Raw genomic sequence first — 72089 nt, forward strand, 5'->3', positions numbered from 1 at the left:
ATGAGCCCCTGGGCCTAGAGTTACTCCTTCAAAGGTAGTATTGTTGTGGCAAATTTTCGTTGGGTCTGTCCCCATTTTGCGGATTGTGTCCTGATATATCAGGTTTAGACTGCTGCCACCGTCCTTCGAGACTCGTGTGAAGTGGTATCCGTCAATTATTGGGTCTAATACAAAGGCAGCCCATCCTGCACGCCGGATACTTGCTGAGTAATCCCGATGGTCGAAAGTGATCGGTTGAGACAACTAGTGGCAGGACTCCGCGGTGATAGGCCCTTGGGCATATTTCTCTGGGAGTGCCGCTTTGTTTCTCCCCTTGATCACGTGTAACACGTTTACTGTTTTGACTTCTGGTGGAAATTTCTTTTGTTCCCCAGTGTCTTGCTTGAGAGGCTCATCCTCGTCTTCGCTTGGTGTATCCTCCCCCTTGTGTATGGCGTTGAGCTTGCCGGACTGCTTGAAGACCCAACATTCTCTGTGGGTATGATTAGCAGATTTACCAGGGATGCATGGATCTGACATATTTGGTCCAGAATTTTGTTGAGGCTAGACAGTTCGTCTCTGGCGTCTTTAGAGGGCGGCTTTTGCTGACCTGGCCGAGAGCTTCTGAATCCGGCGTTTACTGCCGTGCTCTTCGGGCTGTCTTCTTTACTCCGGTGCTTATTATTGTTGCTGCGCCGTGATTTCCCGTTTCCATCTCTAACTTCGGATGTACTGGGGTCGCTGGTGATGCATCTGGCTAGCCAGCTATCCTCACCCGCGCAAAAGCGGGTCATGAGGCTTGTTAATGTTGCCATTGTTCTCGGCTTTTCTTGGCCGAGGTGTCTGGCAAGCCATTCGTCATGGACGCTATGCTTAAAAGCTGCCAAGGCCTTGGCGTCCGGACAGTCGACTATTTGGTTCTTTTTAGTAAGAAACCTGTTCCAAAGCTTTCGGGCTGACTCTCCGGGCTGTTGAGTTATATGACTCAAATCGTCCGCGTCCGGAGGTCGAACATAACTCCCTTGAAAATTTGCCCGAAAAGCGTCTTCGAGCTCTTCCCAGCTTCCAATGGAGCTTTCGGGGAGGCTTTTGAGCCAGTGTCGAGCTGGCCCTTTGAGTTTGTGGGGTAAATACTTAATGGCGTGGAGATCATCTCCTCGAGCCATATGGATGTGGAGGATATAGTCCTCAATCCATACCCCAGGGTCTGTTGTTCCGTCGTATGCCTCTATGTTTACGGGCTTGAATCCCTTTGGAAATTCATGGTCCAGCACCTCATCGGTGAAACATAGGGGGTGTGCGGCACCCCTGTATCTGGGTGTACCGTGGTGTTCGGATGTTTGGTGTGTTGCATCATATGCTTGAGCGCGCTTGCGTGGTCCATAGATGGATCTGGTTGCACCGTCCTTTTGATGCGAGCCCTCGCGTGGATCACGTATTGGCTTATGTGCGGCATTGCTTGCCGCTCTATGTTGGCTGTGAGGTCGTATATCCGGCCAGGTTGCCATTTTAATTTTTGGTTGCGGGGGATCTAAAGCCTCCTCATCGAATTCAGGTAGCAACTTCCGCTTCGGGTAGCTCTTGGTGGGGCGATTACCGCCATACTTCGCTGCTGTGTTGAGTACTTTACTCCATCTGATTTGGAGTGTGTCTTGCGCAGCCTTGAGCCTTTGCTTCTGCTTTTTTAGACTCCTCACGGTGGCAACAAGCCTTTGATGGGCATTCTGTTGCTCCGGGTGTCTGTCCGGTGTTATGTCATTCGGAATATTATCTTTGACAGAATCGGGTTGTTCGGTTTGATTCTTCGTGTTGCCGTGGTCCGGGAGTGGTTCACCCTGCTCTAACGCTGGGTCTGTATGATCATTATTTCTCCCGAGGCAGGATTTGGGGCGTCGCTTACGCCGCCGCTTTGACTGCTTCTCGAGGGGACAACCCTTCGTTGCGTCCTTCCGTTCCTCGTCGTCGTCTTCTTTTGGTGTGTCCACCATGTATACGTCATGTGATGAAGTGGGCGTCCAGTGCCCTGTGCGCAGTGGTTCCTGTTCTTCTCCTGCATCGTCGTCCATACCGTTGATGTCTTCGGAGTCGAAGTCGAGCATGTTGGTTAAGTCATCGACAGTGGCTACTAGGTGGGTGGTGGGTGGGCGGCGAATTTCTTCGTCATCCGCATCCCAATCCGGCCGGACATAGTTCGGCCCGGATCCTTCTGACAAGGACAGAGACCTTAATGAGTTCAGTATATCGCCGAAGGGCGAGTGCTGAAAGATATCCGCGAAGGTAAACTCCATGATCGGCGCCCAATCGGATTCGATAGGAACGGGCGCAGGCGGTTCGGAGTCCGTGGCCGGAGAAGGATCCAGCCGTTTAACAATACGACTCTCGTGCAAGGTAAGGTCGATGTTCGGCTCGATCGCCGCTGAGGGTGAGGCCTCCGTGGCGGGGTCCATCCACCCGTCCATGGACGGCGCAACTAGCTCCGAATTGAGGGTCGGAGCGGCTGCCGGTGCGATCTCCTTAACACTATCTGATGGTAGAGCTAAATCGTACTCATCGTGACCGTATGACGCACAAGGCAGAGGCTCGAATCCGTCGAAGATCAAGTCTCCACGGATATCGGCCGTGTAGTTTAAGCTTCCAAACCTGACCTGGTGGCCAGGGGCGTAATTTTCAATCTGCTCCAGATGGCCAAGCGAATTGGCCCGCAGTGCAAAGCCGCCGAACACAAAGATCTGTCCGGGGAGAAAATTCTCACCCTGGACTGCATCGCTATCGATGATAGTAGGAGCCATCAAGCCTAACGGTGACGACACAGAGGAACTCTCAATGAAAGCACCAATGTCGGTGTCAAAACCGGCGGATCTCGGGTAGGGGATCCTAAACTGTGCGTCTAAGGCAGATGGTAACAGGAGGCAGGGGACACGATGTTTTACCCAGGTTGGGCGGGAATGCCCCGAGACCGATGTGCCAGCTGTCCTCCAGTTATTCGCTGTTGTTGCCTTGTCATTGCTTGCGTGTCATGCATTTCATATCATGTCACCATGTGCATTTCATTTGCATATGTGTTTGTCTCATGCATCCGAGCATTTTCCCCGTTGTCCGTTTTGCAATCCGGCGCTCCTATGTCCTCCGGTGTCCCTTTCTACCTCTTTTCGTGTGCGGGTGTTAAACGTTTTCGGATTGGACCGAGACTTGTCTTGCGTCCTTGGTTTACTACCCGTAGACCGCCTGTCAAGTTTCGTGCCATTTGGACTTCGTTTGATACTCCAACGGTTAACCGAGGAACCGAGAAGGCCTCGTGTGTGTTGCAGCCCAACACCTCTCCAAACTAGCCCCAAACCCACCTAAACCCTCTCCATCATCTAGAGCATTCGATCACGATCGCGTGGCCGCAAACCGCACCTCATTTGGAGCTTCCTAGCTCCTCCTACCTCTATAAATAGGTCCCTCCCTGAACTTTCGTGTCATTTCCAACCCTAGCCTAGTCTCCTCCCACCTCTCGCCGCCGGACACGTCCGATTCGGGCCGGACGTGTCCGACTTGCCCCGCCGCCGCCACGTGTCGCCGCCCCGTTGGCTCGGCCGCCTCCCCCGCCGCCGGCCCGCCGAAGCCCAGGGCGGGCCCTCTTTGCCGCCTCCCGGGCCGCGCGCCCCGCCGCCACGTACCGTGCGCCGCGCCGCCTTCCCCGACGCCGGTGCTGCCCGCCACTGCACCGGCGCCGCCGCCCGCCACCTGCTCCCGCCACCGCGCCCTCTCGCCGGTGTTGCCCCGCCGCCTCGGCCACCGTGCGCTGCCTCCACCGCCCACCGCCTTCGTGCCTCGCCGGGCGCGAGCTCGCCGCCGCCGTCCGCAGTTGCCAGGCCGGCGCGCCCCGCTCCTCCCGCCGGAGTCCCTCGTCGCCGGAGCTCGAGCCGCCCCTTGCCGGCATCTTCTTCCACTCCGATCGGATTTGGTCAGGTGGATCAGATCCACCACTCCCCCATACAAACACGCCTGTCTCAGATCTGCACCGAGCCGTCCCGCACCGCTCCGTCCCATTGACTTTCTCGGAGAGGTCTAATTTTATCTAAGTCCCAGTAATTTTTTATGCATTTTCATCGTATCATAACTCTGCACCCGTTGCTCCGATTCGTGCGTGTAGCATATCAAAATGTTCGTCTCGACGAGTACATCATTTCATCTCATTGCATCATTTTCATTTGAGCTCATCTTGATGCCCGAAATGCTGTTGGAAGAGGGCTATGTGAGGAAAGTTTCAGATCTGTTTCAGCTAATAGCCTTTTGTCATTTTTGCCATGATTAATGTGTGCATGCTATGATCCTGAGCTCTACATGTGTTTTGAAATATGCATGCCATCTTTACAGGGGTGTATGCCATGTATTTTTGTGATCTTTGTGGTGACTAGCACAAGCATGCAAAGTAGCTTACTCCATGATGCTGATTTCAGGGACTTAGATTTTCACTAAGTCCTTGTCCTGTTATTGTTTTTATGCCATATGTTCATGTTGTTTCCTAGTGATCCGTGCCTCTTTTGAGCATGATCAGTAAGGATGTTTTGTAGATAATGTTGTGCTCTATCCACCCATGTCTTTGTTTGCAATTATGGAGCAACCTAGATTGAGTCAATCGAGTTCTACTTTTGCTATATAATGTTCCTGGCAGATTGTTAACATGTTTAGCGATTTTGCCGAGCTTGTTGTTGTTGATCGGTGCATGCTATGTTATTGTTCTTGCCATGTCTAGGTTCTATGCCATGTCTTTTTGCTGGGTGTATGCTTAGATTATCATGCAATGCCTCGTAGTGAGTGCATCAAGCTCGTAAACATGCCTACTCGTTATCTGTTTTTCCACGCTCCAGTTTTTCACCAAGTCTGAATCTGTTTATGTTTTTGCTATGTTCACATGCTTGCAATTGTATTTTCTGATCCTTTTTACTCATGGTCACTAAGGGACTTTTGTTATATGCTTTGAGTAGCTTCATGAAATGCCTTGGTTTGCCATGATATGTTCCTGTAGCATGTACTTTTCATGCTCTAAAGATTGCTTCCTGATGATAAATTCCTGATATGCTGTTAATTCCACTAAGTCTGAAACCTGCTATCATTTGCCCTTTTGCCATGCTTGTTTGAACCTGTTAATGAGTGAATTAGCTATAGCTCAGTGTTCATCTTTTGTCAAGCATTATGAGAGGATCCCTTCCATGTATTTTTTGCCATGTTTGAGTGCTGTAGGATATTTATCTTGATGCATTTAGATGGCTACTTGCCGTTTATCGCAGACCGGTGCCATATTTGTTTTGCTTGCTATTTCCAAACCGTGCATCCGATTCTGGCGATCTTTATATCGATTTCAACCAAAATCAACTCACCTTTCCAGTGGAACTCTTGGATTTCCAAGTTGAGGCCAGGTTCAATCATTCCTTTGCAAATCATGCATATGCATCGCATACCGCATCCCGCATGTCATGCATTGTTTATGTGTTGGTTGTTTACTATGTTGTGTGCTTCTTTCCGGTGTTGCTTCTTCGGGTTGGTTCCGATAACGTCACGTTTGTGAGGACCCGTTTGACTATGTCTGTTTTTCTTCTTCATGGACTCATTTTTCTTCCTTGCGGGATTTCAGGCAAGATGACCATACCCTCGAAATCACTTCTATCTTTGCTTGCTAGATTTCTCGCTCTTTTGCTATGCATATGCTACGATACCTATCACTTGCTTATCATGCCTCCCATATTTTTAAACCAAGCCTCTAACCCACCTTGTCCTAGCAAACCGTTGTTTGGCTATGTTACCGCTTTGCTCAGCCCCTCTTATAGCATTGTTAGTTGCAGGTGAAGATTGGAGCTTGTTCCATGTTTGGAACATGGATATTTTGTTGGGATATCACAATATCTCTTATTTAATTAATGCATCTATATACTTGGTAAATGGTGGAAGGCTCGGCCTTATGCCTAGTGTTTTGTTCCACTCTTGCCGCCCTAGTTTCCGTCATATCGGTGTTATGTTCCCGGATTTTGCGTTCCTTACATGGTTGGGTTATAATGGGAACCCCTTGACAGTTCGCCTTGAATAAAACTTCTCCAGCAAGGCCCAACATTGGTTTTACCATTTGCCACCTAGCCTTTTCTTTCCCTTGGGTCGGCCGGCTCAAGGGTCATCTTTATTTAAACCCCCGGGCCAGTGCTTCTCTAAGTGTTGGTCCAACCCAGAGCACCGTGCGGGGCCGTCCCTTGGCAACTTGGGGTACGTTGGCTCCCGTACACTTAGCTTATCCGGTGTGCCCTGAGAACGAGATATGTGCAGCTCCTATCGGGATTTGTCGGCACAGCGGGTGGTCTTGCTGGACTTGTTTTACCATTGTCGAGGATGTCTTGTAATCGGGATTCCGACTCTGATCGGGTCTTCCAGCTAGAAGGAATATCCTTCGTTGACCGTGAGAGCTTGTGATGGGCTAAGTTGGGACACCCCTGCAGGGATTTGAACTTTCGAAAGCCATGCCCGCGGTTATGGGCAGATGGGAATTTGTTAATGTCCGGTTGTAGAAACCTGAAGTTGATCTTAATTAAAATGCATCAACCGCGTGTGTAACCGTGATGGTCTCTTCTCGGCGGAGTCCGGGAAGTGAACACGGTGTTGGAGTTATGCTTGACGTAGGTTGTTCTAGGATCACTTCTTGATCATAGTTCATCGATCATGCTTTGCCTTCTCTTCTCGCTCTCTTTTGCGCATGTTAGCCACCATATATGCTAGTCGCTTGCTGCAGCTCCACCTCATACCTTTTACCCTACCTATAAGCTTAAATAGTTTTGATCGCGAGGGTGTGAGATTGCTGAGTCCTCGTGACTCACAGATACTTCCATAACCAGTTTGCAGGTGCTGATGTTACCAAGCAGGTGACGCAACCAAGCTCAAGGAGGAGCTCGATGAAGATCTTGTGCTTTGTGTTGTTTTGTTCTAGTTGACCAGTAGTGGAGCCCAGTTGGGGTCGATCGGGGATCTGTGTAGCATTTGGGGTAGTCTTCTTTTATTTTGGTTCCGTAGTCAGACCTTGAGTGTATTTGGATGAATGTAATGCTTTATTCATGTATTGTGTGAATTGGCGATTGTAGGCCAACTATGTATCCCTTTCCCTTATGTATTACATGGCTTGTGTGAAGATTACCTCACTTGCGACATTGCTTTCAATGCGGTTATGCCTCTAAGTCGTGCTTCGACACGTGGGAGATATAGCCGCATCGAGGGCGTGACAAGTTGGTAATCATTGCCTTCCCCGACCTTAGGAGCCCCCTGCTTGATCGAATCGTTGGCGTTGTTGGGTCTAGAAATTTTTTTGAGTCATTTAGGAATTATATATATCGGAGAGTTAGGAATTCTTTTTACTCCTCAGTCCCTTCGTCGCTCTGGTGAGGCATCTTGACGTAGAATTTTGACTCTTCTCTTCTCAAATTTCACGAATTTTTTTAGGATCACGCGGGTATTTCCGGCTTATTTTGCAAGCTAATCCTTTGTTTTGTTTTGAGTTGTGGTATTCGAGTTGCTTCAATGTCAAATGTTGATTCCATACCTTTTCCCAAGAGGTGTTCTCATGTTCCTATGTGAATACCAATCCTTCTTCATAATCGGGATTGTCATGTAATTCCTTTTCAACCGGCGTTTTCTCTTCAGGTGGATCCGATCATTCCTACATTCGCGAGATCAATTATGAGTTCTTCACGGTGCTCATTTCTTCCGTCCTAAGTTGTCTTTGCTTTCCCACCCACCCACCCTTTTCCTTCAAGGATTCGGATTTCTGAAACAATTATCTTGTTATTGATGGAAGTCTCTCCATTCTTTTCCATCAATGTTCTTACCCGGTGGTTTTCTTGAAGATGCTCTACTCGTTCATCATTCTTCATTTTTTTTCTTCTCCGGTGGATTTATTTCAAGCTTTGTCGATCATATCCTTTCCTCGTTTCAAATGTTTTCTCATGCCGGTGCGCCTCATAATCATCCATTTCTCGCTATTCAATCATTCTGGAGTGCTCAAGATATCTCGAAGATTCGCGTTTCCACTCTGTATTCGTTCAAGCTCTTTCGAGGTTGCTATCTCATTCAAGCCATTTAATTCAACCGGTGCTATCTCTCTTTCGAGTTATCGTTCTACGGTGTTTCCTTTGAGTGGGCCCTAACCCACAGGTCTTTTCCCAGGATCTTACCTGACTCTTCTTATTTTTCCGGAGCTTCTCAAATTCTTTTCTAAAGTTTGACTTAAGAATGATTTATCACCAGTCAAATGTCTTTCTCCAAGATCTTTCAAATTCTTTTCATCGTTGGCTCAATTTTTCCATTTTTCATTCCGGAGTGCCTCAACAATTCTTTGTGGTGTTTCTCGTCGTTATTCTCGGATTTTGAATACCAAAGTAGTTTTTTTTTTCTCAATCATGATCCATTCTCTTCAATATTCATGGCTCTAGCCTTATGACATCCTCTCATAATTGTTTTGATCGTGAGAATTCTTTTCACCTATCCGGAGCAATTCAAGAGTCTTCTCAGTTTGATTATCCGGAGTCCATCAATTCAGGTTTATTCATTCTCAGCTTTCAGTTATCATTTTCCAATCTTACCGGTGCATCGTTCAAGTGATCTCTAATTAGTGTATGATCTCTTTGTTCTCTCATATCTAAATTCTCTCAAGCATCTTCATTCATTTGTTAATTCTTCCCGGTATTTCTTTACCTTCTCTTCGTTCATTTTCAATTCTTATGGTGGTTCTTCCAAGATTCTTCCTCCTTCATTTATCATATCAATTCATTCGTTCTTCCCAATCCTATCAGTGGTTCGCAGAAGACCGTCTCAAGTTTATGCAATATCTCTCTTAATCCTTTCTACGAGAATAAGTCGTATGCGATCCGTTGCTTGTCATCAATCTAAATTGGTGAAGGATATGCATAACATAATTCTTATTCTTGTTCATCCAAGTGATTAATTCCTTATTCCGGAGGTTCATCAAATTCTTGGTTTCTTTTGCTCATCTTTCTTTTCCGGAGTTCCAAGTTTCCACTTTATCATGTCGCGAAGCTCCATTTAAATCATCGCAAGGCTTCACCTTGTGTTTTCAACTTCTTTTTCCTTTCGTCTTCATCATCCTTTTGTTACCGGAGTTCTTCATGGATGTTCTACAGGATGGTTCATCAAGGAAATAATTCTTTCTCCAAGTGTTCATTTAGATTCTTTTCTAAGGAGCTCAAGCATTTCTTCATCTCACATTCCGAAGTGTAATCCTTTCTACCGTATCATTGGAGATGGTATTATGTCATTCTTGATAATTTGAGTTCATGATTCACTTGTTGTTAAGAATGAGATAGTTAAACCCATCAATCTCTTCTAGCATGAGCCCTTCTCAATCCATCAATCTCTTCGTTGGAGTTATCTTGGGTTATATTTCACCTAAAGCTTTCTCCAAGGATTGTTGCTATTTATGGTGCTTATAAATGACCCAAGTTCTTCATTTATCCTCCCGGTGTAATAAGTTTCCCGTCTCCTTGTTGATATCAATCCAATCCATTGTTTCCGTTTGTGGCAGAATTTCACTTCATAATTTTGAGATGTCTTCCATAAGCCCACAACAAGCTTACTCTTTTCGTTGTTGGTTTTCCAACAACTCCGTTCTAGCATTTGTTGTAAGTGTGCTCTCTCAAGATCTTGTTTTCCCTTCGTTCATTCCATTCTTACTTTTGTTCTGGAGGCATTGTGTTGCTGCTCTCTTCAAACCTTCTTGTTGTTCTTGTCAGGATCTTGTTATTTTCATGATTATCCATTTAACCGGAGTGTTGTCATATTTGATCTCTATCGTTCCTTGTACATCTCGTTTCTTCCGGAGTGTTTGGATGTACTTCTTGTCCATCGTAACCTTTTTCTCATGTCTTTCAACCTACAGGGTTCTCGTGATGTTCCTTGTTCCTCGTTTCTAACGGAGGTTTTCTACTTTATTCATCTTCGTTGTATTCTTTTCTCAAAATGGCTTAACCTTTCAAGGTTCTTTGGTTTCACTCGTTTGTCAAAGGAGCAACTAAGTTTTACCTCTTCTCTTCCTCTTCCGTTTTCCCTCCGGTGCCATTCTAGATCTCAGGACGAGATCCTCTTGTAGTGGTGGAGTGTTGTAACGCCCCGAGACCGATGTGCCAGGTGTCCTCCAGTTATTCGCTGTTGTTGCCTTGTCATTGCTTGCGTGTCATGCATTTCATATCATGTCACCATGTGCATTTCATTTGCATACGTGTTCGTCTCATGCATCCGAGCATTTTCCCCGTTGTCCGTTTTGCAATCCGGCGCTCCTATGTCCTCCGGTGTCCCTTTCTACCTCTTTTCGTGTGCGGGTGTTAAACGTTTTTGGATTGGACTGAGACTTGTCTTGCGGCCTTGATTTACTACCGGTGGACCGCCTGTCAAATTTCGTGCCATTTGGACTTCGTTTGATACTCCAACGGTTAACCGAGGAACCGAGAAGGCCTCGTGTGTGTGTTGCAGCCCAACACCTCTCCAAACTAGCCCCAAACCCACCTAAACCCTCTCCATCATCTAGAGCATTCGATCACGATCGCGTGGCCGCAAACTGCACCTCATTTGGACCTTCCTAGCTTCTCCTACCTCTATAAATAGGTCCCTCCCCGAACTTTCGTGTCATTTCCAACCCTAGCCTAGTCTCCTCCCACCTCTCGCCGCCGGACACATCCGATTCGGGCCGGACGTGTCCGACTTGCCCCACTGCCGCCACATGTCGCCGCCCCGTTGGCTCAGCCGCCTCCCCCGCCGTCGGCCCGCCGAAGCCCAGGGCGGGCCCTCTCCGCCGCCTCCCAGGCCGCGCGCCCCGCCGCCACGTACCGCGCGCCGTGCCGCCTTCCCCGATGCCGGTGCTGCCCGCCACCGCACCGGCGCCGCTGCCCGCCCCCTGCTCCGGCCACCGTGCCCTCCCGCCGGCGTCGCCCCGCCACCTCGGCCGCCGTGCGCTGCCTCCACCGCCCGCTGCCTTTGCGCCACACCGGGCACGAGCTCGCCGCCGCCGTCTGCTGTTGCCAGGCCAGCGCGCCCCGCTCCTCCCGCCGGAGTCCCTCGTCGCCGGAGCTCGAGCCGCCCCTCGCCGGCATCTTCTTCCACTCCGGTTGGATCTGGTCAGGTGGATCAGATCCACCACTCCCCCATCCAAACACACCCGTCTCAGATCTGCACCGAGCCGTCCCGCACCGCTCCGTCCCATTGACTTTCTCGGAGAGGTCTAATTTTCATCTAAGTCCCAGTAATTTTTTATGCATTTTCATCGTATCATAACTCTGCACCCATTGCTTCGATTCGTGCGTGTAGCATATCAAAATGTTCGTCTCGACGAGTACATCATTTCATCTCATTGCATCATTTTCATTTGAGCTCATCTTGATGCCCGAAATGCTGTTGGAAGAGGGCTATGTGAGGAAAGTTTCAGATCTGTTTCAGCAAATAGCCTTTTGTCATTTTTGCCATGATTAATGTGTCCATGCTATGATCCTGAGCTCTACATGTGTTTTGAAATATGCATGCCATCTTTACAGGGGTGTATGCCATGTATTTTTGTGATCTTTGTGGTGACTAGCACAAGCATGCAAAGTAGCTTACTCCATGATGCTGATTTCACGGACTTAGATTTTCACTAAGTCCTTGTCCTGTTATTGTTTTTATGCCATATGTTCATGTTGTTTCCTAGTGATCCGTGCCTCTTTTGAGCATGATCAGTAAGGATGTTTTGTAGATAATGTTGTGCTCTATCCACCCATGTCTTCGTTTGCAATTATGGAGCAACCTAGCTTGAGTCAATAGAGTTCTACTTTTGCTATAAAATGTTCCTGGCAGATTGTTAACATGTTTAGCGATTTTGCCGAGCTTGTTGTTGTTGATCGGTGCATGCTATGTTATTGTTCTTGCCATGTCTAGGTTCTATGCCATGTCTTTTTGCTGGGTGTATGCTTAGATTATCATGCAATGCCTCGTAGTGAGTGCATCAAGCTCGTAAACATGCCTACTCGTTATCTGTTTTGCCACGCTCCAGTTTTTCACCAAGTCTGAATCTGTTTATGTTTTTGCTATGTTCACATGCTTGCAATTGTATTTTCTGATCCCTTTTGGATCATGGTCACTAAGGGACTTTTGTTATATGCTTTGAGTAGCTTCATGAAATGCCTTGGTTTGCCATGATATGTTCCTGTAGCATGTAGTTTTCATGCTCTAAAGATTGCTTCCTGATGATAAATTCCTGATATGCTGTTAATTCCACTAAGTCTGAAACCTGCTATCATTTGCCCTTTTGCCATGCTTGTTTGAACCTGTTAATGAGTGAATTAGCTATAGCTCAGTGTTCATCTTTTGTCAAGCATTATGAGAGGATCCCTTCCATGTATTTTTTGCCATGTTTGAGTGCTGTAGGATATTTATCTTGATGCATTTAGATGGCTACTTGCCGTTTATCGCAGACCGGTGCCATATTTGTTTTGCTTGCTATTTCCAAACCGTGCATCCGATTCTGGCGATCTTTATATCGATTTCAACCGAAATCAACTCACCTTTCCAGTGGAACTCTTGGATTTCCAAGTTGAGGCCAGGTTCAATCATTCCTTTGCAAATCATGCATATGCATCGCATACCGCATCCCGCATGTCATGCATTGTTTATGTGTTGGTTGTTTACTATGTTGTGTGCTTCTTTCCGGTGTTGCTTCTTCGGGTTGGTTCCGATAACGTCACGTTTGTGAGGACCCGTTTGACTATGTCTGTTTTTCTTCTTCATGGACTCGTTTTTCTTCCTTGCGGGATTTCAGGCAAGATGACCATACCCTCGAAATCACTTCTATCTTTGCTTGCTAGATTTCTCGCTCTTTTGCTATGCATATGCTACGATACCTATCACTTGCTTATCATGCCTCCCATATTTTTAAACCAAGCCTCTAACCCACCTTGTCCTAGCAAACCGTTGTTTGGCTATGTTACCGCTTTGCTCAGCCCCTCTTATAGCATTGTTAGTTGCAGGTGAAGATTGGAGCTTGTTCCATGTTTGGAACATGGATATTTTGTTGGGATATCACAATATCTCTTATTTAATTAATGCATCTATATACTTGGTAAATGGTGGAAGGCTCGGCCTTATGCCTAGTGTTTTGTTCCACTCTTGCCGCCCTAGTTTCCGTCATATCGGTGTTATGTTCCCGGATTTTGTGTTCCTTACGCGGTTGGGTTATAATGGGAACCCCTTGACAGTTCGCCTTGAATAAAACTTCTCCAGCAAGGCCAACATTGGTTTTACCATTTGCCACCTAGCCTTTTCTTTCCCTTGGGTCGGCCGGCTCAAGGGTCATCTTTATTTAAACCCCCGGGCCAGTGCTTCTCTAAGTGTTGGTCCAACCCAGAGCACCATGCGGGGCCGTCCCTTGGCAACTTGGGGTACGTTGGCTCCCGTACACTTAGCTTATCCGGTGTGCCCTGAGAACGAGATATGTGCAGCTCCTATCGGGATTTGTCGGCACAGCGGGTGGTCTTGCTGGACTTGTTTTACCATTGTCGAGGATGTCTTGTAATCGGGATTCCGACTCTGATCGGGTCTTCCAGCTAGAAGGAATATCCTTCGTTGACCGTGAGAGCTTGTGATGGGCTAAGTTGGGACACCCCTGCAGGGATTTGAACTTTCGAAAGCCATGCCCGCGGTTATGGGCAGATGGGAATTTGTTAATGTCCGGTTGTAGAAACCTGAAGTTGATCTTAATTAAAATGCATCAACCGCGTGTGTGACTGTGATGGTCTCTTCTCGGCGGAGTCCGGGAAGTGAACATGGTGTTGGAGTTATGCTTGACGTAGGTTGTTCTAGGATCACTTCTTGATCATAGTTCATCGATCATGCTTTGCCTTCTCTTCTCGCTCTCTTTTGCGCATGTTAGCCACCATATATGCTAGTCGCTTGCTGCAGCTCCACCTCATACCTTTTACCCTACCTATAAGCTTAAATAGTTTTGATCGCGAGGGTGTGAGATTGCTGAGTCCTCGTGACTCACAGATACTTCCAAAACCAGTTTGCAGGTGCCGATGTTACCGAGCAGGTGATGCAACCAAGCTCAAGGAGGAGCTCGATGAAGATCTTGTCCTTTGTGTTGTTTCGTTCTAGTTGACCAGTAGTGGAGCCTAGTTGGGGTCGATCGGGGATCTGTGTAGCATTTGGGGTAGTCTTCTTTTATTTTGGTTCCGTAGTCGGACCTTGAGTGTATTTGGATGAATGTAGTGCTTTATTCATGTATTGTGTGAAGTGGCGATTGTAGGCCAACTATGTATCCCTTTCCCTTATGTATTACATGGGTTGTGTGAAGATTACCTCACTCGCGACATTGCTTTCAATGCGGTTATGCCTCTAAGTCGTGCTTCGACACGTGGGAGATATAGCCGCATCGAAGGCGTGACATGGGCCCTCTTGATGGAGGTAAAACCCTACGTCCTGCTTGATTAATATTGATGATATGGGTAGTACAAGAGTATATCTACCCCGAGATCAGAGAGGCTAATCCCTAGAAGCTAGCCTATGGTATGATTGTATGTTGTCCTACGGACTAAAACCCTTCGGTTTATATAGACACCGGAGAGGGTTAGGGTTACACAAGGTCGGTTACAAAGGAGGAGATACACATATCCGTATTGCCTAGCTTGCCTTCCACGCCAAGTAGAGTCCCATCCGGACACGAGACAAAGTCTCCAATCTTGTATCTTCATAGTCTAACAGTCCGGCCGAAAGATATAGTCCGGCTGTCCGAAGACCCCCCAATCCAGGACTCCCTCAATGATGCCCTCAAAATCTTCTCCATAGTGTCGTGAACAACCTGATGCTCTGATACCACCTGATAAAGACCAAACCTCGATGGCGAGATCTGATCCGTTGTTGCGGCCTGACCTTTCACGACACTCCACCTTCAGGAGTAGTAGCCTCTCGCCCGCGCAGCGATATGCACGAAATAGAAGGTTTGAACCTTGCGGCCCAGCATGAGAAAATCAATCTCGAGGATGATACTCACGCGCAAAAACAATTTCTACCAAGAAATCACAACACAGAGGTTTTCTAAAGATCCCTCTAAAACTTGATACGGGTGTCTATCCTTGAAAACACATCTTGTCTATTTTATCAAAATATAACCTGTCTTTACAATGACCATACTCTGGCTATTTATACTAGTATAGCTGAGCCTACCATGATTTGACCAACACGCTAGGCACACCTCCAATTCAAAGGAAAAACAAACTTGTCCTACCAAAACATAACAACTGACTTGATTTAATCTAATGAAACAAAAATAATGATGACTTGTTTGGTTTGTGGTGTGGCTTCTCGTGTAGTCTGCAGGTGGACCCCACCTGGTTCCTTTTTGAGAACACACGGTCGTGTCACACTGTCCTGCCCCAGCGATGTGTGGGTGTAGGCTTGATTGACGACATGGTGAAGAGGCAAAGTCGGTCATGTTGGATATGAAAGTGTCGCAACCACGAGTTGACTGCAGATATCATGATTGGGGATGCACCTTCCTTTAGGTCAAGACATCCAGTTAGGAGCGACACGAGGTAGCAGAAGCAGTGCAACTAAGGAACATGAAATTGTTGTCTATGTAGTTGCAAAACCTTGATAAACACAACACGATCTTCTGGGCTCAACAATGCCGATCTCAAGACGACAAAGAAATTTTGTGTTGCCGGTGTGCAACTTCTCTCTCTGGCTTCCATTTAACACCGGGATGTGGAACCGTCCAGAATCAACCAGATGGAACAAATATACGTTGAACCTTGTTATTTGTACCACATGATCCCCTAAGTTAAAAATAGCAATTTTACAATTGATGAAGGAAAGTTCTATAAACAATTATGTAGTACCAACAATAACACTTCTAATTCTCAGATCCAGGCCAAGAAAATGGTTTGAATCCACGGCCTAGCTCTCATCACCAAAATACCAGCTTGTGTTTGTATATTTTGCTTCAACATAAAATTTAAAATTTTAGAATGCAACTTTAACCTTCTATCTCCACAATACTTCAGAAAATTCAACCTTAGAAATGAGAGTTACGGAGAATAGATGCACTGGATACTCCCCCTCGGGGATTAGATTAGATTAGATATATGCTCTCTAATATCATCGCAGCCGTCCTCGTACCCTCCCACGTCAATCTCGGGGGCGACGGGGAGGGCGATCCCGTCGCTGCAACCAGCACCCTCCTCCCTTGCCGTCGCCCGAGGACGCAACCAGGCAAAGCCTAGCCGGTGTCGTCGACGGCGGGACGTTTCGCCTTCTCACGCAGGGCCTCCGCCATGGGTGACGTGGCTGGGCCGGGACACCGCGATGGCGAGGGTCATGGTGGTGCGACGGTGCTCGGGACCAGAGGTGCACCTCAGACTTCGAGGTGGCGAATCGTGCAAGCGAGCGGGTGGCGGTGGATTGGGATCTGCCCCGATCTGGCATCCGTCTTCAGCCGGCGGCGCAGGCTTGGGTAGCACGGGCCAGTGTCCTCCGCCGTGACGCCGATGGTGTCGGCGTACTGGAGGCAGCGGATATGGTGGCGGTCCTAGTGCTCTTATCGCATCATGGCAACGATCTGCATGAGCGGTCCTCCTCGATCTGGCCGTCAACGTGTTTCGAAACTACTGCCAGAGATCTTGCCCAAGGATATCTGGATCGGATAGAGTTCATTCGTGTGCATCCATATCAGACTATGCGGCTCCATGAGGGCGGGACATGAAGCTCTGTTATTTGTTGACACCGTGGAACATGTGGGTATCTCGGTTTTCATGGCATAGACACCGCTGGAGAAAGTCATTGTGGCTGAGATCGGAGGATCGGTAAGGCGGAGGGGGCCTTGGAGGCGATGGACTCAGCAGGGTTTTTGGTAACTTTCAGAAGTAGCAATGACAAGTGGGGTGGCAACACTAGAGGATTTCATTTTTGGTGGTGCTCCTCGGGCTGCCAAGTCGTGACTTTCAGGGTGAAAACCCAAGGTCTGGCCTTCATTGGTTGTGCCTGCCAATTGCCTTGCTGAAGGTATTGTTTTAAGAGCTCGGGCTTTCTTTAGGGTGAAAAGCTAAGATCTTGGATCAGGCGCCGACGATGCTTGTGCATTGTTTTCTACTTGAAGGCATCGCTTTTGGAGACCTTTTATGTTTTTCGGGTGTTGTCTTCTGTGGTGGTTTGTGTGTTGCTGCTGAAAAGAGTTGATCACTATGGCGAGGCCTTTGTTTTCCCTTTCTTTTTCGTTTCTTTTTCTGGTTGTGTGCATCATGGATGTCTTTGAGTATCTTCGCGATGTTAATATATTTTTAAAAAAAATATTTTTCAATTTGCGATGAAATATAAAATATGTGATGAACATATTTTAAATACACTATGAACACTTTTGTATCATAGAAATTTTCAAAATACCTGAGGAACTTTTTTTCACTATGCATGAACTTTTTGCATACGTGATGAATATTTTTCCAGTAGGCGGTGAACATCTTTTAAATACATGCATTCATTTTTTAAATCAGTTAATACTTTTTAAATATGTGACGAATAAATAGGCACTGAACAATTTCATCTATGCGAGAAAACATTTTCTTTCCAAATATGTGGCAGACATGGTTTGAATACACGGTGGCTATTTTAATACACGAAAACTTTTTTCCTAAACGATAAAGATTGTTTGTAATATACGATGAACAATTTAGCAATACCTTTGAAATATTGCCCGCTCTTTTAATTTATTTTTACAAAATAATCAAACATATTTTTTAGAGAATATGTACAGCAAGAGAAAAAAATGAGCATTTAACAAAATACTACCACTTTCCATCCAACCCTAGCAGAAAAGTACCCCTTTGTAAAAATTAGCAAAAACCAACCAATTGTTTCAGTGATCTTTTGCAAAAAAAACTACCAAGTCAGAAAAGTGGCTGATTCAACTGTTTTAAGCAGGATTATGACAAATGGGGCCTGCACGTCAGGTGACGCGTCCACAGACGTCTAACGGCGGACAGAAAAAGGCCATTAACAACGCGGCTCGGTCGGAAGCGGTGTGTTGGTTGAACAGTGGTCAACATGACGCAAGCTCAGTCTCTCCCTCTCGCAGTTCACCCTCTCTCTCGCTCTCCCTCTGTCTGACCTAGGTGGCGGCGGCCATGGCGGCGGTGGATCCAATCGACGGTGGTGTTGATTTGGCTAGCGGCGATGGTGCTCTTGGCCATGGCGACCGTGCCGCTGGCCAGGGTGACGGTGTCCGCGGCCATGGCGGTGGCAACGTTGGCTGCACATGGTGACGGCGGAGGTAGCGGTGTCAACGTCGTGAGGGCATTCTCAGAGGTGGACAACTAGCTGGGGAGCAATAGTTAAGAATTATGCGACCCAGCTTGCATCACAACCATGGTCGCAGCTTGCCCAGTTGTCGCCGACGTCTGGGTCTTCCAGCGGCGACAGGTGTGCGCCTTCGCTCTATTTTACTATGATTTATTTCATCCGCAATTAGTTTGTTGTTGTTGCCGTCTGAATTTGTGCATTAACTTGTCTGAATTTTGATTGTTTGCACTGTCAATTAGGAGATTTCAAATTTGTTATTATGCAACAATCTATGTTAAATTTTGTCTTTGAAATAGTAAGTAATGTTGTTGGTATTGTTGAAAAGAAAATATCAAGCTTTACCTGCACTACAGAAGGTTAGAAAATGAGCAGACCTGGAAGTGAAAATGTGATATGAAGTCTTTGAGGACTGTCAGGGGAGGGGAGTTCACCTAAAATAAATTCACTGGCTACTGCGATGAAAATGGCATTAAGCATTTCCTCACTGCTCTATACTCACCACAGTAGAAAGGTGTTGTAGAGCGTCGAAGCCATACTAGTGTATCAGTGGCGAGAAGCATGTTGAAGAGCAAAGGTGTTCAAGTATATTTTGGGGAGAGGTTGTCAGTACAACTGTTACTTACGGAATAGATTTTCCACAAAAAGTGTCACAAATATGAAACAATACAAAGCCTGGTACAACAAAAAGCCTAAGATTCATCACGTGCCGACTTTTGAGTGCAGTGCCTATGTCAAGATAACTAAGCCAAATCAATCTAACTTGGGAAATAGAAGAATTCGAGTAGTACTCCTTGGGTATGCACCACTAACCAAAGCATACATGTTATTTGATCCCTCCAGTAAACAAGCCATTACCTCTTGAGATGTTGTATTTGATGAAGCTAAACAATGGGAGTGGAATGGTGTAAAGGAACTAAATATGCAGGGAGGAGGTGATGAATTCATTGTGTATTATTCAAGTGAGCTGGTTGCAGAAGATGGTGTGTGTCGACTAGTTCAACACCACAAACTAGAAAACCTAAAAGCAATGCTGCCACTCCAGCAGCAACCAGATATGCTACACCTATCATGCCAACAACCCCTGTTATAGCAAACTCTGGTGCGAGATAGTGCTGGAGCATATGCAAGTGCAAGAACTCGGGGATATCACAACATACATGACTTGCTAGGTAGTACCTCAGCTTGTGATATGTACCTTGAAAATGATGACATGTGTATGCTCAGTACCGAGGAGCCAACAACATTTGTCGAAGCATGCAAAGAAACTTGTTGGAGAAATGGAATGGATGAGGGGATTCGAGCACGCGCCACCCCACCCAGCCCCTCACCACACTCTTCACCGCCCGACATGCTTCTAGATCTGCTTCTGAACGTGTCGTTACAATTATGTTACACGATAGGTTTCCAACAGAAGTCTTCAGCAGACAGACTGTACCTAGGCTCAACAACCAAACGATCATGAGCCATGGACCAGAATCCAGCAACGACGGAGCCGTCCTAGTTCGTCCAGCGTTACACGAGGGAACCACAGTCGGGCACTATGCAATGTTGTGCAAGTCATGTTTTCTCTTTTTGGTTCAGATGACTGACTTTAAAGTAAGGTGATTTAGTGTCACTGACATATAGAGCGTTTGGTCTGCGGCCCCATACGTCAATGACTCTAAGTTACCTGACTTAAAGTTAGCGAATTCCAACCCTTCTTCCACCATCACACCATGTTGCGTCACACCACATTTTTGAATCCCAAGGCAACATTCAACGTCCAAAATATCAGGTCCAGTTGAGCCTAGGACCAAAATTTACCGTCAGCAAAATACATTTTTACATAACTTACAACTTGAGGGCATCTCCAAAGCTAACCCCTAAAGTAGACACATCGATGCGGGAGCGGACCATCCAATCATGCATCCTAAATGTTCATTCATGCATATGCATGTCCCGGTTGAGAAGAGAGAGGGGATGTCCGGATGTCCGACGTGATGACTTTGAAGGAAATATGCCCTAGAGGCAATAATAAAGTTATTATTTATATTTAATTATATCATGATAAATGTTTATTATTCATGCTATAATTGTATTAACCGGAAACTTAATACATGTGTGAATACATAGACAAACACAGTGTCCCTAGTATGCCTCTACTAGACTAGCTCGTTAATCAAAGATGGTTAAGTTTCCTAGCCGTAGACATGTGTTTTCATTTGATGAACAGGATCACATCATTAGAGAATGATGTGATGGACAAGACCCATCCGTTAGTTATTGCTTTCTTCATGACTTAATGACTTATACATGTTCCTATGACTTATACATGTTCCTATGATCGTTTAGTTTATTGCTATTGCTTTCTTCATGACTTATACATGTTCCTATGTCTATGAGATTATGCAACTCCCGAACACCGGAGGAAGACTTAGTGTGCTATCAAACGTCACAACGTAACTGGGTGATTATAAAGATGCTCTACATGTGTCTCCGATGGTGTTTGTTGAGTTGGCATAGATCGAGATTAGGATTTGTCACTCCGATTGTCGGAGAGGTATCTCTGGGCCCTCTCGGTAATGCACATCACTATAAGCCTTGCAAACAATGTGACTAATGAGTTAGTTACGGGATGATGCATTACGGAATGAGTAAAGAGACTTTCCGGTAACGAGATTGAACTAGGTATGATGATACCGACAATCGAATCTCGGGCAAGTAACGTACCGATGACAAAGGAAACAACGTATGTTGTTATGCGGTTTGACCGGTAAAGATCTTCGTAGAATATGTAGGAGCCAATATGAGCATCTAGGTTCTGCTATTGGTTATTGACCGGAGATATGTCTCGGTCATGTCTACATAGTAACTTCAGTCATCAAATCAAATCAAATCAAATGGTCGAGACGTGCCGGAGAGTTACCCACATGCTCATATGTAGGAGCCAATTCGCACGCTTAACGTTCGATGACGATTTGTATTATGAGTTATTTGATTTGATGACCGAAGTTTGTTCAGAGCCCTAGATGAGATCACAGACATGACGAGGAGTCTCGAAATGGTCGAGACATAAAGATCAATATATTGGAAGGCTATATTCGGACATCGGAAAGGTTCTGAGTGGTTCGGGTATTTTTTCGAGTACCGGAGAGTTACGGGAATTCGTCGGGGAAGTATTGGGCCTTCATGTGACTTAGTGGAAAGGAGAGAAGGGCCACAAAGGGAGGCCGCACCCCCCCATGGGCTGGTCCGAATTGGACTAGGGAGGGGGCGGCGCCCCCCTCTTTCCTTCCCCCTCTCCTCTCCTTCCTTCTTCTCCTACTTGGACTAGGAAACAGGGAAACCTACTCCTACTAGAAGTAGGAATCCCCCCTTGGGCGCGCCCCTTGTGGCCGGCCCTCCTCCTCCCTCCTCCTTTATATACGGGGGAGGGGGCACCCCATAGACACACAAGTTGATCTTAGCCGTGTGCGGTGCCTCCCTCCACAGATTTCCACCTCAATCATATTGTCGTAGTGCTTAGGCGAAGCCCTGCGTCGGTAACTTCATCATCACCATCAACACGCCGTCGTGCTGGCGAAATTCTCCCTCGGCCTCAGCTGGATTGAGGAAGTCCTGGATTAGGGGGTCTCCGGACAGCCGGACTATATCCTTTGACCGGACTGTTGGACTATGAAGATACAAGATTGAAGACTTCGTCCAGTGTCCGGATGGGACTCTCCTTGGCATGGAAGGCAAGCTAGGCAATACAGATATGTAGATCTCCTCCCTTGTAACCGACTCTATGTAACCCTATCCCCCTCCGGTGTCTATATAAACTGAAGGGTTTAGTCCGTAGGACAACAGACGATCATACCATAAGCTAGCTTCTAGTGTTTAGCCTCTATGATCTCGTGGTAGATCAACTCTTGTAATAATCATATCATCAAGAACAATCAAGCAGGACATAGGGTATTACCTCCATCAAGAGGGCCCGAACCTGGGTAAACATCGTGTCCCCTGCCTCCTGTTACCATCCACCTTAGACGCACAGTTCGGGACCCCGTACCCGAGATCCACCGGTTTTGACATCGACATTGGTGCGTTCATTGAGAGTTCCACTGCGTCGTCATCATAAGGAGGGATGGCTCGTCTCTTTCTCAAGGACAACATCACCTCTGGGGGAGCCCTGGCGTAGGCCAAACTCTCCGAATAGGCGGCTTCGTCATGACCGCCCGCTCAGCCGCTGCGCCGATGATGACTTCTCGGGTCATCGAAAATAGCCTCCACGTCGGCTCGAAATTCGCCAAGCAGATGGATCCAATGGAGCTCTCCTCTTTAAACGAGCTCTTGAATCGCATCTTTGCTCTGGGAGTCGCTACGGACTACGATCGGATCGGGCTTAAACCCGACCAAAGGGAGATTAACTCTCCGCCGGTCACCCATCAGATAGCGGTGGTGGAGGAGCAATGCGGCGATTCTCCCTTTATCCTGAGGACGAACTATGTCCGGATTCCCGAGCTCTCCGATCCGGATACCCGCTCACGGGAGGACATCGCCCTAACCCTGAACCTAGAATCAGGTCGCATACCTAACCGGCGGGGCAACATCCCGAAGCCCGAACTTCCAAGATCGAAAACTCCCCTGCCCCGGGATCTCAGATTGGGTCAAGGTCTGGACTTAAATCCACCCACCCACCCAGATCTTTCCCACATTAGGCAAGCGCCCCAAGAGACAGTACATCACTATTGGGCCAGATTCCTCCTTGTAATGAACAAGGTCAAGGAATGTCGCGAGGAAGACGCAATTTCGTGCTTTTGCAACAATTGCACGGAAAAGGGAATCCTCAACACCTTAAGTCGCCGTGACATAGCACACTTCGCTGACTTGGCGGCCATAGTACGGAAATACTGTGCGATGGAAAGCGCCTGGAAAACCCAAACACAATTTTGGGATAATCCGACTCTGACAAAACCCCCAGTTTGAACTAAAAGGGTGCACTCTCATAAGTCGCCCGACTCAATTACAAAGAAGCAAAAGCCCACTACAGGGCGTGGAACCGTATTGGAGCGATGGCTTAACGGGCCCTGCAAAATTCATAGCACAACGGATACCATATCAACACATAGCCTTAGAGCATGTTGGGTACTCCGGCAGGTGGCCAAGAGAGGTGAGGATCTCCTCATCCAAAATACCTCAGAACACCTTCCCGTGGATAACAATACGGTATTGACGGTCTTCGAAACCTTTGCCTCAAATAATAGGCGTAAGCAAACACTCTGCAGCCTTGCCGAAGTCTGCCACGTGGCAGCAATAAATCCATGGAGCGACACGGCTATCACCTTCAATGCTAGTGACGAACCTAAATTCCGAACAGCCCAAGCACCAGCCACTTTGGTCCTCAGTCCAATTGTGGACGACTTTCGGCTCACTAAAGTCCTCATGGACGGCGGCAGCGGATTAAACCTCATTTATGAGGAGACTCTACAAAAAATGGAAATAGACAGCAACCGTATTGAGCAAAGCAGCATGACCTTCCTAGGAATCATCCCAAGTCGGGAGGCACGTTGCGCTGGGAAAATCACACTAGATGTGGTATTCGTCACTCCGGAGAATTACAGGTCCGAAGAAATCACATTTCAAGTGGCCTCGTTCAGCAGCGGATACCACGTCCTTCTAGGGCGGGAGGCATTCACGATTTTTCAAGCCATACCCCATTATGGGTACATGAAGCTCAAAATGCCCGGACCCAATGGAATCATCACTCTAACTAGTGATCCGGACATACACTACAAAAAAAGACACATCCGTGACATTTTGTGCCGAACGAAATTTTTTTCTATCATATATATGACACTTCTATGACGATAATTGTGACAAAACCCGGTATCATCATAGATGTGGTGGGCTCCTACTTCTATGACAAAAAATCATGACAGAAAATGCTCTTTTCGTCCTAGGCGGGCCGGAGACGCAGCTGCATGACATTCTTTGGGTCGTCCATGATGGAAAAAACCATGGTAGAAGCGAGTGGGAGGAAAATTTTGGGGAGTTCCCGGTTACGGTGGGAGGTCGGGGGCCGAGCGATGCGCGTTTCTCTCGTACACCTACGCGCGTGTGTGCGAGGCGTTGGCTCTAACTGAACCCGAGCGAGGTGTTGGGCTCTAATTAACTGAACCCGAGCGATTGCACTACAGGCTACGCATTACTGAACCCGAGCGATCGATCGATGGATGTTAACTGAACCCGATCGAGCGATTTCTTTGCTACTGCTCCTAGATGAAGCCGATCGATGCTGCCTCTGGGATGAACAGTGAGCGTTGCCGGGGGGGTTGGATGAACATTGAGCGGTGGCGTTGCCTCTGGATGAACAGGACCCCATGGTGTGGTGGAGGGCTGGATGAACAGCAGACGGTGAAGGGGTGCCCGTGGAGGGTGGTTGAACAGGACCCCGTGGTGTGGAGGAATGGATGAATAGTAGACGGTGGAGGGGTGGTTGAACAGTAGCCGGTGGAGTAGCGCGCGGTGGAGGCTGAATGAACAGGAGCCCGTGGAGGCTGGAGGAGGTCACGGTGGAGATGAACAGTATCCCGTGGAGTCCCGTTTTGCGGTACGCCGCACCCCTCCTGATGAACAGGACCCCTGTTTTGACCGTAGGAGGTCCGTTTCGTCTATTTTGCGGTACGCCACAACCCTCCCGATCAACAGAACCCCCGCTTCGACCATAGGAGGTCCGTTTCCTTCGTTTCGCGGTACGCCAGACCCCTACCGATCAACAGGACCGCGTTCCGAACGTAGGAGGTTCGTTTCCTCCGTTGTGCGGTACGCCAGGCCTCGTTTCCATTGCCTATTTCGTCCAAGCCCTCCCGATAAACACGACCACGCATTTCGTTCCGACCCAGCCGGTTGGCTCCCACGCGTTCCGTTGCCTCCCGATGAACACGACGCATTCCGTTGCCTCCCCATGAACACGACGCATTCCGTTGCCTCCCCATGAACACCATGACAACGCTGTTTCTCCGTTCCGACCCAGCCATGTACACGAGCCCTGGCCGTACGTATGCGCGAGTAGGCGTTCGAGACCCCGCCCGTATGTACACATACGTGGTCGTATTTTCTCTCTTGCACCCTGGCCGCTGTACGTACGTGTACATGCTACGTGCGCGCCTCTACTACGACACGTGCACGCCTCTACATCCACCAGTATATATGTACGTACACGTTCGCGACCAGAATGACAATGCTACGTACGCTTTGACCAGGTGGGTCCCGACTGTCAGGCACTTCCTTGCCTGCGAAGATGTAGCTGGTGGGTCCCAGCAGTCAGGGGGGCGAGTCGTTTTTTTGCCCAGACGCACTTCCTTGCGTGCGAAGATGTGGCTGGTGGGTCCCAGCAGTCAGGGGGAAACGTTTTTTTCACGAAATACAGTGGCCCGTCCGGTGGGTCCCAGCTGTCAGGTGGAGGAATCATTATTTTCCGCGTAATAAGGAGGCACTTCCTTGCTGTGGCCGTGGACCCATCTGTCAGCCTCTCCACGTACAGTCCACGTCCAATGGAAGTCGTTCCTTGACCACGTTGACCACGTCACGCCGAGAGCAGCAGGGCGATGGACGACGGCGAGGCCTAGGAAGGGGACGACGGCGAGCCGAGGAAGACGCGACAGTGGAAGCCCGTGTGGAGAGGAGTACGAGGGTTCACTGGTTCGGCTACGGTGTGAGGCTGCCGTCGCCGCAGGGCCTGGCCAGCGGTGGGAATAGTAGGGGGCGATGAGGCCTCCGAGGCAGCACAGCTAGCCACGGGAGGCAGGAGCATGCGGCATGACCGGTGCTGCTTTGGGCGGCTAGAGCAAGAAGACCAGAGGTTGAAGAAGCACTACGGCCGTTGGATGGACATCGTACGGTCACTGGAGCTAGAATCGTATATATTGACTAAGTTGACAAAGCCCTCCGTCCCCGTCAACTTAGTAGGCCCACAAGTCAGCCTCCCACCAAGGTGGGTCCCAGCTAGAAGGGGGGTATTCATTTTTTTGTTCGTAATAAGGAGGCACTTCCGGTGGGTCCGAGCTGACAGCAGAGGGAACGTTTTTTTTTGCGAAATACGGTGGCCCTCGGGTGGGTCCCAGTAGTCAGGGGCAAACGTTTTTTTCGTGAAATACTGGTGGACGTCTGGTGGGTCCCTGCTGTCAGGTGGAGGAATAATTATTTTCCGCGTAATAAGGAGGCACTTCCTTGCGGCTGCCATGGACCCAGCTGTCAGCCTCTCCACATACAGTATTCTTTCGGTGGAATTCGGCCGTTGACCACATTGACCACGCCGCGCCGAGAGCACCACGGCGATGGACGATGGCGAGGCCTAGGAAGGGGATGACACGGAGCCGGGGAAGAAGCGGAAGTGGATGCCCACGTCGAGAGGAGTACGAGGGTTCACTGGTTCAGCTGCGCTGCCGTCGCCGCAGAATAACAGGGGTGTGGGTGAGTGGAGTGGAGGGATGGCCTGGCCAGCGGTGGGAGTAGTATGGGGGCGGTGAGGCCTCCGCGGCAGCACAGCCGGCCACGGGAGGCAGGAGCAGGTGGCATGACCGATGCTGCTTTGGGCGACTGGAGCAAGAAGACCAGAGGTTGAAGAAGCACTACGGCCGTTGGATGGACATCGTACGGTCAGTCGAGCTAGAATCGTGCATATTGACTAAGTTGACAAAGTCCTTCGTCCCCATCAACTTAGTAGGCCCACAGCTTGGATTTGGTAGAGAACATATAGCCCATTTGCGATTTGTAAGAATGTACAACCCATTTTTTAATTCTAATGGAATTTACTACACCCCATTTACAGTTTGTTAAAAGTATAGCCCAACTTCTAGCTAGGACAACGATTAATAATTTTAAACAACCGCTCAAAACAGAATTCAAAAAAAATTTCCCACATTTTGATGGGATCCGAAATATTTTTATCCAAAATTTCTAGTCAAGTCAGATATAATTTCAAAAAAAAGTTGTATTATGTTAAAATCCAACGAAATATTGCGCGCGCAACAAGTAATGAAATTAAAATTTTCAAATTCCAAAAATAATATATTTTTCAAACTAATTACGTGTTTGGTGCATAGTAACTGTCCAGTTATTATAATTACATCTCATTTATTATTTCTTAAAGTCCATTTTCTTGTTAAGCCTAATGCATACCTCCTAGGAAAGTTTGCAGCTCAGCGGGGCGGAGAATAACAAGTTGACCCGGATATTGTGTACAACTGTCGGCCCAGTTGCATTGCTGATGTTGAAAAAAGGCATGTGTAGTACAGTACAACCTAACATGGTTACTCAGCCTACATTCAGCGACGCCGGAAAGGCCCAAACAAGGCTTCTGTACAACTTTTTGAAGTCACTAAGTTCAATTAATAACTTAAGAAAAAAAGTTAGATTATAGTGGAACCTAATTAAAAGCTGTCACGAGCAAATAAATAATTCAACGGGTCCCACTTGTGCGTCTGCGCGCGCGCGCGTGTGTGTGTGCGTGTGTGTGTGTGTGTGAGAGAGAGAGAGATAGAGAGAGGGACCCATCGGTCGATGCTCGTAAATACATTTTTCAGCCATATGCATTGCTGATGCTCAGTAAAAACTTATATAGTTGACACAATCATATAGAACATCATAGCACACTGAAATTGCATATAAAAATTTCACGCAGGCGGCACAATCAGGATGGAAGCAGTGGATCGCTACGGGAAGGGCTATGTTGAAACCAACGAAGTCGTACATAACGGTTCATCGTCTTTATCAATGACGGGGAAATATCTTGAATGTTGTGTAAAGAAAACAGACAGACAACACCATAAATTCTGCTAGCACATTAAGTTGACGTACAGCCCTTTCTAAAAAAAGTTCAGGTACAAAATTAGAACAGGTCACAATCAAATGTACTGGCATATCAGTGTTTCACACCCATAGCTCGGATTTAACTAGTACTCCCTCCGTCCGGGAAAAGTTGACCACAGGGCAGTGTATTTGTTTTTTTGCAAAAAAACCCACAGAGTTTTAAACATGTCACAAAGAAGTCCATCTCCTTCCTTCCTCCTCCCCCGTCGCCCGCGCCTTGCAGCCATCGCCGGCTACCCACCTGCGCCGCCGCCCGCCTGGATCTGCGCCGCGACCAACACCAGAACCGTGGCCCATCCGCGACCAACAACAGCACCGCCGCCCGCTTGCACCTGTGTCGCGGCTTACCACCTGCATCGCCCGCCGTGAAGGCGACCTGCGTCGGCGCCCTCCTCGAGCTACGCCGCCAGCCCCGTTGAAGGTCGCCGCCCACGTTCGCCGCCCACCTGCGCCTCCGATTTCGTCCGCTTCGGCCGCCGGCGTCGTGGACAATTCCGGCCACTCCCGCCTCTCATGCTGCTACTGGTGGACGACGCCGGTGCCGTGGACCTCTGATGTTGCTTTTGCCTTTCCCCCTGCCTCGCCTCTGCTGCCACTCCCGCCTGTGCTGGTGAGTCTGCCCCGCCCGCCTCTGCTACTGCTGTTGTTCAATTTGTTGCTGTGTGTCTGAATTTGCTGTTCTCAGTGCAGGCGGAGAAAATTCAGTCAGGGGATACAAAGCTAGAGAAATAATCCAGGACAAAGGTTGTACACTGCTGCTAAATGATGAACAGATTATAGTGAAAATTTAGTTTGATGCCATCAAATTCATTGAGTAATACTCTTGGCATTCTTGGAGATCTGCTAGTTTTTGGAAGTTTTTCTTGCTACAGTTAACTGAAAATGTTCGGTGTTCCAATACTGTAGAGAAACTACAGTGCCTGTAATTCAGTTATGACTCCTTTACTGAAACTGTAGTGTTTGCTAAAACCGAGGTGTAAACTAAAGGAGTTTGTGATTTGCAGAAGCTGTAGCATACTCCAACAAGTGATAAATGCACTCAAAAGTTCACTGAGAAAATGCAGAGGCTGCTCACTTGTTACTGAAAGTTTTCTGTAGTGATAAATGCACGCAAAAGAAATTCAGTTAACTGTTACTGTTGCTGTATGAATTCCAACCAGGTCAATTTGTTGTCAATTACTCTGTAATACTCAACCGGGTTTATGCAAAATGAACATCAACCATGTTTATTTGGATTTATTTGAACCATTTGAATTTATTTGCTTTATTTGGATTTATACACCATTTGTCCAATTGCAAACATACCTAAAGTTTCCAATTGTCCAATTTCAGTCATTCATTTTACAGAGAGCTAAGCATAGCCATGACTCTTCCCTAAATATTCCTGTAGAATCAATTCAAGCAGCACAAAACTGAAAACTGAAAACTGCCACAACCCCTTAACTAAGAGTTGATAAAAACATGTCCCTAAAATTGGAATTATTTGAATTAGCTAGGTTTATTCTTCTTCATATACAGAAAAAGATGAATATTGTTCGTCTACTAGTTACTTCAAATTTAGAACTGAATAAACACTTGTCATCTTCAGTAAACACTTGTAAATCTAGAGTGGTTTTAAACTTAGAATGCACCAAGTACTAATATCCTTTGCCAGGCTACACACCATCTACTTGGAGTAGACAACAAGATTCACAGAGACATGCACGCTTCAATAGACTTGTGAATGCTAGCAAAGTGATAAGTAAAAACTTGATGTTCTCAGAAATATAGCACCAGAGGACATTAAGTGAACTGGCGTGTATGCTAAAGGCAAGGAAATGCCACCTTATTTTCTTCTTCGAGCAGTTGATGAACTAGCCTGTATGCTGCAGCTACACATAGGTTCTGCAGAAAATGCACCAAAAGAGTTACACACATGTGAAGTAAGTGGAAAGCAACATTTAATCTCCACTTCTTTTCTTTTGGTAGTGAAATTCAACCTGAATTTTGTAAGCACAGAAAATGCACCAATACTGAACATTTATTCCCACCTCCACCACCATCTTGTCAGTTTCGACAGTGTGTGTATGGAGTAGTTTTGACGGCAGTATAATTGTGCATCATGTAAACATTATGAGAATGATTAAGGGTTCAGCAATCAGATTATAATTATGACCAGAACAGAGGAACAAATACCATGGCTAGTTTTATGTAAAAAAAATCAGAAATGGAGTTACTCACTTGAAGTTACTATAGTTACTCACTTGAACTTACTGTAGTAGTGGCCAAAATTCAGAAAAGTTACTAAACAACAGAAGTAGTGGCCAAAATTCAAAGTACTAAAAAGATTCTACACTAAATATACAGTGTTATCCATGTTCTGTATCCAGGACATTTTTTTATCTGTTTGCATGCATAGGTCCCACCTATCATGAAGGATGGGCACGTACACGAACATGTACGACTCATCAGTCTACCCGCATAGCCTTTTCGTTTAGTCTATCTAGCCGTCTAATCAACTGCCTGCACGCCACTTCTCCCATTTACTTCTCCATCGGGAACCGATTCTCCTCGGCTTCTTCACCTCTCCTTCGTCTTCATTTGCATCCAAACCCCACTGCGTTCACATTATTTTAACCTCTTTAAATAATCATCTACTACTTCAGTTAGACTAGCCATCTAATCCTAATTCTCCAAACCATAGCCCTCCGTTCCAGCAGTTCCAAATGGCGGAAGAGATCGAGATGCAGGTTTTTAGCGTCCAACATGTCATCGTCGAAGGCTCGATGCGCATAGTTGCCACCGTCACCGTCCACCCAAGGGTTGTTCGGCAGTGGATCAACAATGTATCCAACTCCCTCGAAAAGGTAGAGACGAGGGTCATCGGTCTCGATGCAGAGTACATGGAGCGTGCCCTTGGGAAGATCCAGTGCGCCGCCGTCCTTCAGCTGTGCCACAAAGATGATGTTTTGGTGTACCACATCATAAAATCGCCCTCCATACCACGCGAGCTTCATGATTTCTTGTCTCGGGAGGACGTATACTTCTGTGGGGCAGCCAATGGAAGGGGACAAATAGAAGCCGAAGCCGTACAACCTTGATTTGAAAAGCATCGCTGACCTACAAACCAGAATCAAAATTCCTGTAGAAGTTTGTGATAAACAGACACCATCCCTATTCGACGCAGCAAATTTTGTGCTCGGTACGAATCTTCAGAAGGGTGATGAGACGGTGGCATTAAGGTCGTCTGGATGGGAGAATTATCCCTTGAAATACGAGCGGATAAAATATGCTTCCCTCGATGCCTGTGTGAGTTTCGAGATAGCTGCAAGGTCCAAAGAGCTTGTTGCAAAGCCGTCACCCACAGAGAATGAGAACAAGAAGAAGAAGAAGAAGAAAAGGCTGCACCAGCAGGAGGGCATTATGGATGGATGAACTATTTCCTCTCTTGTAAAAAAATTTATTCCCTCTCGGTGTATATTGATATAGATGGACTATTTCGATGGTGTGCATGTCTTTGGAACAGAGTAGTAGCGTGGGTCCGCTTGACTATAAGGAACTATTTATCCACATATATAGCTTTCTCTGCTACTCCTTCCAGTGATCGGTATGCAGTGCATGTGTCCGTAGACATGACAGCTTGTGTGCATGACATGTGGGCCACCTAAAATGCGGCGAGCATCAAGTTTCTACCACAGCCACCCGCGATTCCCACGACGCCGCTTGAACCCATGAAACCACACGTCCCCCGACCTGCGGCTCACCCCTCTTGGCCCCACTGCCCCTCTGCCTAAGGGAGCATTACATGTGGACCAGTCACCTATCGGGTCCACGTGTTATTGACTCAAAGGTAGGTGCAATGGATCCAAAGTAGTAGAATAATACGTGTTCACGTGCGTGAAATATAAACACTCTAGTTTTGATAGACATGTGTCAGCAGACATGACAACTTGTCCATGGAAGTTGAACCACGACGACCATCACGTTTCTTGTTTCTACCACTGCCACACCCACACGTGATTCCCACGACGCCGCTCCAACCCATGGCATGACGTCCCCCGACGTGGACATGGATCCTCTGACGTGGCTATCACTGCCTTGCCCTGCCTTTCCTTCGCTGACAGGTGGGACCCACGCTTATGGGTCCCACATGTCAGTGACAGAATGGTAGGATTGTTCGCGTCAAGGGATCCTCATCCCCTCGACGTGCCCCTCATCCCTCTCGGCCCCACCGCTCCTCTGCCTTTGTGTGCATGACATGCAGGCAAGCTGAACTGCGGCGACCATCAACTTTCTACCACAGACACACCCAATTGGACGCGGTTTGCCTGCTCCGCTGCTGTGCTCCGATCCGTACTCCCGCACCATCGAATTTTCATCCAGCGGCTGTGACACATTTAATTCCCGCCGGTGTGGCCATCTACACCTCATAATGCCCCGACGCCCAGCTGTGGCACCCTCGCCACGGCCACGCCACCACCGGCTGGTTCATCTCGAACGAGTGAGTCGTGAACCACGCCACCACCATGAGAATGACATGTGGGCCAGCTGCATTTAAGGTCCGCATGTCATTGACTCATAGGCCGGTCACTAAAGCCATTAAAGTTCGGTCCCGTGGGCCCCGAGAGGGAAATGTAACTCCTGTGGCAGGCCTTGTGGTGCTCCCGCAGTACGAGCTCGTGCCAAAACTGGAATTTGTTTCTTACTACTACCAACTAGTAATAGTAAGGTACACATGCATTGCACGCATGAGATTCTGGTGGTTTGTGCATTATGCTTCTACATGTGGAGCTTTCTGGATTCTAACATGTGGCAAAATCTGGTGGAATGTAAGGTTAGGAAAGTTTGATTAACTTAGGTGAGTGTTTGGTTCAAGCCACACCTTAGGCAAGCCACACTAAGGCCCCACATGACATACACACAAAAAATGTGGCAAGATTCCCTTAGGCTTGCCAACTTGTTTCTCTCGTTTTGAAGAACTAATAACTTTGCCTAAGCTTAGTTGTGACGTGCACGTACCTACTATTAGTTGTATAGTGGTAGTACTAGTAATATAGTATTAGGAGTACAAACTTGGTACTAGTAGGAGTAGTACTAGTACGGAATGCTCCTACTCTATCAACAAGCCCCGTCTGACACCAAATTTCTTGGCTTCCGTGCTACAACTAGATTTTCCCCTCATTTCTGTTTTCCAACCCGGCGGCGGGCGGGGTGTCGGTTTGCTCAACGACGGTCCCACGTGAAAGTGAAAATGCTAGGCAACACGCCTTCCCTAAGCTATGTGTCGTGCCGGACGGGCCGTGTTGTACTCCCGATTCCCGGGCGTGTGGGGGTGCGACGCAAACGCGGCAGGCCTTTTCCTTTTACCAGCAATGTGCCCATGCGTTGCGACGGATCCAAAGTAGTAGAATAGTAGTATTTGTTCACAAACTTGAAAGCAATCACTATTGTTTTGATATACTCCTAATATATTACTCCCTCCGTACCTAAATATTTGTCTTTTTTGAGATTTCAAATGGACTATCACATAAGGATTATATAGACATATTCTAATGTTTCTAGCAAGATGCCCGCGCGTTGCACGAAGTTGATGGAAAAGGTAAGCACAACTTATAAATTGACGGTTGGAGTACTACTTACAGTGATGCATATAATTAAGCAAAGGGATCACACATGTCGGTATTGACTGGAACGAGAATGCAACAGGACAATAAGAATTAAGGCCTCGATGATGCGATCGCAGTGGTGGTTACGGAAGGCAAGAAGAAAGATGGATCCACGAACGCACGGCCTCCTCCTCCTCAACTTAGTGCGTCGGGCCACCGACCGGCGGCTAAGGAGCGGCGACTTTTGTGGCGAGGTCGAGGTGCTTCTCAGCAAAGGCATCCAAGGCTTCCAGCCGGTTGAGGAAGGCCAATGTCGTAGCGTCCTCACTGGCCTTGTAGATACCTATGTACACGATTTCCTCGTACATGTGGATGTGTAGCTCGATGAATTCTTGCAGGGTGAGGCGCCTCGCGGCGAGCGCGACCTTCAGGTGGACATTCTTCATGGCGTCGGCGGGCAGTCGCAGGGCCACCAGTGCTTGAAAGAGGTTCCGGCCATGGATGCCTATTAGGGTGGCAGGGAATGAGGAGCCCGGGCGCGCGGGCTGGAGGAGTACGGTGATGTCATCCGCGAGCTTCTTGAGGACGGTGAACTTGTTGCTGGTGGCAACAATCATCTGGTCCAACTGAGAGTCGTAGTTGGCGTCGAAGGCGGCCATCCACCAGCCGGTCTCCAACACCGTCTGGAGACGATCCTCGGCGCCATGCCGCAGGCCGGCGTCGTGGACCATCTGGCGCAGCCGCTGGCCGCTCACGAGCATCGCCACCATGGGTCTAGAGTGAGCTCTTTTGCGCTTAGTGCAGGTGCTTAGGCAAATGCTTAGGTGCGTACGATGTGGTAGATGCATTGGAATGGAGGGGTGCCTTTATATGAGGGCAAACTGCGTTGCATTCACATCGTGCAACCTCTTTTCCCGAACCTCCTCCCATTACTTCCCTCATGCATTAATTTAAGGAGGATGCATTGGCCGTTCAACATATCGGGAACCGCTACTCCCTCCCTCGTCTGCATTAAAGCCGTATCGGGAACTGCGCCGCCCGCTGTCAAATCGAATACTCCCTCCGTCTAGGTGAGTATTAAGTCATCTTACGAAAACCAAATACTAGTAAACACATAGGCGTGGTGCATTAACTCTCACGTTGTTTCTTATTTTTTGACATAAATAGAGGAATCAACCAAGCAGAGATGTGGGGCTTGTATGCTTTTAATGACTTGAGGTTATCAAACATGGCATGCAGTGGCCAGTTCGTTGCACAATAACAAATACAACCCATGTCAGCACACACGCATCTTATATAGCATCACATCCAATGGCTATAAAAGATGAATGAGACCAAATTATATCTCATCTATATGAGTTCTAGCAAAACTGTATTAATAATACTTAGTACTCCTGCGCCATGTATCATATATTAGTATCATGTAGTACTTTATTTATTTATGAGGTATCCAGATGGCACTGCACTGCCAAGAAAAGAGGGTAACATCAAAATTATGGACTACTTTTTTGAGTATGTTGGTAAGTGTCGGTGTCAAAACCGGCGGATCTCGGGTAGGGGGTCCCGAACTGTGCGTCTAAGGCGGATGATAACAGGAGGCAGGGGACACGATGTTTTACCCAGGTTCGGGCCCTCTTGATGGAGGTAAAACCCTACGTCCTGCTTGATTTATTCTTGATGATATGAGTATTACAAGAGTTGATATACCACGAGATCGGAGAGGCTAAACCCTAGAAGCTAGCCTATGGTATGATTGTATGTTGTCCTACGGACTAAAACCCTCTGGTTTATATAGACACCGGATGGGGCTAGGGTGACACAAGGTCGGTTACAAAGGAGGAGATATACATATCCGTATTGCCTAGCTTGCCTTCCACGCCAAGTAGAGTCCCATCCGGACACGAGACGAAGTCTTCAATCTTGCATCTTCATAGTCTAACAGTCCGGCCAAAGGATATAGTCCGGCTGTCCGGAGACCCCCTAATCCAGGACTCCCTTAGTAGCCCCTAAACCAGGCTTCAATGACGATGAGTCCGGCATGAAGTATTGTCTTCGGCATTGCAAGGCGGGTTCCTCCTCCGCATACACCACGGAAGAATTTGAATACAAGGATAGTGTCCGATCCTGCAAAAATAAGTTCCACATACAGTTGTAGAGAGAATAATATTTCCACAAATCTAATCTGCTGACACGTTTTGGAAACATGACATTATGCCATGACCCGGTGATTATTCGAACCATTTCCTTTAACTAGCCCTGCACATAATGCGAGGCAGTTTTTTGACACGTCTTGTCAAAGCAGAGATCGTGTCCCCCTTATTACGGGATTCTCATCAATACGGGCGGGGATAAGCGAGTTTTACCAGGCTAGTGGGGCGCATAGTTTCGGCCGCCCTTATAAAGGGACAAGGTTTAACCTTTTTCTACCCACGCCTTCTTCCTCCTTGCTCATCGACTCTTGCACACCCAAGCTCCAATGCCCAAGCCCACATCCTTCCCCTCAACCTTCTCCAATCATGTCCAGAGCGGGAGGGAAATGGATGGCTTCCTCCGTTAGGGAGGGACACATCAAGAAGCTGCCCGGAGCCGGATACTTGGCCACGAATATCGCGCATCGGCTGCCCGCTGCGGGGCAGATCGTTCCTACCCCTGAACCTCATGAGAGGGTAGTCTTCCTCCACCACTTCCTCCATGGACAGGGGTTTCCCCTCCATCCATTCGTCCGTGGTCTCATGTTCTACTACGGGCTGGACTTCCATGATCTGGCCCCGAACTTCGTCCTCAACATTTCAGCGTTCATTGTCGTGTGTGAGGCTTTCCTCCGCATCCGGCCCCACTTCGGCCTGTGGTTAAAGACCTTCAATATCAAGCTGAAGGTGGTGGGCAGCAAACAAGCAGAATGCGGCGGAGCCATGGTGGGCAAGATGCCCAATGTTATATGGCTCGAAGGCTCCTTCGTGGAGACCATAAAGGGGTGGCAATCGGCGTGGTTCTACATCACCGAGCCGCGCGACGCCAAATGGGTGGCTGCCCCCAAGTTTCGATCCGGAATCCCCACGCGGCTCACCTCCTGGAAAGAGAAGGGCCTGTGCTGGGGTTCATCGGTAGAGCTGGACGGACTCCAGAAATGTATCCGGAATATGGCCGGCAAGAAGCTCAAGCTTGTCAACATAGTCCAGGTCATGCTCATCCGCAGGATCCTCCCATGTCAACAACGGGACTTCAACTTGTGGGAGTTTGACCCGGCCCAGCACCAGACTCTGAGCGAGCTCTTCGACACGATGCACAAGGACGTCTGGAAGGTGCTGTTCAAGGGCGCCGAGGTCCCTCCCTCCCTCACCGAGGACCGCGGGCTAAGCGCGAAGCGCCAAGCGCATTCGGTGAGTTCTATACATCCGGTAGGATATTTATTTCCCCTAGATCAACCATGTGCGGGGTCTGAGCTCCATGCCTTTGACAGGACTGGGTGGAGACGTCGGGGCAGATTAACTGTCCGACCCTCTGCCCGAAGACACTGCGGACGCTCTCCTGACGGAGATGCTGACTCCGGCTCCTTACAAGGTGCCGGAGAAGACCAAGAAGGCCAAGGGAACCCGAAAGAGTTCCCGACGCCAGGTGTTATCGGACTCATTGTCCGATAACTCCGCGACGCACTCCTCCCCCGAAGACGAGGAGGAAGATGAAGATGCTCCCCCTCCAGTCAGGGGAGACAAGAAAAGGAAGGCCGCCCCAAACGGGGGGCCGAAGGGTCCAAGAAGGGAAGGACTCTCCTTCCGGACTACTCCACCACTGCTGACGAAGACGAAGACGAGTGGCTGCTCAGGGCCAAGCCCCTGGCGAAGTCGTAAGTATTCAGATGCCAGAGTAACTCATAGCATACCTTTGTCACACTGCCTCTCCTAACGTCGAATTATGACTATGCAGACCGCCACAAGCCAGTATCGACGTATCGTCGGATGGCTCCCTGGGCTCGTCGGATATGGATAGCGATCCACTTCCGACCGCCACCTCCCCTTGCCCTACGGACAACGCCGAGGTATTGTCTCAAGAGGCACCGGGTCGAGGGGAGACAGTCCCGGAGGCGCCTCAAGGCGACCTTCCGGGCTCCGGGAGCAGAGGGAGCAAGGCTCCCGAGGGCTCTGAGTTCGGCCCTCAGCCGAACACCGCGCCGGAACCCCCAGTGGTTCCGGACTCGGGCAGGCAGCCTCCTTCCAAAAGGGGCAAGACGCCTGTGCCAGTGACCTCTGTCCATCCAGAGGCATCGGACAATCTGCCGGGAGCGCTTCGCAGCGCTTCCATTGACGAAGAGCACCGCACTATTATGAGTGCGGTGGTCCAGAAGGTTCATTCCGCCAAGAGCAGACTGACCGAAGCCTGTGCCAGCCTTCTAACAGGCTTTGAGGTAAGTTTTTGGAATATGGGGGAAAATATTACCACATAGACAGTAGCCCCTGGTGCTCTGTTCGGTGTTCACAAAGAAAAGCCGAACAGAGGATCAAACAATATCGCAGGAGTCTAATATAAGTATGTCAATATGCGTATGCAGGCTTCGCTGCTGGCCTCTGCTGCACTGACTGCGGAGGTCGCCGCACTGAAGAAGGACCTTAAAGGGTCCAAGGACGATCTCGGCATTGCCAAGAGGCAGCTCGAGGAGAACAAAGGTAAGTAGTACCTAGTATATGGATATTTATAAAAAGAATGCGATTGCAAAATGACTGGATCATCGTAAATTTGCCAGGGGCCACGACCGAGGTGGCGACCCTGAAGCAAGCGCTATCCGAGGCCGAAAACAAAGCGGCCACGGAGAGCACCGAGCGGGAAAGGCATGAGGCTCGGGTGGGCGAGGTGCAGCAAGAGCTCCACGCTCTCGTGACGAAGCACGAGGCGTTGGAGCTTGACTTGAAGACGCGAGAGTCTGAGCTTGCCGCGGCCCTCGAGAGCGCAAAGAGTGCCAAGGGCGAAGCCCAAAAGGCCCTCCAGGAGATTGATGTGATGAAGAAGATAGCGGCGGGTAAGGCATTCTATATGCAAAGCAAGCATGTGAAAGTAAATTACCTGTTACTTACCCGAATCCGGAGCTCTCTAGGAGCATTCGCAGATTTGCCCCGCAGCGTGTCGGATGCCGCACAGTTTTACTAGGCCGAGGAGGGAAGCTCAACGGAGAAGCTATTCTGGTCTCAGTATACTAGGACCGAACACCCGATGCCTCTGAGCGACCAGCTGAAGCAACTGGTCGAGCTGCACAAGGCGGCCGAACAGGCCATGAAGGGCTTTATAGTCCGGATGTGGCCTGGCGACGCCCTTCCCAGCAGCTACTTCAGCATGGTGAGGCGGCTTGTGGATGCCTGCCCACGGCTGGAAGTCATCAAGCGGTCCGTCTGCATCGAAGGTGCACGCCGGGCTTTCGCCCGTGTGAAGGTGCAATGGGCCAAGTTGGACGCCGTGAAGCTGATTAAGGAACGGCCGCCGGAGGGCAAGGAGCATCGCCACCCCGAGATGTACTATGAGGGTGTCCTGAAGGGTGCTCGTCTCGTAGCGGACGAGTGTATGAAAGATATAATATTCGAGTAAACTCGCTTGTGTAATCCTGTAGTTATGAAAACTTGTTCATATGCGCTATGCAACGCTTGTTTGAATTTAAAATATTACCTTCTATTTGGTTGTTTATCAAATCTGAGAGATGGCTAGTCGTCGGCTTCTGCCCCCACGCCACGAGTGCTGGGGTGTTCCGGATAAACCTGAGCACTCTTGTTCCCATTGTTGGGTCCTTCGAGGGAGGTGCTCAGCACAACGAACAAGACAATCGGACTATAATGCGTTATCACTCTCACTTAGCCATATAATTCTATAATTTTAAATTTCGGCGAAGCCCCTAGTATTCGGAAGGCCGAGTTCAGGGAGCGATACACGCCTTAAGCTGGACAGGGCCAACTCCTCGCTCTAAGCGGCATAAGCCTTTAGGGACTCGAAACCTCTCGAACAGCGACCAGTCTCTCGCCTTATCATGATAGTCAGTTTTAGCTTTCTCTACTGAGGTGCTTAGCCTAGCAGAACCGGGGCACAATCGCAGTAGTTCTCCCATTGCTACCTTAACCGATATAGCGGAACGTAAGGTACCAAAACATGGGAGCCGGGCAAACCCAACTATTGACCCAAGACATGATTCGGAGCTGATGCATATAATGCTATAAGTTCGGGGTGCCGCACTGTCGAAAGTGTTCGGACTTCTCATGCCGTATTATGGGGTATGCTTAAGCCCTTAGCGTATTGGCCGTACCAGAGTGTACGGGTGCTGGATATCATAAATGAACACACATATATATAAGAAGAATGCAATAATAGTCTTAATGCTATGCATTTTTTATTCAAAAAGGTGCGTTAAAGCAGAATGATACAAGTAGTGCGATAAGCAAAAAGTAGGACTGTTTGACATGTCCCTTCCAAGGGCAAGCTGAGGAATAGTATTAAAGCAAATATTTCACTCGTTATCATAATCCACCTGGGAGTTCCATGGTGTGACGTAGCTTTCTGCCTCCTTGGATGCTGCATCCTATGTTCGACAATCACGCTGCCGGACAGGGTTTCCAGAGATTGAAGTTTTGAAAGAGAAAAATAACAAAGCAGGAAGCCCCTAGTGTGGTTTAAGCCGCGACTTGGGGTGTGCCGCCGTCGTGCCCCCCTCCCCGCCTGTGCCCATGGTATTTTTAATGCGTAATTACGTACGCGTGGCACGGATTTCGCCATTTGGCTGGGACCGGGGTGGGGGCCGCATTGCTATGCGAGCTCGGAACATGCCAGGCGGTCCTGTTGCCGATTACTCCCTGTGCGCTTGAAGGTGTCCGGGTCCTTAATCACCGAACTAGTGGATTGCCTTAAGAGGCTGCTTTATGCTTCTGCTGCGAGGGCCGCAGTGTGCTCCTCCATGCAGAGAGAGTGCTCTGTGTTTCCATTGACTGTGATGACCCCCCGAGGTCCTGGCATCTTGAGCTTGAGATATGCATAATGCGGTACCGCATTGAATCTTGCAAATACGGTTCGCCCTAGCAGTGCATGATAGCCACTGTGGAACGGGACTATGTCGAAGATCAGCTCTTCACTTCGGAAGTTATCCGGAGATCCAAAGACCACTTCCAGTGTTACTGAGCATGTGCAATGGGCCTCTACACCTGGTATGACGCCTTTAAAGGTCGTTTTGGTGGGTTTGATCCTTGAGGGGTCTATACCCATTTTGCGCACCGTGTCCTGATAAAGCAGGTTCAGGCTGCTGCCGCCGTCCATCAAGACTTGAGTGAGGTGAAATCCGTCAATGATTGGGTCGAGGACCAATGCGGCGAATCTGCCATGACGGATACTAGTGGGGAGGTCCCTGCGATGACATATTACTGATTGGAAATGATATAGAATTTCTGGATAGCACAAAGGGATACTTGAATAAGAGTTTTTCAATGAAATACATCGGTGAAGCTGCTTACATATTAGGCATTAAGATCTATAGAGATAGATCAAGACTCTTAATTGGACTTTCACAAAGCACATACCTTGACAAAGTTTTGAAGAAGTTCAAAATGGATCAGGCAAAGAAAGGGTTCTTGCCTGTGTTACAAGGTGTGAAGTTGAGTCAGACTCAATGCCCGACCACTGCAGAAGATAGAGAGAAAATGAAAGATGTTCCCTATGCTTCAGCCATAGGCTCTATCATGTATGCAATGCTGTGTACCAGACCTGATGTGTGCCTTGCTATAAGTCTAGCAGGGAGGTACCAAAGTAATCCAGGAGTGGATCACTGGACAGCGGTCAAGAACATCCTGAAGTACCTTAAAAGGACTAAGGATATGTTTCTCGTATATGGAGGTGACAAAGAGCTCATCGTAAACGGTTACGTGGATGCAAGCTTTGACACTGATCCGGACGATTCTAAATCACAAACCGGATACGTGTTTACATTAAACGGTGGAAATATGCCCTAGAGGCAATAATAAAGTTATTATTTATTTCCTTATATCACGATAAAAGTTTATTATTCATGCTAGAATTGTATTAACCGGAAACATAATACATGTGTGAATACATAGACAAACAGAGTGTCACTAGTATGCCTCTACTTGACTAGCTCGTTAATCAAAGATGGTTATGTTTCCTAGCCATGGACAAAGAGTTGTCATTTGATTAACGGGATCACATCATTAGTTGAATGATCTGATTGACATGACCCATTCCATTAGCTTAGCACCCGATCGTTTAGTATGTTGCTATTGCTTTCTTCATGACTTATACATGTTCCTATGACTATGAGATTATGCAACTCCCGTTTGCCGGAGGAACACTTTGTGTGCTACCAAACGTCACAACGTAACTGGGTGATTATAAAGGAGCTCTACAGGTGTCTCCAAAGGTACATGTTGGGTTGGCGTATTTCGAGATTAGGATTTGTCACTCCGATTGTCGGAGGGGTATCTCTGGGCCCTCTCGGTAATGCACATCACTGAAGCCTTGAAAGCATTGCAACTAATGAGTTAGTTGCGGGATGATGTATTACGGAACGAGTAAAGAGACTTGCCGGTAACGAGATTGAACTAGGTATTGGATACCGACGATCGAATCTCGGGCAAGTAACATACCGATGACAAAGGGAACAACGTATGTTGTTATGCGGTCTGACCGATAAAAGATCTTCGTAGAATATGTAGGAGCCAATATGAGCATCCAGGTTCCGCTATTGGTTATTGACCGGAGACGTGTCTCGGTCATGTCTACATTGTTCTCGAACCCGTAGGGTCCGCACGCTTAAGGTTACGATGACAGTTATATTATGAGTTTATGCATTTTGACGTACCGAAGTTTGTTCGGAGTCCCAGATGTGATCACGGACATGACGAGGAGTCTCGAAATGGTCGAGACATAAAGATTGATATATTGGAAGCCTATGTTTGGATATCGGAAGTGTTCCGGGTGAAATCGGGATTTTACCGGAGTACCAGGAGGTTACCGGAACCCCCCGGGAGGTATATGGGCCTTAGTGGGCCTTAGTGGAAGAGAGGAGAGGTGGCCAGAGATGGGCCGCGCGCCCCTCCCCCCTTGGTCCGAATAGGACAAGGAGAGGGGGCCGGCCCCCCTTCCTCCTCTCTCTCTCTCCTCTTTTCCCCCTCCGCGAATCCTATTCCAACTAGGAAAGGGGGGAGTCCTACTCCCGGAGGGAGTAGGACTCCTCCTGGCGTGCCCTATGATGGCCGGCCGGCCCCCCTCCTTTGAGGCTTTATATACGGAGACAAGGGGCACCCCAAGAGACACAAGTTGATCCACGTGATCATATTCTTAGCCGTGTGCGGTGCCCCCTTCCACCATAGTCCTCGATAATATTGTAGTGGTGCTTAGGCGAAGCCCTGCGACAGTAGAACATCAAGATCGTCACCACGCCGTCGTGCTGACGGAACTCTTCCCCGACACTTTGCTGGATCGGAGTCCGGGGATCGTCATCGAGCTGAACGTGTGCTAGAACTCGGAGGTGCCGTAGTTTCGGTGCTTGATCGGTCGGGCCGTGGAGACGTACGACTACATCAACCAAGTTAACGCTTCCGTTGTCGATCTACAAGGGTACGTAGATCACACTCTCCGCCTCTCGTTGCTATGCATCACCATGATCTTGCGTGTGCGTAGGAAATTTTTTGAAATTACTTCGAAACCCAAAAGTGGCATCCGAGCCTAGGTTTTATGTGTTGATGTTATACGCACGAGTAGAACACATGTGAGTTGTGGGCGATATAAGTCATACTGCTTACCAGCATGTCATACTTTGGTTCGGCGGTATTGTTGGACGAAGCGGCCCGGACCAACATTATGCGTACGCTTACGCAAGACCGGTTCTCCCGACGTGCTTTGCCCAAAGTTGGCTAGCGGGTGACAGTTTCTCCAACTTTAGTTGAACCGAGTGTGGCTACGCCCGGTCCTTGCGAAGGTTAAAACAGCACCAACTTGACAAAGTATGGTTTTGATGCGTAGGTAAGATTGGTTCTTGCTTAAGCCCGTAGCAGCCACGTAAAACTTGCAACAACAAAGTAGAGGACGTCTAACTTGTTTTTGCAGGGCATGTTGTGATGTGATATGGTCAAGACATGATGCTAAATTTTATTGTATGAGATGATCATGTTTTGTAACCGAGTTATCGGCAACTGGCAGGAGCCATATGGTTGTCGATTTATTGTATGCAATGCAATCGCGCTGTAATGCTTTACTTTATCACTAAGCGGTAGCGATAGTCGTGGAAGCATGAGATTGGCGAGACGACAACGATGCTACGATGGAGATCAAGGTGTCGCGCCGGTGACGATGGTGATCATGATGGTGCTTCGAGGATGGAGATCACAAGCACAATATGATGATGGCCATATCATATCACTTATATTGATTGCATGTGATGTTTATCTTTTATGCATCTTATCTTGCTTTGATTGACGGTAGCATTATAAGATGATCTCTCACTAATTATCAAGAAGTGTTCTCCCTGAGTATGCACCGTTGCGAAAGTTCTTCGTGCTGAGACACCACGTGATGATCGGGTGTGATAGGCTCTACATTCAAATACAACGGGTGCAAAACAGTTGCGCACGCAGAATACTCAGGTTATACTTGACGAGCCAAGCATATACAGATATGGCCTCGGAACACGGAGATCGAAAGGTCGAGCGTGAATGATATAGTAGATATGATCAACATAGTGATGTTCACCAATGAAACTACTCCATCTCACGTGATGATCGGACATGGTTTAGTTGACTTGGATCACGTAATCACTTAGAGGATTAGAGGGATGTCTATCTTAGTGGGAGTTCTTTAAGTAATATGATTAATTGAACCTAAATTTATCATGAACTTAGTACCTGATAGTATCTTGCTTATGTATGTTTGGTTGTAGGTAGATGGCCCGTGCTGTTGTTCCGTTGAATTTTAATGCGTTCCTTGAGAAAGCAAAGTTGAAAGATGATGGTAGCAATTACACGGACTGGGTCCGTAACTTGAGGATTATCCTCATTGCTGCACAGAAGAATTACGTCCTGGAAGCACCGCTGGGTGCCATGCCTGCTGCTGGAGCAACACCAGATGTTATGAACTTCTGGCAGAGCAAAGCTGATGACTACTCGATAGTTCAATCTGCCATGCTTTACGGCTTAGAACCGGGACTTCAACGACGTTTTGAATGTCATGGGGCATATGAGATGTTCCAGGAGTTGAAGTTAATATTTCAAGCAAATGCCCGGATTGAGAGATATGAAGTCTCCAATAAGTTCTATAGCTGCAAGATGGAGGAGAACAGTTCTGTCAGTGAGCATATACTCAAGATGTTTGGGTATTGTAATCACTTGATTCAACTGGGAGTTAATCTTCCGGATGATAGCGTCATTGACAGAATTCTCCAATCACTTTCACCAAGCTACAAGAGCTTCGTGATGAACTATAATATGCAAGGGATGAATAAGACTATTCCCGAGCTCTTCACAATGCTGAAAGCTGCGGAGGTAGAAATCAAGAAGGAGCATCAAGTGTTGATGGTCAACAAGACCACTAGTTTCAAGAAAAAGGGCAAAGGGAAGAAGAAGGGGAACTTCAAGAAGAACAGCAAGCAAGTTGCTGCTCGAGAGAAGAAACCCAAGTCTGGACCTAAGCCTGAAACTGAGTGCTTCTACTGCAAGCAGACTGGTCACTGGAAGCGGAACTGCGCCAAGTATTTGGCGGATAAGAAGGATGGCAAGGTGAATAAAGGTATATGTGATATACATGTTATTGATGTGTACCTTACTAATGCTCGCAGTAGCACCTGGGTATTTGATACTGGTTCTGTTGCTAATATTTTCAACTCAAAACAGGGACTACGGATTAAGCAAAGATTAGCTAAGGACGAGGTGACGATGCGCGTGGGAAACGGTTCCAAAGTCGATGTGATCGCGGTCGGCGCGCTACCTCTACATCTACCTTCGGGATTAATATTAGACCTAAATAATTGTTATTTGGTGCCAGCGTTAAGCATGAACATTATATCTGGATCTTGTTTGATGCGAGACGGTTATTCATTTAAATAAGAGAATAATAGTTGTTCTATTTATATGAGTAATATCTTTTATGGTCATGCACCCTTGAAGAATGGTCTATTCTTATTGAATCTCGATAGTAGTGACACATATATTCATAATGTTGAAGCCAAAAGATGCAGAGTTGATAATGATAGTGCAACTTATTTGTGGCACTGCCGTTTAGGTCATATCGGTGTAAAGCGCATGAAGAAACTCCATACTGATGGACTTTTGGAACCACTTGATTATGAATCACTTGGTACTTGCGAACCGTGCCTCATGGGCAAGATGACTAAAACGCCATTCTCCGGTACTATGGAGAGAGCAACAGATTTGTTGGAAATCATACATACAGATGTATGTGGTCCGATGAATATTGAGGCTCGTGGCGGATATCGTTATTTTCTCACCTTCACAGATGACTTAAGCAGATATGGGTATATCTACTTAATGAAACATAAGTCTGAAACGTTTGAAAAGTTCAAAGAATTTCAGAGTGAAGTTGAAAATCATCGTAACAAGAAAATAAAGTTTCTACGATCTGATCGTGGAGGCGAATATTTGAGTTACGAGTTTGGTGTACATTTGAAACAATACGGAATAGTTTCGCAACTCACGCCACTCGGAACACCACAGCGTAATGGTGTGTCCGAACGTCGTAATCGTACTTTACTAGATATGGTGCGATCTATGATGTCTCTTACTAATTTACCGCTATCATTTTGGGGTTATGCTTTGGAGACGGCCTCATTCACGTTAAATAGGGCACCATCAAAATCCGTTGAGACGACGCCTTATGAACTATGGTTTGGCAAGAAACCAAAGTTGTCGTTTCTGAAAGTTTGGGGGCTACGATGCTTATGTGAAAAAGCTTCAACCTGATAAGCTCGAACCCAAATCGGAGAAATGTGTCTTCATAGGATATCCAAAGGTGACTATTGGATACACCTTCTATCACAGATCCGAAGGCAAGACTTTTGTTTCTAAGTTCGGAAACTTTCTGGAGAAGGAGTTTCTCTCGAAAGAAGTGAATGGGAGGAAAGTAGAACTTGACGAGGTAACTGTACCTGCTCCCTTATTGGAAAGTAGTGCATCACAGAAAACTGTTTCTGTGACACCTACACCAATTAGTGAGGAAGCTAATGATAATGATCATGAAACTTCAGAACAAGATACTACTGAACCTCGTAGATCAACCAGAGTGAGATCCATGCCAGAGTGGTACGGTAATCCTGTTCTGGAAGTCATGCTACTAGATCATGATGAACCTACGAACTATGAAGAAGCGATGGTGAGACCAGATTCCGCAAAATGGCTTGAAGCCATGAAATCTAAGATGGGATCCATGTATGAGAACAAAGTGTGGACTTTGGTTGACTTGCCCAATGATCGGCAAGCAATTGAGAATAAATGGATCTTCAAGAAGAAGACTGACGCCGACGGTAATATTACTGTCTACAAAGCTCGACTTGTCACAAAAGGGTTTCGGCAAGTTCAAGGGATTGACTATGATGAGACCTTCTCACCCGTAGCGATGCTTAAGTCTGTCCGAATCATGTTAGCAATTGCCGCATTTTATGATTATGAAATTTGGCAGATGGATGTCAAAACTGCATTCCTGAATGGATTTCTGGAAGAAGAGTTGTATATGATGCAACCAGAAGGTTTTGTCGATCCAAAGGGAGCTAACAAAGTGTGCAAGCTCCAGCGATCCATTTATGGACTGGTGCAAGCCTCTCGGAGTTGGAATAAACGCTTTGATAGTGTGATCAAAGCATTTGGTTTTATACAGACTTTCAGAGAAGCATGTATTTACAAGAAAGTGAGTGGGAGCTCTGTAGCATTTCTGATATTATATGTGGATGACATATTACTGATTGGAAATGATATAGAATTTCTGGATAGCACAAAGGGATACTTGAATAAGAGTTTTTCAATGAAATACATCGGTGAAGCTGCTTACATATTAGGCATTAAGATCTATAGAGATAGATCAAGACTCTTAATTGGACTTTCACAAAGCACATACCTTGACAAAGTTTTGAAGAAGTTCAAAATGGATCAGGCAAAGAAAGGGTTCTTGCCTGTGTTACAAGGTGTGAAGTTGAGTCAGACTCAATGCCCGACCACTGCAGAAGATAGAGAGAAAATGAAAGATGTTCCCTATGCTTCAGCCATAGGCTCTATCATGTATGCAATGCTGTGTACCAGACCTGATGTGTGCCTTGCTATAAGTCTAGCAGGGAGGTACCAAAGTAATCCAGGAGTGGATCACTGGACAGCGGTCAAGAACATCCTGAAGTACCTTAAAAGGACTAAGGATATGTTTCTCGTATATGGAGGTGACAAAGAGCTCATCGTAAACGGTTACGTGGATGCAAGCTTTGACACTGATCCGGACGATTCTAAATCACAAACCGGATACGTGTTTACATTAATGGTGGAGCTGCCAGTTGGTGCAGTTCTAAACAAAGCGTCGTGGAGGGATCTACATGTGAAGCGGAGTACATAGCTGCTTCGGAAGCAGCAAACGAAGGAGTCTGGATGAAGGAATTCATATCCGATCTAGGTGTCATACCTAGTGCATCGGGTCCAATGAAAATCTTTTGTGACAATACTGGTGCAATTGCCTTGGCGAAGGAATCCAGATTTCACAAAAGAACCAAGCACATCAAAAGTCGCTTCAATTCCATACGGGATCTAGTCCAGGTGGGAGACATAGAGATTTGCAAGATACATACGGATCTGAATGTAGCAGACCCGTTGACTAAGCCTCTTCCACGAGCAAAACATGATCAGCACCAAGGCTCCATGGGTGTTAGAATCATTACAGTATAATCTAGATTATTGACTCTAGTGCAAGTGGGAGACTGAAGGAAATATGCCCTAGAGGCAATAATAAAGTTATTATTTATTTCCTTATATCATGATAAAAGTTTATTATTCATGCTAGAATTGTATTAACCAGAAACATAATACATGTGTGAATACATAGACAAACAGAGTGTCACTAGTATGCCTCTACTTGACTAGCTCGTTAATCAAAGATGGTTATGTTTCCTAACCATGGACAAAGAGTTGTCATTTTATTAACGGGATCACATCATTAGTTGAATGATCTGATTGACATGATCCATTCCATTAGCTTAGCACCCGATCATTTAGTATGTTGCTATTGCTTTCTTCATGACTTATACATGTTCCTATGACTATGAGATTATGCAACTCCCGTTTGCCGGAGGAACACTTTGTGTGCTACCAAACGTCACAATGTAACTGGGTGATTATAAAGGAGCTCTACAGGTGTCTCCAAAGGTACATGTTGGGTTGGCGTATTTCGAGATTAGGATTTGTCACTCCGATTGTCGGAGAGGTATCTCTGGGCCCTCTCGGTAATGCACATCACTGAAGCCTTGCAAGCATTGCAAATAATGAGTTAGTTGCGGGATGATGTATTACGGAACGAGTAAAGAGACTTGCCGGTAACGAGATTGAACTAGGTATTGGATACTGACGATCGAGTCTCGGGCAAGTAACATACCGATGACAAAGGGAACAACGTATGTTGTTATGCGATCTGACCGATAAAAGATCTTCGTAGAATATGTAGGAGCCAATATGAGCATCCAGGTTCCGCTATTGGTTATTGACCGGAGACGTGTCTCGGTCATGTCTACATTGTTCTCGAACCCGTAGGGTCCGCACGCTTAAGGTTACGATGACAGTTATATTATGAGTTTATGCATTTTGACGTACCGAAGTTTGTTCGGAGTCCCGGATGTGATCACGGACATGACGAGGAGTCTCGAAATGGTCGAGACATAAAGATTGATATATTGGAAGCCTATGTTTGGATATCGGAAGTGTTCCGGGTGAAATCGGGATTTTACCGGAGTACCGGGAGGTTACCGGAACCCCCCGGGAGGTATATGGGCCTTAGTGGGCCTTAGTGGAAGAGAGGAGAGGTGGCCAGAGATGGGCCGCGTGCCCCTCCCCCCCTTGGTCCGAATAGGACAAGGAGAAGGGGCCGGCCCCCCTTCCTCCTCTCTCTCTCCTCTTTTCCCCCTCCGCGAATCCTATTCCAACTAGGAAAGGGGGGGAGTCCTACTCCCGGAGGGAGTAGGACTCCTCCTGGCGCGCCCTATGATGGCCGGCCGGCCCCCCTCCTTTGAGGCTTTATATACGGAGACAAGGGGCGCCCCTAGAGACACAAGTTGATCCACGTGATCATATTCTTAGCCGTGTGCGGTGCCCCCTTCCACCATAGTCCTCGATAATATTGTAGCGGTGCTTAGGCGAAGCCCTGCGACAGTAGAACATCAAGATCGTCACCACGCTGTCGTGCTGACGGAACTCTTCCCCGACACTTTGCTGGATCGGAGTCCGGGGATCGTCATCGAGCTGAACGTGTGCTAGAACTCGGAGGTGCCGTAGTTTCGGTGCTTGATCGGTCAGGCCGTGGAGACGTACGACTACATCAACCAAGTTAACGCTTCCGTTGTCGATCTACAAGGGTACGTAGATCACACTCTCCCCCTCTCGTTGCTATGCATCACCATGATCTTGCGTGTGCGTAGGAATTTTTTTGAAATTACTTCGAAACCCAACAGTTCGAGTTTATACTCTTCGGGTGCCAGGACTTCAGTCCATCTGTCAGCTAGCAGATCTTGATGAGCTTGAAGCTGCTGCTGCTTTTTCTTAAGGCTATTTGTCGTGGCTATAAGCCTACGCTTGAAGCGCTCTTGTTCGACGGGATCCTCTGGCACGGCGAATTCGTCATCGCCGAGGCTTGCCTCGTCTTCGGAGGGGGCATGTAATTATCATCCTCCGCCTCTCCATCTGCCGCTCTCTCAGGAGGGATGGCTCCTCCATCCTCCTTCTCTAAATCTTCCTGGAGGGGATTGTTGTTGTCTTCGGCACTGTCCGGAATGCTATTATCTCCGGTGCCGGTATCACCACTTTTGCCTTGGCGGGACTTAGAGTGACGCCGCTGACGCCAGCGCTTGGGTTGCTTCTTGGAGGGGTCATCCTCCGTTGTCTCATCGCCATTGCCTTCTTTGGGTGTGTCCACCATGTATATATCGTATGATGAGGTGGCTGTCCAGTGCCCTGTGGGCAGTGGTTCCTCTTTGACTCCCGCATCGTCGTCCATACCGTCGATGTCTTCGGAGTCGAAGTCGAGCATGTCGGTTAAGTCATCGATAGTGGCTACTAAGTGGGTGGTGGGTGGGCGGCAAATTTCTTCGTCATCCGCATCCCAATCCTGCCGGACGTAGTTTGGCTAGGATCCCTCTGACAAGGAAAGACACCTTAATGAGTTCACTATGTCGCCGAAGGGCGAGTGCTGAAAAATATCCGCGAAGGTAAACTCCATGATCGCGCCCAATCGGATTTGATAGGAACAGGCGCAGGCGGTTCGGAGTCCGTGGCCGAAGAAGGATCCGGCAGTTTGGCAACACGGCTCTCATGAAGGGTAAGGTCGATATTCGGCTCGATCGCCGCAGAGGGTACGACCTCCGTGATGGGGTCTATCCACCCATCCACGGATGGCGAAACTGGCTCCGTATTGAGGGTCGGAGCGGCTGCCGGTGCGATCTCCTGAATACGGTCCGATGGTAGAGCTAAATCATACTCACCGTGACCGCGTGGCACACAAGGCAGGGGCTCGAATCCATCGAAGATCAAGTCTTCCCGGATATCGGCCGTGGAGTTTAAGCTTCCAAACCTGACCTGGTGGCCAGGGGCGTAACTTTCGATCTGCTCCAGATGGCCAAGCAAGTTGGCCCGCAGTGCGAAGCCACCGAACACAAAGATCTATCCGGCGAGAAAAGTCTCACCCTGGACTGCATCACTATCGATGATCGTAGGAGCCATCAAGCCTAACGGCGACGACACAGAGGAACTCTTAATGAAAGCACCAATGTCAGTGTCAAAACCAGCGGATCTCGGGTAGGGGGTCCCGAACTGTGCGTCTAAGGCGGATGGTAATAGGAGGCAGGGGACACGATGTTTTACCCAGGTTCGGGCCCTCTTGATGGAGGTAAAACACTACGTCCTGCTTGATTTATTCTTGATGATATGAGTATTACAAGAGTTGATCTACCATGAGATCGGAGAGGCTAAACCCTAGAAGCTAGCCTATGGTATGATTGTATGTTGTACTATGGACTAAAACCCTCCGGCTTATATAGACACCGGAGGGGGCTAGGGTTACACAAGGTCGGTTACAAAGGAGGAGATATACATATCCGTATTGCCTGCCTTCCACACCAAGTAGAGTCCCATCCGGACACGAGACGAAGTCTTCAATCTTGCATCTTCATAGTCTAACAGTCCGGCCAAAGGATATAGTCCGGCTGTCCGGAGACCCCCTAATCCAAGACTCCCTCAGTAAGGTCCGGTCATAGTCACTTGTTGAAATCTCTAAAAAGACAAATACTCCCTCCGTCCGGAAATACTTGTCATCAAAATGGATAAAAGGAAATGTATCTAGACGTATTTTAGTTTTAGATACACCTCTTTTTATCCATTTTGATCACAAGTATTTTTGGACGGAGGGAGTAGAAAACAGAGTTGGTGATGATCATGTGCGTGCCATCCTGCAATATAGGCCGTCGGATTTATATCTAACGGATAGGAAAGAAACTATGGCAATTTTGCAAAAATATACCCACACGTCTCTCCACGTTCGCAAATAAGGCCTTCCCTCGTTCAACCTTTTCTCTCACAAGATAAACTACTCATACAAATGCATCTTGAGGTGTCCATAGAATCGAAGAGAGGGATGATGTGTGTGTGTGCACGCGATCGATAAAGAGTGCCATCGAATTTGTGTGTGCCCTCGTCAAAGATATAGAGTGGCTGGCCTACTGGAACGTGAGATGGGACATGTGCAGTTTGTCGTTGTGGCATGGATACCTACCTGCAGCGCTCGACTATCGGTGTGTGGTGGGGGAATAGGGAGGCCCAATTAACGATAGAGGTGCAATGGCTGGTATATGTGTGGAGGAGGAGAGAGGCCTACCTCATGTATTAAGGAGATCGATCTGCCTCATGTATTAAGGGAGATCGATCGGCATCCATGCATATGTGCAGGAGAGGAATAAGGTTGGGAGAGAGACAGAGCTAGAGTGTTGGAGGGGGTGGTAGTGGAGTTGCTTCTAACAAATGGTGGGATAGGCTTGCTAGACAAACGGAGGTCACGCCCGCAATATCAATAAGAGAGGAGATGGCTGCTTGTTGTCTGTGCACGTGCGTGTGAGAGACGGGTCAGGAGGCATGCACGAATGATGAGGGGGGACAATGTGGCTGTGGTAAGCAGACGTAACTACATAGGAAGATCAATCTCCCTTTGTTAGAGAAAGGAGAGACATAACTTGTAAGGTACGTCGATTGATGGGGGGGTAGTTAAAGTCGATCTAGGTATATGTTGGGAGATCGATCGGTATACATGCATGTGTGTGTTAGAAGCAAATGAGGCACGAGGAGAAGGATAGAGAAAGAGGGATGCATGTAGGAGGTCGTACGAGAGGCATACTATATCAAGGGGGGAGGAGTGTGCGAGTACGAGAACGACGAAAAGAGTGGTGGGAGTGAGGCATGGACGGTGACAAGAGAAGAGGGGAAGATTGTGTTTGTGCTAGGCACACCTGGCTATAGAGGCATATCGATCAATGTGTGCCGTAAAGAAGGAGATGGGGGGCCTACAGACACCGTGGGTAAACGACCTAAAGTGAAAAGACAAATTTGCGCGATGGAGCTAGACAATGCTTAGGGAGGGTGAGAGGGATGCGGGCGTGTGCATGCACAAGAGAAAGTTAGCGCTAGCTACAAAGATAAGAGGGTTGTGTGGGTGTAAAAGACGAATAGAGATCATATATACTTCATTATAAAAAGCGAATTCAGATATTTGAAGAATTTATCATAGTGTTTCAAACCGACGCATGTGTGAATATATATAACGGTGATACACATGGTGTGGTTATGAACATGTTATACTACATTTAATATATTTTATCTTTGCTCTTATAAAAAATGGAGTTGTTGATGATGGTGTGCCTGCCATCCTGCATTATAGGCCGTCCGATTTATATCTGACGGATAGCAAGGAAACTATGATGGTTGAAGTTGGCAACAATCATGATTGTAGATTCTTATTGAAATAGATAAACGAATTCAAATTTAGTTCGAATTGCAGCGGTAGTATAGACATTTGGAATGCACTAAAATGTTGGTATGAGTAGGTTACATGCATTATACAGCAAGCGAAAAAATTTAATCGGACATAACATGGATTCATACTCCCTCCTTCCATCTATATAGGGCGTAATGAGATTTTTAAGACCGCCTTTGACTATTGACAAGATTAATAGTACATGACATGCACAATGTGAAAAATATATCATTGAAAAAACCTTTCATAGACGAATTTATCGGTGTGCTTTGTCTAAGTTGCATGTCATATATCATTGCTCTAATATTTGGTCAAAGTTAGCATCGAAAAACGCATTAGGCCCTATATAGATGGAAGGAGGGAGTAGCTTTGAATAGCATTTCTATAGTAAAACGAGGCAAGACTCTCTCTTTGTGTGGTGTGAATAGTTTTATTTTTTTCATTTTCTTTTTGGTTGAGGGAAGTGCGAACTGATTTGATACGTATACAAGTACAATATTACTACACGTTAGTCGTGTCCCTAAAATTCAACCCGCGTCTTGTTATATCCCGAAAATTCAGATATCGTGCTCCCAAAACTAGCGCCTTCACAACCCGCGCCTTGCTATCCCGAAATTACAATGCACGTGAAAACTCCCTCCAACTGCCAAATCCCGACACGTGAAATCCCCCTTCTAACCCTGAGCCGAAAGGGCCGCTAGTTCAAATCGGTGGGGGGTACTTTTGTAACACGCCCTACATTTTGGACAAGCGCATCCCTAAGTCATGCTTCACCCCCTCCCATCGCCCCATTTTCGCCATTCGAAATCCCAAGCCGCCATAACCTCTCCACTCCAGCCGCGAAACCCCACCCTCCTCCGTCCGCCTCGTCACCGCTGCCCAGCCGGAGCCTCTTCCCCGACGATGTCGTCCACCTCCCCAGATGAGGATCCGTCGTCCATCTCGTCGTACCGCCGGTTCAGCCTCCCCGTCCTCCACCTCCAAGGAGCTGCTCCGACGATCGCCTCGTCTATCGCGGCTGCTCCATCCCCACAGCACCGCCTTAACCTGCTCCACTAGAACAACAGCATCCTCTCCGACTCCTCGGACGAAGCCGAGGCCTACTCGGCGCCACCAAAGAGGTCGTACACTCATCGCATCGCACCTTCTCCTTAACTCGACCTCCCGGCGCCGACGGTGCTCCATCCCGCACCCCCATGGAGCGGCTACCTTGAAGCCGGCGCCATGGGCGACATCTCCACGGCGGCTCTCCCCTAGTGCGAGGCCCCTTCGACAGCGGCGTCCATACCAGCCGAATCTGCTGCTGCTGCTCCGGCTCTCGCTCGCTCGCGCTGCTGCTGCTGCTCCGGCTCTCGCTCGATCGCTCGCTCACCCAGCTGCTGCTGCTGCTCTCCCCCTCTCTCGTGCTGCTGCTCTCCCCCTCGCTCGTGCTGCTGCTTTGCTCCGATTAAGCCACACTTCAGTCGACTGAATCGACTTTTGGGTCAGTCGATTTTCAGGGGTTGGGGGGCTCGCCGGAGTTAAGGAAGAACCACCCGCAGCGGGGAAGGGGCTCGCCGGAGAGGTACCCCACTATCTATCTTAGGGTTCAGGGTGGGGGGCTAGAGGGCTGGCTGGGGCAGCGGTGGTGAGTTGTTTCGGGGCGGCAAGGCGGTGCTGGGGCCAGCGGTTCGGCCGGTGGTGGCTGGCGACTCAGGGGGTGCAGGTTGAAGATGAACTGCAGGCCCTCCCTAACTACATGTCAAGTGCCTCTCTGCTACCATTGCGTTCAGTTTCGACAGTAGCATTCAGATTCCACAGTAAATTTCAGTTTCGACAGTTAAGTTCAGAGTCAAAATTTTTTACCTCATCTGTTGTAGTCAGGTGGTTTTTGGTGATGTTAATTTTACATCCATTTTACATCATCTATTGGAGATGTTATTAGAATCCCACTTGAGATTGACGATGTCTGTCTTGTGCTGCTTCGGCCTTGATGTCTTACGGCTCGCGGAGCTGCTCCAATAACAGAACGATCCATCACAACAGAGCAGTGCCCTGGACGCCGTCTACAGATTCCTCATATCTTCTTCCACACCTCCGACAGCCACCTCTGCCTCAACTGCTTCAGCAACCAACCCAATGATGATGAGGTCGACACGGCTACGGCAAAGAGGTTGTACACTTGTTGCATCACTTATTACTATACATTCACGTCGATCCATTAGGGCTATTTTGGTTCAACGGAAAAACGTCGATCCACTGGTTGTTACCATCACTCTAAATTTCTGCATGCTCTCCTTACATAATCTCACCATATTTTTTTCGTATGCATGTCAGATATTGTACACAGTCATGGTGAACATGTAGAGAAAAAGAGAAGAGTTTTGCGCGGTAATACAATGTCATGCAGACATCGCTCCATGGTGGGTTCAATGGCAAACCCTCCCCACCCCTCTCCAGATTGTAATCCAGAGGAAGATATCTGTTCTGAGGCGGATTCAGACGCCGCTGACCACTCCTATTTACCCCCCCAAGGTGTTTGCTCTACCTTGGCATGATGATGTTAGTCATATCATGCATATGTTGCCTTGCAGTGCCTACTTTTGACATCATATATGTCATCTGCTTAGTTTCAACATGTTCTGTAATGCCACATGTTTAGTTTCTATATCATATATGGGAATTATGCAGTCTCGTGTCTTTTAGCCAGCCATAATATATGTGAAATGTGCAATGCCATCCTGTTTAACCAGGCATCATATATTTGAATGATATCTTACCCATCCTTTTCTTCATTACATTTCCATTTGTTGATAATGTTTGTACATTAAACTACTTTTCCTGTGACTCGGCCATTTGGGTGGGAGATGGAAAAATCTGGAGTGAAAACAAGGCCTTCAGAGCAGACAGTGCAACCTGCCGAAGCAGATCTCTTGTTGGGTTCCGATAGCTCCTCAGAGATGGATTCAGAGACAGATGACCAGTCCTATTCCCCCACTGAGGTGTATGCTCTAAATTGGCATGGTTATACTGCTCATATCATGCATACAGTGTCTTGCATTGCATAGTTTAGACATCATATACACAATATTCAACACCATGTTCTTAGTTCAGACATCATATCGAATGCCCTCTGTTTGGCATATAAATCACATATGTGAATTAAATGATGTGATCCTGATTACTTAGATAACACATAGGTGAATTATGTCATGCGATCATGTTTAGTTATTCATCATGTCTTTGAATTATGCTATGTTATGCTATCTAGTTTAGATAGACATCATATATGTGAAATTATGTCATGCTATCCGTTTTAGTTAAACAATATACATGTCAACTATTTCATGCCCTCTTTTTTCCACACTATCTATTGCATCTGTCTCTCATACAATGTCTGTACATTCAACTACATTTCCTGTTTATCAGCCATTTGAATTGGAGCGGGTGATGCCAGTATCTAGGGGACTAAAAACACGGTCTTCAAATAAAACAGTGCTACCTCTTAGTGGAGATGGCACCCCGGTTGTACATGCACAAGAACCAGCCCTACCACACATAACCCAAACTCTCGCAGATTGTACCCCTACTGCGATGGACAGAGAACCAGCTTCACCCAATCTAACCCCAACCCCAGTCGATAGTAACCCAGTTCCTGTTGACACATCACCATCTCCACCACAGAGCTCCCAAACGAGAGCAGTTAGTAAGGCAGTTCCAGTGCCCAAAGGGTCAGTACTATCACGGCGAACCCCAACTCCACCAGTTAGTACGCCTATTCCTGTGGAGGAAGCACAACCAGCTAGTCATAGTTTAGCATCTATCGCATTTGATGTTGTTAAATCGTATGTGCGTATCTTCCCATCTTGGAAATATTATACTGAAGATGAAGGAAAATGCCAGTTGCAGGTGTTTGTCCAGGAGTTATGTGTAAGTAATGTTATTGATGGCAATTACTTTGCTTCGTCCCATACATCCTACCTCCATGATGGTTACAATACAGCAAATTTTCCCATTTTTCTCTATAGAGAAGGACCGATTTGGAAACTCAGGATGAGGTAACCTGTGCTAATACCTCTGCTATCTTCAAGAATGCTTGGTGGCAGTATCGGAATTACCTAAAGAAAACATACTTCACCGGAAAACAAACTCATCAAATTCCCTTATGTTCTCCTGAGACACATTTACTAGACGATGACTGGGAATGCCTTGTTCTGTACTGGTCCCGAACCAAGAATGTGGTAAGGTCTATGAGCTCATTTTCTATTTTTAAGTATTATATTCTTGCGTCTTACTATACTCTGTTCATGTAGAACAAGTGCCTAAACCTGAAGAACAACTGTTCTAATTTAAGATTCCATTGCTATCATAGTTCAAAAAAGTGCTAGACGTTAATTGTGCGTTTTGCCACCGCCTTGCGCTTTACTGACCAAAACGCATGCTTATGCGCAGTTATGCACAGTTATGCGTAGTTATGCGCAATGCGTTTTGCCAACGCCTAGAGCCTAGGCGCACTTAAGCGCTCGCTTAGGCGCGCCTTTTTTTAACTATGATTGCTTTGCTCTTGTATCATTGTATTTACTCATACAAACTTATTTTTAAATTGAAGGATCCAATCGAAACTCCAATGGCACAGCAGGTATGTTCAAGCATGTTTCTTTAACAGGTTTGCTCTTATCAATAGCTCTGTTGATTTCAATTTCAATTGTGTATACAGTTGACTTTCATATCATGCACATTACTAGCATCACAACAGAGCCAATAGTGTTGTTGTACATGTAGACCCGTGGTACCCATCTGAAATCTTGTTGTGCCGTGTAGTTTCCCACGCTTTGTATTCTTTCACTGCTGCTTTGTCTTGAACTGATATGATTTGAACCGTGTCTCTATTTTGATTTTGCAAGACAATGCAGTGACCATATGACATATATATATGTTTGTTTGATGCTTTTATTATGTACTAGTACTTGGCAATAGAAGACTTGGTAGTTTAATCCTGTCCACCTTACTAATGAACTGGTTCACCGAAATGAGTTTCATATACTAGTACATGCTAAACTTGTTATGTGTCTGCTTGTTTCTTCTTTTAGAATGCTGATAGAATATTGAGGAAGAGTGCCTTATTAAGCAATGGTAAAGGAAGTAATGCAGATAAGGTTCAGGATAGTGACACATCCTTGTTGGTCTCCAACAAAGCTGATAAAACAGCTAAGGAAGACTATCTTGAAGACAGCGAGACAACCCCAAAGTCCTGTCTTGGTTTAGTGTTCGAGTTACTGGCCACTACCGCTTGCACAAGCTATTCAAACTCACTGTCTGAATCAGTTCGGTTTCTTGAGTCTCAACTACAAGCTGAAAGACATCGATCAGCTATGCTGCGACAAGAAGCGGAAGGACTGCGGAAGTCCCTGGAGCATTTAGATGCATACTTTCTGGTGAAACAGCAAGCGTTGGAGGATTTTAGCGCCAAATCGGACAAAGCTAATCAGCTTGCTAAGCTTATTGCCAGCATGGTGGATACCCAGGATAACGTTTCTTGAGCTCTTCTGAAGTTGTTTCAGTTATGCTCTTGTTTTGCTGCTGCGTTTATTTGCACTGGTGGCCAATTTTGACGGCCGATGTATGTAATGTGCTGCTTTGTTCCCTATATTTGCACTGGTGGCGAACTTTGATGCCCAGTGGATGTAATATGTGTAATAGAGGTAATAGCCTAGCGTTAATTGCTTGCTTATTTATTTCCTTATTGTCTTTTTTAGTTGTTTGCTTGTAGTCACTGAGTTCTTTTTCTGTTTTTTCTAGTGGCCACAATAGCCTATTTTTGGTAACTAGGCCAAAATAATCATGGGCCTTCTACGGGCCGTATGATCCATGGGCCTTCGTCTGGCCGTAGGATCCATCGGCCTTCTATACGGGCCTTAGGGTCCATGGGCCTTCTATGGGCCGTATGATCCATGGGCCTTCTATGGGCCGTACTATCCATGGGCCTCATACGGGTCGTAGGATCTATGGGCCTTCTACGTGGCGTATCATCATTTCGCCAATCATGGGCCGTACTATTCGTGGACCATAACGGGCCATTAATAGGTCGTATTTGATAACTCTATGAAAACAACCCAACGGGTTTTTTTTACATGAAAACGGCCCAACGTATTAACAGTCCACAAACGGGCCGACTATAACGACGGGCTGAATTTGGCCCACAAACAGAAAATAACAGTAACGGGCTGTATGTAACCGAATGTTGCAAATGAGCCCAAGAATCAATGGGCCCTGAGAAGGCCGAAAGATAACTTGGGCTGGAAACGGCCCAATGGAATAACGGGTCGTTAATGGGTATAAAGTGATACACTGTTCATTATGCGCCAGTTTCACCACGGGTCGTTAATGGGCCAAGAGTTACAAAGGTCCTCATATGGGCCGAAAGAAGTCATGGGCCACACATGGGCCAAAAGTTACAACGGGCTGAATCATATTGGATGGCCCAGATGACGCTACTGGGCCTAATTCGGAAAGGGCGTAACGTGCCCTGGGTTAGCGGGCTGTAAATGGGCTATATGCGAACATGCCATTAACAGGCTTTCCGTGGGCCGGCCTGCCACCTTTTGACCAAGTCAAACGGGCCGGCCTTTTCACAGGAATGGGCCTATGTTGGGCCATGCCACGTGTCGCCGTATCATAGGCGCCTTCGGTCCAATGAGTGGATGACATCTGTCCCAACGGTGAGCCGGCACGTGTTTCCTCCAGCCAATGATGATTTTACACGTGGAAAATCCCCATTGGTCGGGGCTGTTAACGGGTTATCGGATCCAAAACCTGACCTGATAGCTTAACGGCATTCCATTACGGTGGATGCCACATGTCGGTCACCCTTGACGAAAGCACTTCTGTGACGCGCGATTTATCATCATGGAAGTGGACACTTCCGTGATGATAATTTTGGTAATGTCATGGAACACTTCTACGACAGCACAGGTATGACTATCTTGATTCTGTCATAAATTTGTCATGGATGTACATGCATGACAAAAAACGCGACCTACTGTGACAAACATGTATCATCACGGAAGTGTATTTTTTTGTAGTGATAGCACTCCACGCCGAGAACAAAACAGCCGCACTGGCCCTCGAGGCATTATCCGAAGCCCTTGTGGCGGAGGAGCTAACCATGCTGCACTCCACAGTGGACAGGGACGACGTGATACTAGACAAAAGATCCAAGTCCACCTCCTTTAAACCAGCGGATGAAATAGTCAAATTCCAAGTCCATCCAACGGACCCCACAAAAACAGCATCCATTGGGGCACAGTTAAACCCCGCCGTAGACGCCGCACTACGGGAGTTCCTGCACAAGAATTGGGACATATTCGCCTGGCATCCTTCATACATGCCAGGAATCCCACGCAGGCTGGCCGAGCATAGCCTTAACATTCTAAAATGATTCAAGCCGGTCAAGCAGACTCTTCGGCGTTTCTCCAAAGCTAAGCGACAAGCCATGGGAGAGGAGCTGGCCAAATTACTAGAGGCCGGATTCATTAGAGAAATAAAGCATCCGGACTGGCTAGCAAACCTGGTGATGGTTCCAAAGAAGGACAAATCCTGGCGCCTATGCGTCGACTTCAAGGACCTCAATAAGGCTTGCCCAAAGGATCCCTTCCCCCTCCCTCACATCGATCAAATTATCGACGCTACCGCAGGACACGACTCATTGTGCTTCCTCGACGCATACTCCGGTTACCACCAAATTAAGATGGCGGAGTCCGACCAAGCCACAACGGAATTTATCACCCCATACGGCCCCTTCTGTTTTAACACAATGCCCTTCGGGCTCAAAAACGCCGGCGCAACGTATCAGCGCATGATTCAGACATGTCTGGAAAAGCAGATCGGCAAAACAGTGGAGGCATACGTCGACGATGTGGTCGTTAAAACCAGACACGTCGACTCCTTAATAGACGACTCAAGGCTCACGTTCGACAATCTCTGAACATACGACATTAAGCTCAATCCGGAAAAATGCGTTTTTGGCGTACCCGCCGGAAAGCTCCTGGGCTTTATCGTCTCGAACAGAGGAATTGAAGCAAATCCGGCCAAAATCCGGGCTCTGTCGCAGTTGGCTATCCCAACTGACCTCAAGCAAATCCAGAAGTTAACTGGATGTGTGGCGGCTTTAAGCCGCTTTATCTCCCGATTAGGAGAAAAGTCACTCCCCCTTTATTGCCTTCTTCGGCGCACCGAACACTTTGAGTGGACGGACGCAGCCACGGCCAGATTGGAAGAAATAAAAGCCATCCTAGCCACCAACCCAATCTTTGCCGCGCCAAATGTCGGCGAACTAATGCTATTATATATAGCGGCAACTCACCAAGTTGTAAGCGCAGTGCTTGTCGTCGAATGAGAGACGGACAGACATAAATTCCCACTTCAAAAGCCGGTATATTATGTATCCACCGTCCTCACTCCATGCAAATCACGGTACCCACATTATCAAAAGATAGCATACGCGGTATTCATGGCATCCCGGAAATTACGACACTACTTTCAAGAGTGTTCAATTACGGTGGCCTCCAAAGTACCACTCAACGACATAATAAACAACCGCGATGCCACGGGTCGGATTGCCAAATGGGCTATCGAGCTCATCCCGTTCGACATACCATATAAACCACGGCGAGCCATTAAGTCGCAAGTACTGGCCGATTTCGTAGCCGAATGGACAGAAGTCGAACTCCCTAAAGAGTATGGCGCATACTCCAATTGGATCATGCACTTCGACGGCTCTAAAATGCTGGCTGGTCTGGGGGCATGTGTCGTCGTGACGTCCCCCACCGGAGATATAGTGCAATACGTACTCCAAATACTATATACAGACTCCAATAACGCAGCCGAATACGAGGCCCTATTACACGGTCTCCGGATGGCAGTTTCCATGGGCATTCAACGCCTGGAGGTGCTTGGGGACTCGGACCTCGCAATATCCCAAATAAATGGAGACTTCGATGCCAAGGATCCAAAAATGGCGGCATATCGCAAGCCATCCTCAAAATGTCAGCTCGGTTCGAGGGGCTTGAATTCCACCATGTGGCTCGGGAAAACAACCAGGCGGCGGACATCCTCGCCCGTATTGGCGCTAAACGCGACCCTGTCCCACCTAACATCTTCCTGGAAAAACTGTTTAAGCCATCTGTGGTATGGGAAGGGGATACCGGCAACAATAGTCCGGACCCGGCCACAACAATAGATACCGAACACTCTGACACAATCGGAGGCTCTGCCATCGAAGTAACACCTTCAGCCCACGTAATAATGGCCGTCATCGCCCCGTGGACAGAACCATTCCTGGCCTACCTAACCAGGCAGGAACTACCCGAGGACCAAAATGAGGCACACTGCATAGTGCGGCGATCTAAAGCCTACAAGGTCCACGAGGGAGAGCTTTATAAGACAAGCACTACCGGAGTCCTTTAAAGGTGCATCTCGAAAGGGGAAGGGCGGAAGCTTTTGGAAGAAATCCATGCCAGACTCGGCGGCCATCACACCGCAGCCAGGGCCCTTGTAAGCAAGGCCTTCCGTACAGGTTTCTATTGGCCGACGGCCTAGGCAGATGCGCAGCATCTGGTCCAACATTGCGTTGGTTGCTAGCTTTTTGCAAACCAAAGCCATATGCCGCCTACCGCTCTCCAAACAATCCCCATTACTTGGCCCTTTGTGGTCTGGGGGCTTGATATGGTCGGACCCATTAAAGGGGGAACTCATAAGAAAAAAATACTTACTGGTCATGGTGGATAAATTCACCAAATGGATAGAAGGCAAACCTGTAAAGACAGCCGAATCTGGACCGGTGATAGACTTCATATCCGGGGTCGTACACCGTTATGGCGTCCCCCACAGCATCATCACTGACAACGGCACGAACTTCACAGTCGACAAAGTGAAACTTTGGTGCAGCAACATGGGCATCAAGCTCGATTATGCTTCTGTCTATCACCCGCAAACTAACGGTCAAGTCGAGCGAGCGAATGGTCTTATCATGAGCGGCATTAAACCCAGATTAGTGCGGTACTTAAAGGAATCAAACACGCACTGGGTAGAGGAGCTCGACTCCATACTATGGTGGCTGCGGACCACGCCGAATCGCACTACCGGATACACACCATTTTTCATGGTGTACGGCGCAGAGGCGGTTCTGCCTTGCGATATAATTCATGACTCACCTCGAGTGCGCATGTACGAAGAAAAAGAGGCCGAGCTCGATCGGCAGGACAGTTTCGACGCCCTGGAGGAGGAGCGCGATGTGGCAAAAGCCCATTCCGCATTCTATCAGCAACAGGCTCGAAGTTATCAAAGCAGAGAAGTACAGGCCAAAACCTATAACGTTGGCGAACTAGTTCTACGCCTACCGGAGAAGAAAAAGAACAAGCTCAAGCCCAAATGGGAAGGGCCCTTCATTATTGACCAGGTTCTGACCGGCGGAGCGTACCGTCTGCGGGATGCATCGGATAGTCGACTCGAGCCAAACCCATGGAACGCAGCCAGACTCCGAAGATTCTATGCCTAGCGCCGGACTCTATGTTCGTCTCCTCACCTCCGTCAATTTTTTGCATATCTGTCTTTTCTCTCTTTATCTCTCTTTTTTTATTCTCTTCAAGGCCCTAAAGGGCTAAACTTGTGTCTTGGTTACACAATCTTGACACGCTAGCCGCGCTCATTATACCTGGGGGCTTCTTATACAGAAGCTTAATCTAATTATTTTTCTGGGCTTTATGCCCCGCACGTGTGTTATTCTTCCGCATGTACCTTTTTTCGTCATTATATGCATCGACATGACTTAAGTTTTGGCCAAGCTGGGTTGCATGGCTCTTGTATTTATGCCCTACGTTCTCGTTAATTCGGCTAGGGCATAAGGGGAGCACCTCTGCGATTGTTACTGTCGGGTCAATCGGATGTGTACCTTAGACTGGGTGAAGCCGAAAGCTAGCGTTCTTAAGAGAATATTCGGTCGGTGAATAAAAAATGACTTTTATTTAAATTTGACACATGCCCCAGATGTTTATAGTCTGCGTCTCTTTTCGCAGTTCGAACATGCACATTAGGGCATGCGTACCCAGGGAAAGGAACCCCTAACGGAACTATTCTCCCTGGAAGATGTTTCTTACTACCCATGTAATATAACATAGCTAGTTGGGTACTTGTCTGTTCAAGCACTTATGACCCCTACGCCTGGTCTCCATGCATACCCCAGTTTCTACATAACCGAGCGGGTATTCGGATACACTCTGGACTATCGGGTCCTGAGGTCGAAGCGAAAAGGTCCGCCATGACAAATGATTTACAATCCGGCTAGGGACATTACATATGTCATTTGAAGTACACAGTCAGTGAGACTGATTAAATTCTTCTTCTATACATCCAACAGGCTGTCTAGCCTACAATCCTGTTGGGAATACTTTGCGGCTAATTCTACTTGATCATACACTAAACTGATGGGGATCTCTTTCTCATCGGGCCCCACGGGTCCGACCTCGGCCATGTGGTTTGGGTCCGTTTTGGTATATCGCGTCTTCACCATAGCCCAGGCTTCCCTTGCACCTTGTCGGCAGGTTGATATCTTCCATAATCGGAAGCGCCGCCACGCTCCCTTGAGCTTCTCTACAAGCTCCCCCATGCCTCCTGGTGGGGACGCGGACGGCCACAAGGCTTGGGCAATACCCTGCATCACCTGCCGAACTTGCTCGTGCAGTTGTGAGAGCTTTGGTAGAAGATCACCCAAAGACCCGGGCATCTCCTCCGCGAGACGACCCGTCAGCATACCTGCAGACATAACTCTGTTAGCCGGCTTCTTTGCTGAACTCCTTTAAAAGTTCGTTCAAGCACTTACTAAAAATGCCGCGTCGAAGCCGCTTATTCTCCTTCACGGAGTCCACAAGCATGGCTCGAACATCTTTTAGTTCCATGCCCAGCCGGATATTGGCGCCTTCGAGATTATTTTTCTCCTGCCTGACTCGTGTAAGCACGCGCTCGGCAGCATTTAGCTGTCGATCAGCACGTGCCGCATGCACCCCACGACCTCTGGATTCACTCCGGGGTCATCTGCAACATCTATTGTTAGATTTGCATGCATGTCGTATACTACCGGGTACCTGTATTCTTTGCAATGGAAACAAGTATTACCAGAGGGGCCCTTCTCGGACTCCTTCAACGCGGCAACAGTGGCCCCTAGCTGGGCCTTGCACTCTTCTAGCTCTTGAGACAGTCGGGAATTCTTCTCTATAAGAACCCGCACAAATAATGATCCTTAAATCAGTTGCGTCAACTGTTTCAAGTCTCAGGGGCTACTGATATACATAATCGTCAGATTTTCCTACCCGTATATCCTTTACATACTGGTCCGTGGCTCTGGCAAGACCATTTTGAGCAGCACGGATGTACGCATCTCCTGAGTTGAAGGCATCGAACGCCTCTTGGGAGAAACAAGCGTCACGGAGTACGGCCCGGCGACGCCTGTGATTCATGGCGCTCTCCACTTCGGAATTTGTAGCAGATAATCTGTCCGCGCCCTTTGTAGGAGGAACATCCGGCGTATGTCCCGCGTTAGCTTCCGCCTCTATGTCCTGCCCTGGAGCCCGACTGGTCGAGGCGTGATCGGCAGCCTCTTCGGATATAGTCCGGCGAGCATTTTTTCTGCTAGGAAACATGGACGTCATTATATTTCAAGAAAGACGACAACCATGGAGCGAGGTTTTGTGTCATACCTCTACGCCGGCGTCTCCGTCCTGACCACCTTCCTTTTTGGCCTACCCGGCTTCGGTGCCCCTTGTTGGCGAGTTGCTGCGGGTTCGGCACGGCGTCCCGAAGGCCTTCCCTGTAAAACAACATATGTGTACGGTAGGTGAAGTGCATAAAAGGGGATCCTTTTGGGGAGTTGGGACTGTGGTTTTTTCTTACGTGCGATGCAGGGAGTAGTCCAGGATAGTCGGCCGTTATGGCCACCATGGCGTCATCACAGCTCAATTGATAGAATTGCCGGTCTATCAGCTCCACAAATATGTCTGGATCCTCTTCGAGTCCGGGATCGAGGGTCCGGCCAGGGTCCTCCGGTTGTGGAGGTGGGCTGTTGACCTCCCTTACAGCTTTTCGCAGTTCCTGCCGTGAAATGACAAGGTGAGTATCTACGACGAAGAATGTGGGAAGGTTGGGAGTAAAGACTGACAACTCACCCAGTTTGGAGGGTTGTACATGGAGAATCCATCCCGTGGCTTAATACGGATGAACTCCTCTTCCTCTCCCTTGAACAACTCGGACAGAATTTTTGCTAAGGCAGCAGCGGAGTCCGGTCCCTTACGCCCGCAGCGGGTGGCGTCATCTTCCCCATTAAAACACCACAGGGGGTGCCCCCAATATTGAAGCGGCTGCACCCCCCGCATTATGCATATTGACATAACCTCGATTATCGTCAATCCTGATTGAGCCAGCACTTTAATCCGGTCCATCAGGTAAAGGACTTCTCCGTTGTCTTCTACCTGGGAGCTTCATGGGCGCCAACTTCGACGTTCCTTCAGAGGAGCATTGTTGAACTCAGGAAGACCCCGCCGAACAGGGTCCGAAAGGGGGACGTCCTCCATGTAAAACCACTCCGAAGGCCAGTCTTCGGGGTATCGGACAGGTATCCGGTCTCGGCGATGCGCCATATTTCGGCTCCGCCCACTTGATAAAGTGACCCCTCCTGTGTACGGGGCACAAGGCAGAATAGCCTCTTCCACAGCTTGAAATGAGCCTCGCAGCCCAGAAATAGCTCACAAAGGGCAACATAACCGGCGATGTGTAATATGGAAGTAGGGGTGAAATTATGCAACCGGAGGCCGTAAAACTCCAGGAGTCCGCGGAGGAACGGATGGATTGGAAATCCAAGTCCCCTTAGTAAGTAAGGGACAAGGCATACCCGCTCCCCCTTGGAGGGATTAGGGAAGCTCTCCGCTTGCTCCCCGCCATTATAGGTGGCGAGCCCAGCTCGGACGGGGACCATATACGCTAGAGAGAGAAATCCCCGGGTCTGCAGCTCTACTAATCGGCTGTGCGGGACGGAAAACTTCTCCCAATCACTGGGATTAGGGCTACAGGAGCGAGAGGAGGAGCTGCGATGGCCGCCCATGATGGAATGGGTTTTTCTGAGCGCGCTCCGATGGATTCTCGACATGGGAGGATGGTGTGGATTGGATCCAAGAATCCCCATCCCTTTAATAGACGATTTATTTACCTGGCTAGGGGGGCGAATGTAAAAATGCCCTGGCTCCTCGCATTCTCTCGACACATGGAAGATAGCCCTTATTGGGCGCAGAAGCCAAGAAGTCCAGCATTTATGGGAGCCGGACACTACTTAGCAGATATTTAGGATTTGGAGAAGAAGCCGCCTTGCAATGCCGAAGACAAATACTGCGCGCCGGACTCATCATCATTGAAGCCTGGTTCAGGGGCTACTGAGGGTGTCCTGGATTAGGGGGTCTCCGGACAGCCGGACTATATCCTTTGGCCGGACTTTTGGACTATGAACATACAAGATTGAAGACTTCATCCCGTGTCCGGATGGGACTCTCCTTGGCGTGGAAGGCAAGCTAGGCAATACAGATATGTAGATCTCCTCCCTTGTAACCAACTCTGTGTAACCCTAACCCCCTCCGGTGTCTATATAAACCAGAGGGTTTAGTCCGTAGGACAACAGACGATCATACCATAGGCTAGCTTCTAGGGTTTAGCCTCTACGATCTCGTGGTAGATCAACTCTTGTAATACTCATATCATCAAGAACAATCAAGTAGGACGTAGGGTATTACCTCCATCAAGAGGGCCCGAACCTGGGTAAACATCGTGTCCCCTGCCTCTTGTTACCATCCACCTTAGATGCACAGTTTGGGACCCGCTACCCGAGATCCGCCGGTTTTGACACCGACATGGATCTAGAGTTCGAGGGACGTCATCGAGCTGAACGTGTGCAGATCACGGAGGTGCCCTGCATTCGGTACTTGATCGGTTGGATCGCGAAGACGTTCGACTACATCAACCGCGTTACTTAACGCTTCCGCTTTTGGTCTACGAGGGTACATAGACGCACTCTCTCCTCTAGTTGCTATGCATCTCCTAGATAGATCTTGTGTGATCGTAAGAATTTTTTGAAATACTGCGTTCCCCAACAGTGGCATCCGAGCCAGGTCTATGCGTAGATGTTATATGCACGAGTAGAACACAAAGAGTTGTGGGCGATAATAGTCATACTGCTTACCAGCATGTCATACTTTGATTCGGCGATATTGTTGGATGAAGCGGTCCAGACCGACATTACATGACCGTGTTCATGAGACTGGTTCTATCGCCGTGTTTCGCACACAGGTGGCTAGTGGGTGTCTATTTCTCCAACTTTAGTTGAATCGAGTGTCACTATGCCCGATCCTTGTTGAAGGTTAAAACAGCAAACTTGACGAAAAATCGTTGTGGTTTTGATGCGTAGGTAAGAACGGTTCTTGCTAAAGCCCGTAGCAGCCACGTAAAACTTGCAACAACAAAATAGAGGACGTCTAACTTATTTTTACAGCGCATGTTGTGATGTGATATGGTCAAGACGTGATGAGATATAAATTGTTGTATGTGATGATCATGTTTTGTAACACAGTTATCGGCAACTGGCAGGAGCCATATGGTTGTCGCTTTATTATATGAAATGCAATCGCCATGTAATTGCTTTACTTTATCACTAAGCGGTAGCGATAGTCGTGGAAGCAATAGTTGGCGAGACGACAACGATGCTACGATGGAGATCATGGTGTCAAGCCGCTGACGATGGTGATCATGACGGTGCTTTGGAGATGGAGATCAAAGGCACAAGATGACAATGGCCATATCATATCACTTATATTGATTGCATGTGATGTTTATCCTTTATGCATCTTATTTTGCTTAGTACGACAGTAGCATTATAATATGATCTCTCACAAAATTTCAAGGTACAAGTGTTCTCCCTGAGTATGCATCGTTGCTACAGTTTGTCGTGTCGAGACACCACGTGATGATCGGGTGTGATAAGCTCTACGTTCACATACAACGGGTGCAAGCCAGTTTTGCACACGCAGAATACTCGGGTTAAACTTGACGAGCCTAGCATATGCAGACATGGCCTCGGAACACTGAGACCGAAAGGTCGAGCGTGAATCATATAGTAGATATGATCAACATATTTATGTTCACCATTGAAAACTACTCCATCTCACGTGATGATCGGACATGGTTTAGTTGATATATATGGATCACGTGATCGCTTAGATGATTAGAGGGATGTCTATCTAAGTGGGAGTTCTTAAGTAATATGATTAATTGAACTTAAATTTATCATGAACTTAGTCCTGATAGTATTTGCATATCTATGTTGTAGATCAATTGCTCACCTATAGCTTCCCCGTTTTATTTGTGATATGTTCCTAGAGAAAACTAAGTTGAAAGTTGATAGTAGCAATGATGCGGACTAGGTCCGTGATATGAGGATTATCCTCATTGTTGCATAGAAGAATTATGTCTTTGATGCACCGCTAGGTGACAGAACTATTGCAGGAGCAAATACAAACGTTATGAATGTTTGACAAGCTCGGCATGATGACTACTTGATAGTTTAGTGCGCCATACTTTACGGCCTAGAAACGCGACTTCAAAAATGTTTTGAACGCCATGGAGCATATAAGATGTTCTAAGAGCTAAAATTGGTATTTCAGACTCATGCCCGAGTCGAGAGGTATGAAATCTCTGACAAATACTTTGCCTACAAGATGGAGGAGAAATAGCTCAACCAGTGAGCATGTGCTCAGGATGTCTGAGTACTACGATCGCTTGAATCAAGTGGAAGTTAATCTTTGAGATAAAATAGTGATTGACAAAGTTCTCTGGTCACTATCACGAAGTTACTGGAACTTCGTGATGAACTATAATATGCAAGGGATAACAATTCCCGAGCTCTTGGCGATGCTAAAATCGGCGAAGGTAGAAGTCAAGAAAAGCATCAAGTGTTGATGGTTGACAAGACCACTAGTTTCAAGTAAAAGGGAAAGGGAAAGAAAGGGAACTTCAAGAAGAATGACAAGCAAGTTGCCACTCCCATGAAGAAACCCAAAGCTAGACCCAAGCCTGAAACTGAGTGCTTCTACTACAAAGGAAATGGTCACTGGAAGCGAAACTGCCCCAAATACTTGGCGGATAAGAAGGATGGCAAAGTGAACAAAAGTATATATGATATACATGTTATTGATGTGTACTTTACTAGTATTCATAGTAGCCCCTGGGTATTTGATACTGGTTCGGTTGCCATGATTAGTAACTTGAAACATGATTTATAAAATGAACAGAGACTAGTTAAGGGCAAGGTGACGATGTGTGTTGGAAGTGATTCCAAGGTTTATAAGATCATCATCGCACACTCCCTTTACCTTCGGGATTAGTGTTAAACCTAAAATAAATATTATTTGGTGTTTGCGTTGAGCATAATATGATTGGATCATGTTTATTGCAATACGGTTATTCATTTAAGTCAAACAGTAATTGTTATTCTATTTACATGAATAAAACCTTCTGTGGTCATACACCCAAGGTGAATGGTTTATTGAATCTCGATTGTAGTGATACACATATTCATAATATTGAAGCCAAAAGATGCAAGGTTAATAATGATAGTGCAACTTATTTGTGGCACTGCCGTTTCGGTCATATTGGTGTAAAGTGCATGAAAAAACTCCATGTTGGTTGACTTTTGGAATCACTTGATTATGAACACTTGATGCTTGCGAACCATGCCTCATGGGCAAGATGACTAAGACTCCATTCTCCGGAACAATGAAGTGAGCCACTGACTTACTGGAAATAATACATACCAGTGTATGCGGTCCGATGAGTGTTGAGGCTCGCGGCGGGTATCGTTATTTTTTGACCTTCACAGATGATTTGAGCAGATATGAGTATATCTACTTAATGAAACATAAGTTTGAAACATTTCAAAAGTTCAAAGAATTTCAGAGTGAAGTGGAAAATCATCGTAACAAGAAAATAAAGTTTCTACGATCTGATCGTGGAGGTGAATATTTGAGTTATGAGTTTTGTCTTCATTTGAAA

The sequence above is a fragment of the Triticum urartu genome, chromosome 5A (genome assembly GCF_056163025.1).
Source record: "Triticum urartu cultivar PI428250 chromosome 5A, HENAU_Tu73, whole genome shotgun sequence".
NCBI classification, from domain to species: domain Eukaryota; kingdom Viridiplantae; phylum Streptophyta; class Magnoliopsida; order Poales; family Poaceae; genus Triticum; species Triticum urartu.